The sequence below is a fragment of the Megalops cyprinoides genome, chromosome 19 (assembly GCF_013368585.1).
Source record: "Megalops cyprinoides isolate fMegCyp1 chromosome 19, fMegCyp1.pri, whole genome shotgun sequence".
In the NCBI taxonomy this organism is placed as follows: Eukaryota; Metazoa; Chordata; class Actinopteri; order Elopiformes; family Megalopidae; genus Megalops; species Megalops cyprinoides.
This window is the reverse complement of record NC_050601.1, coordinates 7,526,092-7,598,034: the sequence shown is the minus strand read 5'-3', so window position 1 is coordinate 7,598,034 and position 71,943 is coordinate 7,526,092. Positions and strand designations below refer to the sequence as shown.

At 42.6% G+C, this 71,943-nt stretch overlaps 4 protein-coding genes across 4 annotated transcripts in view; 3 read left to right on the top strand and 1 right to left on the bottom strand.

Moving 5' to 3' along the window:
* Nucleotides 1-14,280, top strand: part of LOC118794769 (glutamate receptor ionotropic, NMDA 2B-like) — a 59,416-nt gene extending 45,136 nt beyond the window's left edge. The window contains exons 11-15 of the mRNA XM_036553035.1: nt 1,163-1,392; nt 2,006-2,166; nt 4,070-4,257; nt 8,409-8,647; nt 10,908-14,280. Coding sequence (XP_036408928.1) covers nt 1,163-1,392; nt 2,006-2,166; nt 4,070-4,257; nt 8,409-8,647; nt 10,908-13,379 — 3,290 coding nt within the window. The 3' untranslated portion in view covers nt 13,380-14,280. The remainder of the gene's footprint in view (nt 1-1,162; nt 1,393-2,005; nt 2,167-4,069; nt 4,258-8,408; nt 8,648-10,907) is intronic.
* A 15,214-nt stretch (nt 14,281-29,494) lies between these two features.
* On the top strand, nt 29,495-47,866 carry tcf20 (transcription factor 20). Its single transcript, XM_036552286.1, has 6 exons — nt 29,495-30,061; nt 36,147-45,168; nt 46,036-46,129; nt 46,422-46,471; nt 47,222-47,319; nt 47,701-47,866. Exons 2-5 carry the CDS (start codon nt 37,474-37,476, stop codon nt 47,279-47,281), a joined length of 7,899 nt encoding a protein of 2,632 aa, XP_036408179.1. The 5' UTR covers nt 29,495-30,061; nt 36,147-37,473; the 3' UTR covers nt 47,282-47,319; nt 47,701-47,866.
* A 5,814-nt stretch (nt 47,867-53,680) lies between these two features.
* On the top strand, nt 53,681-57,334 carry LOC118794567 (germ cell-specific gene 1-like protein). The gene is made up of 5 exons (XM_036552826.1): nt 53,681-53,969; nt 55,285-55,332; nt 55,556-55,720; nt 56,107-56,218; nt 56,935-57,334. Exons 1-5 carry the CDS (start codon nt 53,681-53,683, stop codon nt 57,332-57,334), a joined length of 1,014 nt encoding a protein of 337 aa, XP_036408719.1.
* A 2,351-nt stretch (nt 57,335-59,685) lies between these two features.
* On the bottom strand, nt 59,686-65,679 carry LOC118795150 (epithelial membrane protein 2-like). The gene is made up of 5 exons (XM_036553528.1): nt 65,241-65,679; nt 62,425-62,507; nt 61,838-61,946; nt 61,031-61,171; nt 59,686-59,936 (listed from the first exon to the last, which is right to left on the bottom strand). The coding sequence occupies exons 2-5, from the start codon at nt 62,500-62,502 to the stop codon at nt 59,776-59,778; spliced, it is 489 nt and encodes a 162-aa protein (XP_036409421.1). The 5' UTR covers nt 62,503-62,507; nt 65,241-65,679; the 3' UTR covers nt 59,686-59,775.
* Between the last annotated feature and the right edge of the window lie 6,264 nt (nt 65,680-71,943).

The window sequence follows — 71,943 nt, the reverse complement described above, 5'->3', positions numbered from 1 at the left end:
CTATAATTACACGGGCCGCACAGCGTGAGGTTTTAAGTGTACGCGCAGCGCACAGAACCTTCATCTGCAGAACCACTACACAATCCTGAAAAAAAAGCACAGAGCATCACACCCTGCTACTCAACAATCAGAAAAAAATCACAATCTGTGAACACCATGCAGCACACACCACCAACCAAAGTGTTATAAAAACAGCATCACACACCACTACAAAAACATAGTACACAGTACACCACTACAAAAATACACTACATGGTACACCTCTAAAAAAACACACTACATGGCATGCCACTACAAAAACACACTACATGGCATGCCACTACAAAAACACACTACATGGCACACCACTACAAACGCATACTGCATGTGGCTACACAATGCTGTGTGACAACTCCTGTCTCACAAGGACAAACTGTGCAAACTCCTCAGACTGGGCTGTATAAGTCAACCATGACACTGCCATCCAAAGAGAGGCTCTCAGACAACCGTGATACTAACCTGTTAGGTTTCTCACTTTAAAATGTCTTCTTCCATCGATTTCAGCAGTGTCCTTCACACTCATGTATTTTTGATGCTCACGCCACATTTGCATATATTTCCATATTTCCTGGAATCACATGTCAGCTATGACAACATTTGGCGTTTTTATTAAGTGTCTGGCCTGGAAATCAATGTCTGCTGATCCTATTGATGTTGTACTATATATAGATACATTGAGTTTTTTTTGCCTTTGTTCTGCATCACGTTGTTCAGGAGGCGACGTCCTGCCGAAATAATGTCACAGCCAAATGTTAACATCTTTATTTGGAACTTGGGGCGCAGGTTTGGAGTGGTGGAAGGAAATGAAGGGGGATTTAAAGGGAGAGTTTTTAGCGTGCGCAGACTCCCTGCCATATGTGCTGCCTTTTGTGGCAGTCGGAGTTGTGGCTAGCGTGTTGCGTTGTTGTTAAAATTGGTACTCTGCTGCTGTAGCGTAATTAAAGCACATCACACAGCTCCAGCCCCCTCCTCTCTTTCCTGAGGGCATCACATGCGGCAGCTTCCAACCCCGCCTCTGGCTATGACACTAAAAAACCCATGTTGATTCAATCACAACAGGACCACTCAGTGTGACGACGTAGCCTTCACCCCTCCGCTCTCTCCCCCCCCCCCTTCCATTCAGAGCCCGGGGGCCCCTCTTTCACCATCGGCAAGGCCATCTGGCTGCTCTGGGGCCTGGTCTTCAACAACTCCGTCCCAGTGCAGAACCCCAAGGGCACCACCAGCAAGATCATGGTCTCCGTCTGGGCCTTCTTCGCTGTCATCTTCTTGGCCAGCTACACTGCCAACCTGGCGGCCTTCATGATCCAGGAGGAGTATGTGGACCAGGTGTCTGGGCTGAGTGACAAAAAGGTAGGCCTGGCTTCCCCCTCATCTCTTCTGTCCTGTCCTCTACAGGGCAGAATGACAACTGGTGTAAGCACAACCCTCCTTGGCTGTGTGTGGTCTAGAGGGACTCTGTAATACAGGTTGTCTGGATGAGTGTCAAAATGCGATGTAATCACCTGTCTGTGCTCCTGGTTTGATCTGTGTTTATGCGGGGGATTCCGGGTGTCTGCTTTGCCTTCAGGCCCCTTGTTGTCCATAAGCCTTTATCTAGACACAGCAACTGTGTATTTTCTTTCCCGTTGTTCATTAATTAATATATTTATTTGTTCATTCATTTTTATTGATTTAGTAGTGATGGTAAACTGACCTAAAATGCAAATGTGATAAGATGCATCAAGTTCATACCACAAGAACAAGTAACATATATTCTCTGAGGTGTTGTTGTTGGATCATATGGCCAAATATGGGTAAACAAATGTGATTATTTCAGCGAATTAGCTACTGCCTGTTACTGTGACATAATTTATTACATTATTTACAAATTTACCAAAGCTGTCCTATTGCCACTCCACCCTGCCCTGACCCTCTGTCTCCCTGCCTCTCCCTCACCCCTCTCTGTCTCTACAACACCCCACAGTTCCAGAGGCCCAACGACTTCTCTCCGCCGTTTCGGTTTGGGACGGTGCCCAACGGTAGCACGGAGAGGAACATCCGGAACAACTACAAGGAGATGCACACCTACATGGTGAAGTTCCACCAGAAGAACGTGGACGAGGCGCTGTACAGCCTCAAGACGGGGTGAGAGAGGAGGAAGGAGCGGGCAGCCCTCGGAGGGTGATTGCAAGAGGGAACATGCAACCTGCTGTCCCTCGATCCTTTTTGTGGGCGTCATCCCTTTGCAGACATATGGGGATGTCACAGTCTCCTGTGCCAGAGATCTGGGTCTTTTGGCACAGCAGGCTGAACGCTGTTAACTGGAGGCGTACGCCAAGTGGTGATGATGGTAGCACAATCACGGTGTTTTCCAGAGCGTATTATTATTTTTAGTATTTCTTTATTTGGCGGGCGTGCTTATCCAGTGAATTATGAGTAAAGCTGGGATAAGCCCTTTTGTGTTATTAATATATTATCCATACTTACTGATAAAAATATCAATATTTTTTAAAAATCAATGGCCAAGATCATTCTGGGGATTGTCGTGGGATGTTTCAGATTGCATTAAAAATATTCATTTTTCAGATATTCTTTATTAAATCAAGATTAACATCTAACCTTATGGTGACTTTTAGCTGGCACTGCTGTGTATTTAACTGTCAAGCTGTGTCCAGTAAACTTTGTGAAAGACACATTTTTTCTAAGGTCAAATAATTCTAACAGTAGGCTTATGCATTTTGATGTTTTGGAAAAAAAAGTCAAATGAAGTCAATTTTAAATTAAAGTCAAATATGAATGCACATCAATTGCAGGCCCTCATGTGGAAAGACAAGATGATAGTAAAAAAAATTAGTCACAAACAAGCAGAACTAGCAAACAATATCCAATGTTAACTTCAAAGGCAGGCTCCCACGTCCCTGTTTTATTCAGTAACAGAAGCACGTCCACGCTCTTTGGTTTTCGACAGGGACTCGGTTTGTTGACAAACAGCCCTGCCTTACCGAACACCCTTTTGCTCGGGACTGATGTTGCCGGAATTCTTAAAGCGTTTAAGCCGAGTGAGTGAGTGAGTCTCCGAGAATTCTCTCTGCCTCGCCTTTCAGCCGCATGAGCGGATCCCTCTTGCTCACTGAGAGGTATATCTGTTGAATAAGTGGCGATATCACTCCTAATGCCGTCAGCCTGACAGGTTTCTCCGGGGGCAGGAGTTCATTGACGACACAGTCGTTTCAGAGCCCCCTCTACTTTTGTGTTGTTTCAGGGGGACACATTCCTACATTCAGCATAAGCAGTTACTGCTACTTTTGCTGGATGCTTACATGCTCTCTTGAATACTGCCAAAGTGCCATGGCCTTATTTGTGTAAAAGGGAAGGTCATGGATCCATGGCCCAATGAAAGCTGCGGTTCAGCTGCATTCATTGTGATGAGAAAAGAGGAACACAAGCAGTTTGAAAGAGTTGACAATTTAAAACAGTTCACAGGATGGAAAATATCAATAGGCATCAAAGGGAAGGTTGTGGAGCTCATAGGCACATATTGTTACTGATCAAAAGTCATCATAAGTCAACCACCAATAATTTGGTTGGTTGTCCCAGTCCTACTTACAAGGCCGTTTTGGCAAGATGTTGTCAGTTCGATTCCCAGCTGGGGCACTGCTGCTGCCACCGTGGGCAAGGTACTTAACCCACAATTACCTCAGTAAATATCCAGCTGTATCAATGGATAACGTGAAAAATTGTAACATACGTAAGTCTCTTTGGTTAAGAGGGTCTGCTATATGGTAATAATGTAATGTAATGTAAGAATAAGGGAGTAGGTACAAAACAGCCAGAGACACACTGAGGATAAGACTATACAAAAATAGTAAAAGTATAGGGATATTGTTTGTTTCATTAAAAACAAAAAAAAGCATACTTACTTATGGGCCTCTTCTGAGAAACATAAGGCCAACCATAGGAGCTCTGTAACCTAGGATGCACACAGTGGCTAATACTGATACTTCTACAGTAAAAATGCATCCCGCTATTCCCCTCTTGTTGTTCTCAGTAAACTGGACGCCTTCATCTACGATGCGGCGGTGCTCAACTATATGGCTGGGAGAGACGAGGGCTGTAAGCTGGTGACCATCGGCAGCGGGAAGGTCTTCGCCTCCACTGGCTACGGGATTGCCATACAGAAGGACTCTGGCTGGAAGAGGCAGGTTGACCTGGCCATCCTTCAGCTCTTTGGAGACGGTAAGGTTCAGACTACTGGTACTTACCCATGGGTCTGTGCGGCATAGGCATGGGAATGTGAGTCTTCTTAATAGGTGGAGCTACCATTTAATCACTGCTGTCAATCACGTGTATGAGCCAATCACAAGAATTTGCTGTTCGTCCCAAAGTACTATCATTTGACCAGGTCACTTTCAAGTAGTGGCACCCAGTACAGTAGGTCCACTCATTTTTTGCCTCTCTCATCATTATTTTGGACTGTACCTCAGTTTCTATACAGCCTGTGCCCCTCTTCCAGTGACGTTAACCAAGTCACAACCTTGCAGTGCCCAGAATGCAACATGTGACATCACATGACTTTTAATAGAGAGAAAGACATACAGTGTATGCCGTCTTAGACACCTAAACAGAAGTAAAAATGTAACTTAGAATTCTCAGGCTCTCATTTGACAATTATGTGTTAGGTTGCTAAAATAAAACAAAGCTAGCACTTGCTGTACTTGGTGTTCATTTTTGTGGGAGTGGTGCAACGAAGAAGTATAACCAGTCCCTGCTTTTACAAAACAATGTGTTCCCGGGAACTTTTTTGTAAATTGAATCATTTGAAATTGAATCTTAGGTTCCCATAGACACAATTTTATGAGCAGGGATTACATTCCTGAGCACTGACTGGAAATAAATTTTTTTTCACAAAAAAGGGCTGATTATATGGGATTAAGTCAAATATTCCTACAATTTTAATACTGTACTCGTATTTGTGCATTTAAATATACTCATACATGAAGTACAGTAGAAATATTCAGAATTATGACATCCACTTTTTGATGTCTTAGGAATAATAGGATGCAGGGAACACCAAGATCTATACCGTCTTCCAGATGATTAGCTATGAGGCTAGCAAGACAACATACACACTCAACCAATAAAATAATAAAGTCTACCTCAGCTCCCCTGCAAAAGTTCACTGAATGAAAACAACAAACTGTAATAAGAAAGGTATCATAACAAACTCAAACAAAGACTTCTGATGGAAAAAAAATGTCTGTTGTCTATCCAGATCTCTTTTACTTCATTGCAGTTATTTTTCTTGCTCTCGTTCTCAATGCCCAGTCCCTCTGTGTTCATAAATCTGGATTTTGTGTCATAAAACAATTAATGGTGGCATTTTTATAAATGTCGAGCAGTAACTCTCTGTATACGGCTATCTGTGCTTTCGGTTGTAAAGATAAAGTTAGTGTCACTATCTCAAGGTCTCAATAGTGCAGTTTGTGGTATTATTTGCGTATATTGCTAGGGGACAAGAAAGAACCTTTCAACAGAGCAAGCAAATGTTACAGGGCAATTTTGATGTGCAGCCTTTTGATAGCTAGCAATGCCTTATGGCCAAAACCTCCCTTAACATTTCGCTTTTTCCCCAACAGCTTTGGTGCCGAATGGCGCAACATCATTGCTTAGTTTAATAACCCTGCCCCTGGCTTTTTTGTAACTTGGCCTGCAGCAGAGTGGTTATGGGGCCACGGTTTCATGGTTTGCTCGCATTTGGCTCAGTAACGCATTCGGTGGAAATGCTGGCAGGACTGAACCATGCCATACAACGCCGTCGCACCTTGGCCAGCGGGTCTGGCTTGGGCACAACAGTGGAAAAGTGCACTAGACTTTGATCAGTAGCACATCTGTGAGTAGAACTTTCTGTTTGCTTTGATGGAGGAAGCCAGATGTAGCACAAGTCTGTCATCAGCATCGGTGTAATAAATATGATGGAATTATGGAAACTGGCTAGTAAGCTGGCTAGTAAAGGAGATGGCTGCCTGATTCTGAAAAAAAACCTCGCTGGATTTGTAGATCCTTCGGGTTCCTTGCCAGCACTCCACTGTTTATGACGGGGGTGCGTGTAATGTTTTGCAATACATCATATGCGCCATTCCGAAAAAAACTTCGCTTCCTCTCTGAGTCATTGCAGGATGCTAAGGGCTGTGCAGATTTCTTCCTGTCAGGTTAGAGTTAATTGTGCACACTTGGTGAACTACACTCTCTAGTGAGGCATGCTGTATAATGAACACTGAGATGTTTTTTATTAAATATGTGCTGGGTATTGAGTTTTACTGCCACTTAAGAGCCAAACACTGCATACAATGACTAAGTGCTGGAGATGAGACTGTCTCTGACCTGCTGGTATTACTGCTAATGTAAGAACTAACACAACGAAAAACAAGAATTATGGTGATTGTTACAGAGAGCAACAGCAGTAAAAAATGAGAGGGGGGGCAGTTTGACCTTATAGTAATGAAATACATTTTATTGTGTTTTGGGGATGTTTACAAGTACTTATGAGTTTGATGGAATGAAATATGTTATTTAAGACTGTAGAATGTAATATTTGCTTATATTCATCACTCAAAGTTTCCACAGCTATTAGACGTCCTCCTTTGACTGTTGCTTGGTGAACCTGCTGCCTGTCTGAGTGTGGTTTACTTGGGTGTGTTCCACTATTTTAATCTATAACAAGAGCAGAGGATCCAGGTCCGAGCGCGTTCCAGGACCCAGTATACTGTGTCCTAATTAAATGCACAAGTGTGGCTGTTCTAGACTGTGTGTGTGTGTGTATGTGTGTGTGTGTATGTGTGTATATGTGAGAATATGGGTCAGTGCAGAGAAACTCTACAGACTCTGTGTGTGTGTGTGTCTGTCTGTCTGACTGTCTGACTGTCTGTGTACGTCTGCATGTGTACATCTGTGTGCGTGGAAATGTCTGCACATTTGTGTGTGTTTATGTACGTGAGTGTGTGTGTTTGTGTGTGTGTGTGTGTGTGTGTGTGTGTGTGCTTTTGCCTGTGCTTTTGCCTGTCTGTGTGTGCATGCATGTGTGTATGTATGTGTGTGTTTGTGTGTGTGTGTGTGTGTGTGTGTGTGTGTGTGTGTGTGTGTGTGTATGTGTGTGTGTATGTGTGTGTGATAGAGAGAGAGAGAAAGGGAAAGAGAATATGGGTCAGTACAGAGCGTCGGCCCAGTACAGCAAATGGACCTTGGTCCTCTCAGGGTTTTCAAAGTCATTTTGACACACTCTGATATACACATTCTCGGTGTGGCCTACTTACTGAAACTGATACGCACACGCTGAGAGACCAGGCGGGACGCTGGCGCACATGCACGCGCCGTTTGACGATGAGAGCCAGAGACAGGCACTTAGAGCGCAGGCAGAGTCACGGGCCCCGGAGAGCCCCCGCTCTGACAGCTGTCATTGGATAAACTCCCCACCTCCCAATCACCAGTTTACCAAGACCTTGGGGGGATGTTTTTTTTTTTTTTTTTTTTTTTATGAATTGAGCATGTGTTTCCATCATTTCTATATCCTAACTACTATCAATGCCCAGGGATCAGCGCACAACTCAAACGCTGAATGTGTAATTGATTAAACATTTTGTCCCAGTTTTGTCCATTGATGAATGGCTGATAGAACATGAAGTGACCTTTGAAACAGATTGTGTGCAGAGTCTCTGATACGAGGCTAGTGATCTCCTGACTTGGAGAGATGCTACAGCTGTATATTCAGACGCCACTCATGTTTTTTGTTGCCCTCATTGCTGAAGTTGAAATATATTCATGCATACACACACACACACACACACACACACACACACACACACACACACACACACACACACACACACATAGACACACACACAAAAGAAGATTTATGAAGCCATTGCTTAAAAAGAATCACTCACACTGATTCTGAAGTCTTTTTCCTGGCATACTGTAGGTACAGTATGAAAACTGTAAGACAGCTCATAGTTTTTTTTTTTACTTTTTTCATATTTTTCACCCTCATGCCCTCTCCTAAACTCTCCACTCCCACTTCTATCTTCTGTTCTCTCTATCTGTCTCTCTCCCCTCACCTGTACCCTACTCACTCCTTAAACATCACCAACTCTCACCTTCTAGCCCCAACCTTGTACCCACCACGCTTGTACCTTGTCTGGCCAACTATTGAAACTTGATCATGCAGCGCTTCTAATATTGTTGACTCTTTACGGTTTTTTTTGCTTGTGTTGTACTCCGCCTCGCTTGTAAGTCGCTTTGAATAAAAGCATCTGCAAAATGAATAAATGTAAATTTATCCACCACCACCACCACCCCCCCCCCACCCCCCACCCCCCTACCTCCCTACGCAGGTGAGATGGAGGAGCTGGAGGCGCTGTGGCTGACGGGAATCTGCCACCACGAGAAGAACGAGGTGATGAGCAGCCAGCTGGACGTGGACAACATGGCGGGGGTGTTCTACATGCTGGGCGCGGCCATGGCGCTCTCCCTCATCACCTTCATCTGCGAGCACCTCTTCTACTGGCAGCTGCGCTTCTGTTTCATGGGCGTGTGCTCCGGCAAGCCGGGCATGACCTACTCCATCAGCAGGGTGAGTGACAGTGGGGGGGTCGAGGGGGCGAGATGGGGGGGGCGGGGATCTGTTATCCTCCTCCTCAGCACTACCCTTGCGCCAATAATGTGATGTAATGCTCCAAAATTCAGGACCCTTCACTTGAGTGGCCCCTCAGGGGAACTTTGCCAAGCAGTCAGGTGTTGTTCACATTCAGTTCAGTATATGTTGCTGTTGGCCATTAAAGGCCTTTACCTGGATCTGTGCCTTTGCAGCCTAAATCAGAGAACAAACATGTCTGGCCTGGTTTGGATGAAATGTCTTTAAAAAGCATGAAAATGTCTCATTTTCATAGGAGGGGAAATGACCATAGAAACAGAGGGAGTAGATTTCCTGTGTCAACAGCATTGAATCGTGGTATTTGAATCACACTCTCATTGTTTTTGATGTCACTTCACCGTAATTGGCAGCACTTAGGGTGAAAAGTTTGAGGCCCATTCCTTGGCTAATTTACATATCACACACTGCCTTTGCTTTCATTAGTGCTAATGGGTGGAACGGGGCTTCAATGAAGAGAAAAACTGATATATGGAGACACCTTTTTCCTTTTAATTTCATTCGGCCTGACATAAATTATGTGTGTATAATTACACTTTTTAAGCGGACTTCAAACACACCAAGATTTGTTAACATGGACGAAATCAAAGGCCTGACTTACTATGGCCTTCAGATATAATGTGTAAGATCTGCACTTGGCTTTGTGTGCTTAACAAACTGCAGCTGGTCACAGTGCGAAACACAATTCCTTTTTTTATTTTTGTTCTCTGTGGTTTGTACTTGTCCACATGGTTTCAGTCTGGTCTCCATCATATCCATGGCAACACAGACAATGCAAGTGCCCACAAGAACAAACAAATATTTGAAACCACTCTAGCTGCCACAAGGTTATGCATTATATACCGCCAAGAAAAACAAAATGCTATTACAGAAGATGTGGAAAGGATATAAACTCAGACCAGCAAGAGCCAGCCCTGGAGTAGGGCCCCAAAATTTAGAAAGGAGTATCTTTACATATAAAGCTTTCAAGAAGGAAATCTTCAGCTTCTCATTTGGTATGGTATATTTAAATATGATTGAAAGATATCAATGCTGAAGTAATGTTAGTTTCTTTCTTCAGCTATTTCTTCAGGTTTCTTCAGCGTCTCAAATACTAATGTGGTCAAATAATAACGCTCAGACGATCTAAACAGCGTCTATCTACAAATGTTGAAACACAGCCTCCAGTCGATGACAAAAGGGAACAAACCATCGAAAGGTGAAAGAGGGAAATATGGGGGAAAGATATAGACCGAGAGATACAGGACCAAGGAAGAGAGACAGGCTAAAATGGTGAGGAGGACCCACAGTTCAAAGACAGACCAAAAACTAAAATATGCGGAGAGACAGGTGAAGCAACAGCCAAAAGGGGATCCGAGGTAAAAAAAAAAAAAAGAACCAAACACGGGAGCACAAAATTATACAGAAGAAGATAAGAAATTCACACAAGGACAGTCAGGCAGAAGGAGTGACTAAGAGAGGGACAGAAGACAAAATGCATCTGACAGACATGTCAAAATGTCTGTCTCATGTGACCCCTGGCGTGAGTGATGACCTCTGCAGCAGCCTGACAGGCCATTCACCTTTGACCTTTAATGTCTGTCAAGAGTCCCATTAACCCTGCAGTCATCTCCATAAAAAGCCGTGGGGCTGGATTCATTCCTTAATTCATCCATCCGTCGCACTTCATTGAGTCACTTCACAATTCTTTGTACGCCAATGTTCCTCGGTCAATGAATGGAAAATGCTAAAGTTTTCCATCATTTTTGTATTTTTCACTCTCATCTTCTCCGCACTTTTTAAAATTATATTCCAGTTAGTGTCTTGGTGTTGCCAATGTATACTCTGTATTGTTCCACTAAATTTAAAATCACGTCATTTTAAAAGACTTCAGTCAGAAGCAGTCAGAACCACAGCCTTACAGGATCTCTCTCATTATTAGTCACCCCACCCCCCCCCAAGTCTTAATCATTCTTCATGTATGCAGTTCCTCATTTTATATTAACCCATTGCATTACCCTATCTCTTCTGACAGAATCCTATTGAATCATAGTCCAGTCTGGTTGGTCTGTGTGTACACCTCATTGACCTCTATTACGTTACATTACATTAATTTAGCAGACACTTGTGCAATCTGACTCTTCTGCAATCTCTTTCTCATTTTCTCTACCCCCCCCCCCCCCCCCCCCCCTCTGGATTACAGGGCATCTACAGCTGCATCCACGGGGTCCAGATCGAGGAGACCAAGTCGGCTCTCAACTCCCCCTCCGCCACCATGAACAACACCCACTCCAACATCCTGCGGTTGCTCCGCACCGCCAAGAATATGGCCTCCCTTTCGGGGGTCAACGGCTCCCCGCACAGCGCCCTGGACTTCATCCGCCGCGAGTCGTCAGTCTACGATATCTCCGAGCACCGCCGCAGCCTGGCCGGCCACTCCGACTGCAAGCCGCCTTACCTGCCGGAGGACAACATGTTCAGCGACTATATCAGTGAGGTGGAGAGGACTTTCGGGAACTTGCACCTGAAGGATAGCAACCTGTACCAGGATCACTACCTGCACCACCACCCAGGGTCGGGGCCACTAGGTTTGGGCATGTCTGGTCCCCCACCCAACAGACCACATAGTCTGGGGAGTGCCAGCTCCCTGGAGGGAGGCATGTACGACTGTGACAGTTTAGGGGGTGGGGTGGCCCCGATTTTCACCACCCAGCCCCGGGCCTCTCTGACACACAGGAACAATAAATTTGACCTGATTGCCGGCCAGACTCAGTCCTCCGGTCCAGGGTTCAAGCAAGGTCTGGCCGATCTCTACGGGAAGTTCTCCTTCAAGGGCGGGGCGTCCAGTTCAGGGTTCATCGCGGGACATGACAGGTACTGCGGGGTAGGGGGCGGCGGGGATGACGGCAACATCCGCTCGGACGTGTCGGATATTTCCACGCACACCGTCACCTACGGCAACCTGGAAGGGAACGCCAAGAAGCGCAAGCAGTACAGGGACAGCCTGAAGAAGAGGCCCGCCTCGGCAAAGTCACGGCGTGAGCTGGACGAGATCGAGCTGGGGTACCGGAGGCGGCCCCACCACATCGGCCATCACCACTACCACGGCCACCAGGGACACCGCTCGGCCTCCCCACCCCTCCTGCCCTCGGAGCGGAAGAGCCAGAGAGGTGGCGCCGGGGGGAACTGCTCGTCGTATTTGTATCGCGACAAAGAAAGTTTGCGAGATTTCTACCTGGACCAGTTTCGCCCCAAGGAAGGGGTGCCGCAGTGGGAACATGTGGATTTGACTGACGGGCCCGGTGGGGGTGGAGGGGGCAGTAGTGGCGGGGGTAATTGCACAAGTTTGGTAACAGTGGAGGATTTCCTGAAAGGCAAAAGCAAGAAGACAGATTGTAAGAGCGGGGTGGTGGGAGGGGCAGGTTCCTCTGCCCCGGGGCAACAGACGCAAGGGTGCTGGGAGAAAAATGTGCCGGGCGTTAGCAGCACAGGTTTGACGGGGGGAGACTGGGAGTGTCGAAATTGCCGGGCGAGCGGCGGAGGAGGCAAACAGATGATGCATGGGGGCGGGGGTGGGGGGTACGGAGGAGGACAAGGAGGAGGTAGCTGCGGGACATCAGGGGGTGGTCTAGGGGGCGGAAACAGCCGTCCCAGCTCCGCCACCTGCATGCGGTGTGAGGCATGCAAGAAAACGGGCAACCTGTACGACATCAGTGAGGACAATAACCACCTTTTGGAACAGCTGGGAGGCAAATATGCCATGGAGGGCGGGAAAGGAGGGGTGATCGGGGGTGTGGGCGTCGTCGGCGGGGTGGGGGTGCAATCACAGACCCAGGCCCAACGTCGAAAAGGCAGTCTAGGCGGCAAGCCTTTGCGGAGGCAGCATTCGTATGACACGTTTGTGGATTTGCAAAAAGAGGAGGCAGGCGGGGTCGGGGGTGTCATGGGCGGTCTGGGAGGGGGCGGAGCTGGGGGCGTAGGAGGTGGAGGGGTGGCAGGGATGTTGCCAACACCCAGGAGTGTAAGTCTGAAAGACAAAGATCGCTTTATGGAGGGTGGCAGCCCCTATGCCCATATCTTTGAGAGACACGGAGGATCGGAGAGAGAGAGAGACCGAGACCGAGACCCGCTGTTTTTTGGTGGGGAGAAGGGCAAAGGGGGGTCACCCTTCGGGCTGTTCCGAGGAGGTGAGGGAGGGCTGCACCGTCGGTCAGTGGGAGAGAGAGATAGAGATAGAGGGATGATGGGAGGTGGAGGAGCAGGGATCGGGGCGTACTCCTTGTCCAAATCTCTCTATCCAGATAGGGTGAACCAGAACCCCTTCATCCCCACCTTTGGCGATGACCAGTGTCTTTTACACGGCGCCAAATCGTACTACGTCAAAAAGCAACAGCAGCAGCAGCAGCTCCCCAAAAACAGCCGGAGTGACTTCAGAGGCTCGATGGGCGTGACGTCCTTTTTGCCCGCCTCGGCCACTGCAGGGGTGTTGTCCAACGTCGCCCCCAGGTTCCCCAAGGAGCTGTGTCTGGGGGGGCCCCTGGGAAACCACCCCGGCGGCAACAAGCTGCTGTCAGCCAGGGACGGGCTAGGGGTGGGAGCAGCACAGAGGCCATTCAACGGCTCCAGCAATGGACACGTCTACGAGAAGCTGTCCAGTATAGAGTCTGATGTGTGAAGGCGGGAGAGCTGGAGGGGCAGGGGAAAGGGGAGAGGGACATTGAGATGAGAGGGGCGTGGTGATATGACGTCTGTACTGTGACTCGTCTGTAGTAGTGGTCGCAGAGAGAAGGGTAGAGTAGAGTGAAAATCCAGTACAGACAAAAGGACCAAGGTGGAAGAAAGAGGGAACCAAGAGAGAAGCAGATGAGTCTTGCTATGGTGAGAGAAACAGGGAAGGAAAGAGGGAAACTACTGTCTGCTCAGGACAAAGAGAGGGAGTTCATGGTTGAAATGGAAAGTAATACAACAGAAAGAAACTGTGGACCGATGCATAAGATAATCCAAGACATCCACAAGTTAGTTTGGCCTCAACTTTCAATGGCAAATTTAAGGCAGCCATACTTTTATAATAAATAATCGAGCATTTATTTCTTTTCATTTAAAATGAAATAAACACACACAATGTTTGTGCAGGGACTAAATATAGATTAGTAACATTTCCTCAAATTCAATATTGAAAGTTAGAGCCAAAACGCCGAAGCTTGATCGGATTCAATCACTCCCTCCGCTGTCGTCCCTCTTAAAACTGCAAAAACAAAGAAGAAAGAGGAAGAGGAGAAGGCCAAGGATGAAGAAAGAAAGCAGAGCTTTCCAAACAAAATGAAAGAGACTGCAAGAGGGTTGAAACCAGTTTACGGTGTACCTCCATTTTTATCTCGGTCATTCATTTCTTCGTTCCTACTCTCTTCTCTCTTCCTCTCCTCCTCTCTTCCACTGTTCCTGAATGCCAAGACAAGTGCTTCTCTGACTTGTTTGCTATGAAAATACAATCATGGATGAAAATAGAATTCTTACTGAAGTAACAGGGTAAAATAACAATAATAATATGACTAATATTGTGAGTAATGAAGATAATATTAGCACCAATTATAACAATGGTTATTATATTATAGTTTATTTTTGTTTTTTAATATTTTAAGGAGTTTAATATTTGTAGTTATTTCTTCGTTAGCCGGCTGTGAGAGGAAGCTTGTTATCTAATTAAACTAATGAGCTGGAAGGAAGAAAAAGTAATTTGGTTTCCCATTTTGTTTTTTGTTTTTTTTTATGATGCATTAACCATGCTCATTTATTTATTTGCTCTTCTGAAATGATGTGACAGGTGGTGAAAGACATGATTTGCACAGTAATGAACTGTACATAGAGATAACCGAGGAGGATTTGTCCCATGAGATTTTGACAGACATATCTCAAGGGGAGCTGTCGGAAGGTGTGTCTCGCGATATGACACTGGCTGAAGACATTGTATGTGGGATGTGCCTTACGAGGGTAGAGAGGATGTGGGTCACAGAGCTGAACAGGCCACATTGTAATGATAATGAAGATATGTCTATTACTACATGAAAAAGTTTGTCCTGGCCTATTGAGCTAAGTTTGTGATATTTTCTTAGGGTTTCGAGATATATCTTTTATTAGTGGGCTCTATTGAAAACATGGTATTTTTTTTATATTAGAGCCCAGTGGTTATTAAATGTTGTCCATGAATGAACTGGAAGAGAGATTAAGACTTTAAGTATTTTGCAAGTTGCAAAAGGTCTTTACCTTGTGAGGAAACAAGTGGTATTGGATATAGCTCCAATGTTGAGTGAAGAGGGTTTTAATAACATTTGAAGCTGAAGGCGTTATAGCAAAAATATCAACACACATTGTGTTTAAGGCAAGTCACAGGCTAGGATCACCATATAGTGACAGGAGTGCATGTTATAATTAATGGGTTTCAGAGTTCAAAGATATGCCTGAACATAATAAATCAATTGAAGGGCCACAAGTTATTGTACAGAATATATTGTAAGCCTACTGGTTATAAATGTGTCAATGAATTCTGCTTAAGACAGTATGTTTTGGAGACGTCTTAAGTTTAAGGGCTGATAGAAAATTGTTTAAATACTCAGCTGGTTGAAAAAAAAATGAAATTGAGTGTTGAAAGATACATTTTACTTTGTGATCAGGCAGATTATGAGTTGTCTTAAACACTGTCAAACACTTCTCATCAGTATTTTCTACACGTGTTTTTTAACACAAACTGGCCAACATGAATAAGGCAAAAGGTGGAACAGAGAAAGACAGGAAGAGGGAATGAAACACAGGAAGTCAATGTTAGCACCAGTCAGTATCAGCATCAGTCTGTTCACCTTTTCCCCTGTAAATACATTTATGAATCTCTTTGATTTGTACAGTAAGCAGACAGTCAGGATGTAACTTTCAATATGTTTTACACAGGTTTAAGAAATTAAATAAAATAAGCATAAAAATCCAAAAAATTGAAAAACATAAAAATATTATGCAAATATAATTAAGACAAGTATTACTAATTACAATAGTAAGTATTATTAATCATTTCATTTGGTTTAATATCATATGTATTACTTAATTATAATACTTCATTAATGAATATTATCATTCTTTTAAGAATATGCTTTTGCTTATTTTCCATTAAGGTATTGAGTCCTGGGGATAATAATAAATATAGAAATTTTGTGTGAAAGAAAAGTGTTTAGTTTAGGGAGTCTTTTCAAAATTCCCTTAAATTGTATTAAAGTAATTTTAAGAAACTTTTCATGCAATCACAGGATATACAGTATAGATATATCTATATGTGCATGTGATTCAGTATTACATGTATATGTAGATAGTATTGCATATAAATACAGCATTGTGATACTTCATTTGAAACAACACAGACTGATTCATTTAGTTTGATACATATTCTCATAAACTATACTAATTAGTGATAGCTGTTTACTGAACCCAGTTCAGATAGATTGCAGGTAACTATTCAGTTTAGCATCTTTGACTGCAATTCCACTGCTAACTACTGCTATCAGATCTATGTTCAACATGTGTTAAAAATATCCCTAGAAGTTGCCTAGAGTATAATGTTCATTGTAACTTCATCTGATGCTTTATTAATGGTTATTAAGAAATTTCTGAAAGTATGCCACCTCATATGTACAGAATGCCAAAATGGCTTGTAAATGTATACTGGGATTGTTATTTTATATCTTGATTAAAATGGATTTGAAGTAGAAATCCAGTTTTACAACCCTTAAGAAAAACTAAAATGTTTCTCACTATAAGTCATTTCTCATGCACACACAAACATGATGTCATTTTTCTAATTAATCACTTTTGAAATGTATAACTTTATCACCATTTTGGAACTTACATTTGAAGAAAAATCTTGGTCAAATTATTCATTTTGACTAAAAATATCTGTGTGTGAGCGGATGTATCAAGAGGGCATGCATGTATATGTATATTTGAGGGTGTCAACTGGTTTAAGAGTATCTTGTTTCATTGTTTGATCATAATTTTTTTTCTGTTACCTCTCTATTTGTATTAAATTACTGTCTCTTTTGAGGAAGGGGAAAAGATACAAACAGATTTTTGTTTCTAAGTAGTTTTTGCTTAAAATTTCGTCATTGGATATATTCATGTCTTGAGGGCTTTTTACTCATTCACCAAAACTGAAAATGTGTGTGTGTGTGTGTGTGTGTGTGTGTGTGTGTGTGTGCACGTGTGCGCGTGTGCGCGTGTGTGAGTTTGCATGGGTCTATGATTTTTTACATGACAAATCAATTTCCACCATCATAATTTCCCATCATAAACAGCCTGATCCCTGCAAGTTTTTCAGAAATGTGCATTAATTATTTTTAAATGAATTACATGTGTGTTGCATTCATAATATTATCAGTGTGATAATGATAGATAATGGTTCTCATATGAAATGCAGAAGGTGAATTTTGGGTATAATTTGACCATATTTTGAGCTGGGGAAGGAACTGAAGAGAGTGGTTGACCGCCTCTTTTGCCCTTTCCAAACCTTTATAATGGCTGTTTTAATAGTAAGGCAGTCTTTTCAACAAAACATTCCCCTCATTATTATAGATATACACAACTTGTTAATTTAGTATTACACTGCATTCAAGCATTTTCAGACTGCATCAGGAAAATAGTCTAGGTAATAGGTACAGCATTTTGCAGTCATTGGCAGTGAATGATACTTTACACAAATATGATGTATTTCAACATCATCGATAGTTTGGCATTAAATACATACACGTATCATATATGCATACATGCATATGTACGTATATACATAAGCACATGCACACATACATATATACATACATACATACATGCATACATGTACACATATATACAGGGCTACAATATAAATGTCTTTGGATGTAAATAGACAACAAAACTAAACTCGGTGCGGACTTTTCAAAGCCCCAAATGTTTTTGTTACCAATGTATATATAGTTATAACTAGAAACATAGTCAAAAACACATAGAACCACACGTTCCCTACACACTATATTTACAAATACATTTATTAACCTATTAATATTATTTATAAAACTATGCTATAGATTTAATGATTTTTTTTTCATAATAATGATACTACCAATAATCATAATAGCGATGCTTTGTTGTGCTTTGATTCAATAACATTTTATTTCTTTTGACTTTCATGTGTTACATGAATGAATAGGACATAGTAATGGGATAGCTGAGCAATCACAACAATAATGATAAAAACGACCACACTTGCAGCGGTAGTCACAAAACAGGAAAACAACTGTTAATTTTCCTCATCGTTTTTTTTTTTTTTTTACATTTTAAGGTATTTTTTGGTCGTTTTGAATATTTTTGAAGGATGCTGGATTAGGTATTTTGCCATTTTCAAATGTCAGTCTTTTCTTTTGTACAAACTGTGGTTGTTTTCTGTCACCCTCTCATTATTTAGTGAATACAATCTGTGTAGTATGCACAAGCTGGTGTATGTCAGACTGTGTGTGGGAGTGTGTGTGTGTGTGTGTGTCCGTGCGAGCGTGCGTGTGTGTATAAAGATGTTTTCTGAAGTCTTCTGTAAATAATAATTTACACTTCCTTTAATGTCCTTGCGTAATAAAAAATAATTTAAAAATAATAAAAAAAAAAACTTTCATTGAAATTTGGGTAACATTTTAGGGTTAAGGGTTGTTACAAAGAATGAGTCTTAGAGTGAGATATGAATATGGCAAGATATGAATACTCTCACAGTGCATTTACAAATGATCAACATACCACAGTATGTGAACACACAATACACTCCCAATTAATATGTTCAATTAACTGTAAGTTTAAGTTCGTTTTTAAAATATACAACGTCTAGATTAAATGTCTCATCAGTTGATATGTATGTAACTTAATTGCTCTCAACTATTTGCATTTTATTCCTGGCTTTTTTTTCTCACCCTTCCTGTAAAATGTTACCAAAATTTTTACATCACATAAAAAATAAATAACTGTACAGATTGTGTAAATATGATAATGGAAAAATGATTACACTTATTCCTTTGTTTTTTGTATGGAAATAATTAAATAAACCACAATAATAAATTAACAAATTCATTACAAAAGAAAAATACAAAAATTATTCATAAAGGTACTTATAATATATACTGATATGTACGATGATAAGTGCTGAAAACATGATTCTTCTGTCTCTTTGTACAAAATGAACAAACTAAAAAGTGTTGAGTATTAATAAAAAAAGATAAGCCTCACAAACCCGTGACTGGGTCTTATTTTTATCTCTGCCCTTGTATTTGCCACAGTTTTATTATCTACTCCCACTACCTCCCTCTCTCACAGAACATCTTCCATCATTCTTTTGGTTCATGTTTTTCGCATTTTCTCTCTCTCTCTCTCTCTCTCTCTCTCTCCTTCTCTTTCCCTCCCTCCCTCTCTGCTTGATATTGATCAGATCTTGATCAGATTCAGCTCTCCGTTCTGTAGTGCCCAAACGATCTCCCAAAGGAACGCCCCGCGCAGCAGATTATGGGATTGTGGGCCGACAGTAAGGCGGTATTTCCCGTACGCCGTTAGACCGTCTCTCACTGCACCCTCGTTGAGAGGTTCCCGGGGCTGCGCCGGGGCTCTGTTGTTCCTGTATCCGCCGTTTGCATCTCGCTGCGGGGGTGGGGGGCGGGGGGGGCGGGGGCGGCAGAGGGGGTCGCTAGGGGAGACGGCCGCCCAGGAAACAGGTCCATATGGAGCGGTCTGCGACTGCCTTCCTCCGTCAGCACGGTAGTCGGCCCGGCCCACGCATCCCCGTGCGCCTGCCAGCAATCCCTCCGCCGCTCCTCGCAGATGCCGTGCCCCCTCTGATCGAGTGCCAGACTGTCTGTCGTGGCACGGCCCGGTGCGGCGCACGGCGACTCGCTCCAAGCCAGGAACAAACCGGCGAAACGCCGCATCTGAGCCTCACCGCCACATGGCACCAAACCTTCCAACAAGAGGCGTTTAGCGCACACCCCCCCCCCCAACCCCCACCCTATGGGGGGCTAATCAGGGTGTTGTCACTGATTCCGGGGTGGTGGGGGGGTTAGGGGGGATGGTGGGGTGATGTCACCTCCTGTAACAGTCTCACAACCCACAGCGAGCCCCTATTATAAGCCCCTACAATTACAAGCACAGCAGAACTCAGACTGCCTGAGTGCGGACAGTCGCAGAGTCGGAGACATGTTTTGCTTGATTAGCTCCCCTGTGAGAGAGAGAGAGAGAGAGAGAGCCGGGTCGGCCTTTTTGCGTTGTGATCTTAACTCTTGTCGGAAAGTTGAGGCTTGATCCCAGCATAGACCTCTGGCTGTTTCACAAAAAGAGGCCTGATCAGCTGAATCAAAAATTCCATTCAGAGCGAGCATTCTGGAGTGTCCATCAAGAGCATTTTAGATCCTGAAAATAGTAGCAAATGGGATACCATTACATTTAGTGGATGCTCTTATCCAGAGGGATAGCTTTTAAATGTTATCCATTTATACAGATGGATGGCAGTGCCCCAGTGGGGATTCAAACTGGCAACCTTTCAGTTATAAGCCCCGTTCCTTAGCCCTACGCTACACTGCCACCTACAGTGTGTTTCTATCTTCCTCCCCATGCCAAGTCTCCAGTCTCTGTGCTGAACTGTGTCTGTCTCTGTGTTAATATCTCTGTCTCTGTAGTCCCTCTATTAATCTCTGTCCGTCTTTTTAGTCTGAATGCTAATATGTGTCTGTCCCTATAGTCTCTGTGCTGATCTGTGTCTGTCAATCCAAACATAGATCAGCACAGAGCTAACAGTGCTAGTATGCGTCTGTCCCTATGGTCTGTCCCTATAGTCTCTGTGCTAATCTGGGTCTGTCTCTTTAGTCTTTGTGCTAATCTGGGTCTGTCCCTGTAGTCTCTGTGCTAATCTGTGCTGATCTGTGTACAGGCCCTTGTCCTTGCAACCCTGCTCTCTATCTGTCATTTTCCTCATACATGTCTCTCCCACTCGCAGCTATTAATTTTTCAGTCACGTTGGAGAGCAAGACATATTAAATATTGATAGAGCGATACGGCGGGGAAAGGTGCGAGGAAAACAGAAAGGCAAATCCAGATTTTCCGACACAGGGATCCCGGGAAGGGAGGGCGGGTCTGATCGGAGGGAGGGAAGAAAGTGGAGAGGGGAAAGGGGAGAGGAAGCAAGCGCGGGGTTAATGCGGAGAAAACGGGAGGACAGCGAACAGAGGCCTACCACAGATCCCGAGTGAGTGACACCCCATCAGGAGCCGCAGGAGGTCAGGCTGGCAGCAGCCCTAATTTAACCCCCCGTCCACCTGGGAGCCTGCAGCCCCCATCCACCCCCCCCTTCCCAAGGCCCGTCTGTATTGTGTGTCATTGTGAGTTATTGAGGTGGGGGGAGAGGGGGCGGCAGGTAGGTAATAACAGAGGGAGAGAGCAGTGAGTTATGGATGCAGGAGTGCGGGAGAAATAGAACGAGAGGCAAAAAGGGAAGCACAGATAATGGTGGTAGTTGCAGCATCTATCAGTTTTATAACCACAACCCCAACTCTCCTGCTCATTCTTTTTCTCCCTCCCTCTCCAAACCCCTTCTTCTGCCCCCCCGCCTCTATCTTTCTCCCCCTCTCTTTCTCTCTCACACTCAATCCCAGAATCCATTGCGACACATGTACCTACTTTTTGACAATTAACTGTTACCTAGCAACAGGATCATTTGAGACAGAAAGAGAGAGAGAGGTTAGTACAGTGTATACCAAATGCTTAACTGCACTGGAGTGAACCCGCAGTAAATAAACACACACACACACACACACACAGATAGACACAAACAAAGAGAAATACATAACCCTTATATCGACAGAAAAGGAGACACAAGTCTACAGATACACACTCTTAAACAAATACACAAATATATGAACACATGAACCCATTCATGATCAATACACACACACAGTCATAATGCTCACGTTTGCAATTTTCTATGCATGCAGTAACATAATGTTCCCAAAACAATTTTGATGAAGAAACCAATGTTTGCTAGTACAGAAAGAGGAGGGAGAGAGAAATACAGACATTAAAAGGAGGATAGATGAGGCTTGGAAGAAATAATGGGAAGGAGGGGGTCGAAGAAGAGAATATAATGAAAAGGGTGCGGGGTTAATTGGCACCAAATGGGTTAACAGGGTCAGTAAATTAATTGAGTACAAACAGGGATTGAAAGAAGAGACAGATGGAGAGGAAGGAGAGGAATGAGCGAGAGAACATTTACAGGAAGGGTGAAAGACAGAAGGTGAAAGGAAGAGATGTAGAGAAAAGGGAGAAGAGAGGACGGAAACGGTTGCCGTAGCAACAAGGCCTAGCATTTCCGTTATCGTTGCTTTAAGTTAAGAGGTGGGCAATTTTTTGACGACAGTTTAAGTAGTGTATTCCTAGCACAGGCACGCAAAACACACACGGCACAGTTACAGGTTCATGTCTGTTTCGTCTCTGATTTTGCTGTGACTTCTAATACCTTGATGGCGTATGGTGAGTTTTAAATTTTTGGGTTGCAGGTTGGGTAACAGTGGGGGAAAAGATTTAAATGCAGAGATCAAAGATGATTTGATCAGCAGTGTTGATTTGGGGTGGCAGTGTAGCACGGTGGGAAAGAGCAGCGCTCATAGCCAAAAGGTTGCTGGTTCAAGTCCCTGCTGGGGCACTGCTACTATACCCTTGGGCGAGGTACTTAACCCTGAATTGCCTCAGCAAATATTCAGCTGCATAAATGGATAGTATGTAAAAATTGTAACCTATGTAAGTCACTCTGGATAAGAGCATCTGCTTAATTACAGTAGTGTAGTGTAATGATTGACATGATACTTCTCATTTCTGACACCCTTTCCCCCGTGCCTGCAATAAAACCTGTATAATGTTCATCGCAAAATGTTAGATTCTCAGAGTTAAATATCTATACACAGAGAAATCAGCAGATCTCCCCAGCATGCCCAAGTGTTGACCAGACTGACAGTTCTGTTGCAGTGTCATAATACTTGTGAAAGAACATGCCCACATGTACAACACTCTTGCTGATAAACAGTTCTGTAGTTTATGTGCAATATAATGCCATGTCTGTGCAGGGAACACACACACACACACACACACAGACAAACTTACTAGAGAACAGATTTTAAATGATTAGGCAAAACAAATGGAGTGTTTAGATAATACATTACTAGGACTTTCACACCTAATATTAAAACCCTCAAACATGATATGCCTTCCACTGCAGTTTCTGATGAAGGAAGCTCTCTGCTCTTTCCTGTCCAAGAGGTGAAAATCTCACCAATGAAACACAATGTAGGAATCCAAATGAAATTCATTGAAAAGGTGAAATGTGAATGGCAGGATCTTGTTGTTGTTGTTGTTGTTGTGTGTGTGTGTGTGTGTGTGTGTGTGTGTGTGTGTGTGTGTGTGTGTGTGTGTGTGTGTGTGTGTGTGTGTGTGTGTGTGTGTGTGTGTGTGTGTGTGTCACTGCAGTCGGCATGGCCCTGAATAGGACGCTTTCCAAGCAACATGTAGAAAAAAGGGGGAAATACTGACACCATGTGGTCAGTATTATTCACAACAATTACAGCACATCTGTCACTGATTGACACACAAACAAAAATTATGTTTTTATTATTAACCTATCATGATGAACCATCCCACCAATAACAGATGTTTCAGGTTTGCCCTCATGAATACTGAAGCAGTAACAGAGCACTGATTGTAATTAACAGTCTTGGGTTCAAATAACAGTCTTGACCAGTTACAGCATCTTTGGCAATGGTCAGATTCTTTGATGTCGTGAAAATGGGACTCTTGTAGAGTCTCAGTTTATTGGTCTGCTGTGTCTATTTTAGTCCCTTTCTCATTAATCTCTGCACCTCTTTAATCCCCCTCTTTTCTCTCTGTCTCTTTCTGTCATTCAGTGTAACTGTCCTCTCATACAGGATCCCCCTCCCCAGCCCTGTCCTCTGCAGTACAGAGTTCACTGAATCGACTGCTCTAACTCTGTGGTGCCTTGGGAGGATTTTAGGTAAGGCACTTCAAGCTGATAGTGTCTTTATATCCCCTCCTTCCTTCTCTCTCCCTTCTCTCTCCCGGTATCCGTAGTGAAGGAGGCGGGGTCCGAGGTTGCTAGGAGACGAAGAGGCGAGTTTGGTGATGCACCGCTTGAGGAGAGGCACTTCCTTGAAAAGGTTGCTGAGAAACTCTGAGAGAGGGCGCACCCTGCAGGACAGCAAGAGTAGTGCGGCCACATTTTACAGCAGATGGTTATTTATTGCACTGCACTGTACTTTGCACACACTCTGTATGCAGCTGTACCCTTTGTACACTGCCTAGATGTGACTGAAGAACATACTGTGGTGTGTGATGGCGCATTTTTCATGAGCAACACTGAAGTCTGCGCAATGTGCCACAGCGCATGGAGCCATCACATTTAGTGCATCGTATACACTATGTACTGGATGGCGGGGTGGTGTTCAACGGACAATAAAATGAGGTCCAGATGGTGAGAGCGAATGATGCTGATGTACACGGCATGTTCAGAGTTCTGTGGGATGCACTGCAGAAGCATATTTTAAATGCTGAGCATGACGCATCGGTGTAACATCATCTCAAGAGCTAAGCAGGACCTGGTGGTTTTGTTCCAGGGACTGTCGAGGGGGCTTGTAAATGCACACTTGTTAAAGTGTCTGACATAGTTGCACAGTAAGGCCTCGGTACAGTACATTACAGTAATGGAGCAATATGAATGAGTCAGTGCAGCATATTGACGTTTTATATGTTTTTGTTGCCCAGCAAAGTTATCACTTATTTGTACACTCTGCAGAGTGGTTCTTAATTATTTATTTACAATGTATGGAATCGGTGTGCATAGTCTCTTGACATTTATTTTATGTTCCCCTGTTTTGCTTAGTGATACATTTTAAATATAGATTGTTGAAGAGATTTCACTGTCTTCAACACTTATTTTTACAATTCCGTTGCTTTCTCTTGCCTCCTCTGTAGGTCGCATATCCATAGTTCAGTTTGTCATCCTCCTCAGCCAATGGTTTCGTGAGCACCATCGCAACCACCATCGCGTCTACAAAGGGTAGAGCCATGCTGAAGACACACCCACACTTAAAAAGATGCATAAAAACGTCAGTCATCACTCAAAGGATATAGATTAATTCCATTTTATGATTTATCATTTCCATATCCTCGCTTATCCATTCAGATGAGTCCCTACAGGCTAAAGCTTGGTTAGTGTTATTTTCACATATTGATCACCCATTGATCTAGCTCCCCTGTGGCAGAATGAACTATCCTGTGCTGCCCTTTATTATCTCTTTAAGCAATACCACCTGTATTATATCATAGTACAAACATAAAGTACATGGTCATTCAGTTTACATTGTGCGTGTGTGAGGGAATGGATATCCTTCCTTGTTAGCTTGTGCAGGAGAGGTATAAATGACAACAAGAGAGAAAGATGGGGTGAGGAGGGCAATCTCATGATCTGACTGACTCGGTGCAAATTTCATTAGCTCTAAAGAAAGCAGCATTTGTGTGAGAACTGTTATGAACGGTTGTGTTTACGTCTGTGGGACTGAGCAGCACTGTCATAGAAATGTCTGAGTCCACCACACAACGCAGAGAGAGTGGTAAATAGCATGTAGACCAAGGGAAGGAAGGCATACAGTTGTAAATTAAGGCAAATATATAGATTAACTATATATATATAAATATATATTAACTAGAGAGAATAAAAGACCAAGAGAGACAATGAGCATAAAAAACAACAGACATTGACACACAAAATCAGACATGGAAAGGATCAAATGAAACTGACATCTCATGATCTCCCTCACATTATTAAGGTTAAAGACAAACAGATCTCTAAAACCTTCTGGAGGGTGGATCTCCAGAACTAGGACTGGATATCTCTGATACAGCTGATTCAGCAGGCCACAGTGCTACAAGACTAATTAGGCAAGAAAAGTGAATAAACGTGATGCATGCAATAGCATATGGTGCGGGGCGGTAATCTCAGGCCTTTAGGGTTCACATCCAAGGTGGAACACAGATGCTGCACCTGGATAAAACCATATGCTTAGGAAATGATACACATTAAATTAAAAAAAAAAATCACACAGAAGAAAATGTGAAGAAATGTGTGTATTTGTTATTATTTTGTTCATGATCATCCTGATACTTTTCAGTATTTTTTATTATTATTTTAGTATTTTGATATTTTATTTTGTTATTTGTATTGTTCTTGTGAATTGCTTATAGTACATCATGCTTTTTATCTTTTGTATCTTGTATGTTTGTTAAGCACTTCTGACTACAAAGAGTTGCATGAAAAGTGCTGTTGTTGATGATGACGATGATGATGTTAAATCATTAATTAAAATGAATCAAACAACACAGCTGTGCACATAATACCTAACTATATCGTCCAGTTTTACATCATAATTTGAATGATAACGGGGAGGTGGTATTTAAAACAGATGACAACACAGCAACACGGTAAAATTGGCTCACACCAGCCTGAATGTTAGGTCAGCCTCCCTTGGAGCCTTGCGGTCACTTTGTTTTCTGGGTTTAGCCTGCTACCGTGTGGTCGCAACTGGAAGTGCAGCCTTTTCACGCATGGCTGTCCGGTCTGCAGCGCATCTAGTCAGGTAGCGAGCCAGATTATGATGAATGAAAATGAGCTGCGCCAAGAAACAGTGCGGATGACTGACATACTGTCAGCAACAAGGCAACAACCATCTAGATTATCAACGTTACCAGTTAACTGGTGGAGAGCTAATCGGATATTGTTTCGCAAGATTGCTAGCTAGCGAACCTGAGTAGCTTCCTGTGCTAACATTATACGACACCAGAAATCTGATCCAAGAGTTAGCTAGCTAGCGTTAGCTACGTAACTATCAAGGTAACTCGCTTATCCAGGTATTTAACTGGTTGTATGGTTAATTTACTCGTGTAGCCTTTAAACAAGTTACCCAGACTAGGTAACTAGATATAGCTATACAGCTCGCTACCTGTGTAGCTGTAGCTAGCGGCTGGCGGGCAAACTCCATAAGAATTTATCGAGTGGGGTGGAAACAGACGCAGTGACATCAAAACTAATGGCAGTGGTTACCAATATTGATATTTTAATAACAGAAACATAATGGGAAAAATCTCGCTGGGTAACTCGCTAGCTTTTTTAATATTCTGGGAAAAGGAGGGCGTACGTAACTGAATTAGACAAAATGAATCGATCGGCGAGTTACTGGTGCAGACGCTATTCTACAGGTAGTTCACAGGCTAGCAACCAGCACCTCTTCATTGATTTGGCGTGCCGACAAGCAGACAACCCGTTTTTGGTGGTGCGTGTCATTTCCTCTGGCGCTTTTTTCATTTGGAAAGCAGGTACTACTTGAGAGGAAACACACGCCATCTGGAATGAAAAGAAAAAATGTATAAAACATATCTCAGCATTTACAGTGAATATGTTCTGTAATATGCTAAGTTGGATGCAGGCTATAGTGACCACAGTCATCTGACTGAGATTTGTCAGTTCTGTGTGTGGTATAGATACATAAGATACAATGAACCCATTTCTTCTCTTGAGGGACAGCCCATTACAAAGACAAATTACGGTAGTATGGCCCTGTGAACGAAGGTAATCCTGTTCAGAAGCCATGGCCATACAACTACCTGCTTCATTCCAGAGAAATCAAAAGCTTTAACCCTGCTAGCTTCAAGGTTTCTGACACAGCTGCCACATTGCTCAAGAACAAGCACAGAGACCCATGCTATTGTGCAGAGCTAAAGTTTTAAACATGTTCAACATTTTATGTGTGTAAAGTAGGACTACTGGAATCATATACTTGCATATACATATACCTGCTCACAAGCTTGTCATTGAAATGATCAGCTTCCTGTTAATGAATTCTGAATTTTGAATTGTGCTACCACAGAGGTAGCATTTCACCTTATTCTTTTTTATCCCCCTAGATTGTATTAATTTGTTTAACTTTCTCATCTATCCATCTCTCTTCCTGTATGTTCTTCCAAAGTTGTCTATATCCTTTCAAATTTTAGCTCTGTAAGCCTTCATTTTCATTAAAATTCACTTATTCCCCACATGCAAAAATACAGAAGACACCAAATCAGACTTGGAAAGGGATAAAATCAGTTCAGCAGATTTCACAATGATCATCAGTATAAATCACAGGGGACAATGTCCAAAGGTAATGAAGTACATAGAACTGAGACCACTTCCATTTTTTCCCCCTTCATTCCTTTTCTTTCCCTGTCTTCCCACACACCCATCTCTGCCTCTGTGCCTCTGTTCTCCCCTTATCCTTCCTTTCTGTGTTGCTGTTTCTGGTGTGTGTGTGTGTGTGTGTGTATGCAAAGTGTATATATCTAAATTACCTATGTCTATAGCAAAGCAATGGTGGTTTGGTTGCCATAGCAACCGTGATGAAAATAGACACGCTTCTGTACAGGAATGACAGAATGCCGCTGTTTAAAAAGAAAGACACTGAAAAGGGGTCAGACTGTGATAGACCAGTTGACCAAGATGACATTAAAGTGATAGAAATGTCCACAATGACTGATTAAGCAAGACAGTGTACAGTTCATTCATTGCCTAAGTCTCAGAGAGTGAGTGGGCTCTCCGAGGTAACATAGGAAGCATCGAATAGGGAGGCAGATTTGCTTAAGGTGGATTTGTTCTGATTTTGTCATGTCTGTGCAAATTTGTTTGCTGAACCTTAATGATAGATTCCATGTCAATTCTCTTTTGTTACAGCATTTGTCTCACTACTGGAACTGCTGGAAGCTGGTTTGAGAGAGAGGGCAGGGCTCAGCATCTTATGTATCATAACATTTGTCAATGTGTCTCATCTGGTTGATCCGGTTTTATGCAAAGCTGCTTGGGGCCACTGTAGATTCAAGGAGGGTTTGAATAGCAATATAGTCTGCTTATGGTGAAAGAGTGTATAATTTTGTAATGCTTACACCCATGAAAAACACCAAAAAGTCACCAAAATGTGGCTACCCTCGCACCAGCTACTTTAAGACAACCGTATGTTTTGTGGTATAATGCATATTGTGGGAGGGAGGCCCGCATTCATGCCTGAATGTATTTACCAATGGGGCTGTGATTTCTGGATAAGACAATGGGATGGTCCAGTCATGATTCCAGAGCTTTTAAGCTGTCTCTCTGCTAAAACAACAGGAATGCAGGTATGTAACGTATGGCTCACATCCAGGAGCAAGTGCTATAACACTGTATTTGAGCTGCAGACTGCTTACTTGTCAAGAGGTCTGGACTTTTTAGCTATGTGAGACCAAGACACCTCGTGGCACAGGTGACTTAAGGTCATGTCTGTGTGCAGTAGCCCTATCAGCCTCTATGTCTTTTCTGCACCTTTTAATAGTGTCCATCCTTACAGTTTTTATATGTATCGACTGTATTTTGGTTTCATTTGTGTCTGTGTGTGTGCAAGTGCTTTTGCCATATTTGTTGATGACACGGAGATGAAATATGGTCAGACAGACAAAAAAAAGACTTGAGACAGAAGAGTATGCACAGAATATTCTTAAATACTAATTTTAGAGTGGTCTTTTCATTTGTTTCTTAATGTTTTTTTGTGTTTCTGATAAAAAAAAATAGAAAACAAATTAATTGAAAAAGGACTGATGGGGAAAGGGAGGGGAGATGGAGAGAGGGATGTGATGGGGAGATGTGGGAGGGGGTGTGTGAATATGTGTGTATGCAATTTATAGGCGGTCTTTCACTTAAAATTTCAGTTAAAGGAGAATGTGTGTATAGGTAAATATACATGTAGCTACCTATGTGCATTTGGAAATTAGATATCTGAGAAACGAATATAGCAGAACGAGGTATCAGTTGATGATGGTATCGATGCGTTTAGTTTTAGCTTCCTGGCTAGGTGGATTTACCTAAGAAACGGTGGAGGAGAGAGAGAAAGAGGAGAGGCGAAGGGGGGAGGCGGGGGTGTATGGACCTCACTGGTTACGGGACCTTCAGGAACCCCCGTTTGTGCTCCTATCATTTTTGAGGTGAGGACAAAAGAAAAGAAAAAAAAATTGGAGGAAAAGGCCCACGAACTGTGTGGATGCGACGGGCCCCCGACTCCGCCGCTGCTGGCCGGGGTTGTCAAGACGAGAGAGGGAGAGGGAAAAGCGGCGGAGCATTCCACTCAAGACCGGGGTTTCCGGCGACGACAGAGAGAATAACACAAAACACCCTTTTATGCTTCATCGGGCCTTCGTTTGCGTTGAAATAAGGTATTTCATCTCTTTTTGCGTGTCTTCAGAAAAAACCTTTCAGTACGAAGGCAGCATTAGCTACAGCTGTTTAGCTAGCTAGCTGTTTAGCTAGCTTGCAACCCAGCGCCTTATAGCTTGTATTTTGGAGAAGAATCATCTGCAGTTTATCACCTTACATGATAAGCGTTATTTGTACTCCATGATTGATATTTCGTGTTAATCTATGAATGTCCAATTTTGATTGTTGTAATATTTTTTCGAAGTACAGTAGAATACAGCTAGCTTGGTCGTTAGCTAGCTAGGTATTGATAAAATCATCCACAGCACGATTAGCGGGAGAGCAATTAGCTAGCTAGCGCTGGGTAAATCTGAATGGAAGTTAGCTACAGTACACGTAGTCTGAATTTGGTAGCTAGCTAGCAACAACATGCCATTACTCTTCAGAAGTTGCTAGCTAGCTCGTTATTTTACCACGCATCTATTTTAATATATAAACTACGATATATGGCTAACGTTAGTTAAATATAGAACGCCACAACATGCAACCTACTGAATAACATAGCTAACGTTTAACCAGCTAGCCTAATTATTGATGATGGCAGCATAGCCATGTTCTGTATCATTAACTGGTTAGCTTGCTACATAGCTAATACCTAATTCCTCGTTTGTGCATGTTAATTAGCTACGTAGTCTCAGATCTAGACTTTGTTTATGACAGAACACCTGTATAACTACTGTATGTTTTAGGATGACACTCCCATTATTGACTAAAGCATATGCTTAGCTACAGAATAAGCAATTCACAGACCTATGCCGACCTGCTGTTTGCAATACTAGAAGACCCGAACCCAGAGTACCGTGACAACTGAGTGTGTACTGTTCTGTACTTATGCAACTTTTGAATGTCCATCTCTGACCTCTGATTGTTTAGCGATAGCGTGCTCCACTTTAGCTACGGTGCATATATCGATGAAGCCATTTGTACAACACCATTTTGGCATACTGCACACTCTGATTACCCCTCTCGGGCAGCACGCAACATTAGAAGACAGGTCGTTATGTTACAGAAACTTGGAGCATTGCGTAAACTTAACTTCTGGTTGTTGTTGTTGTTTTTTTAGAAACGAAACAGCACTGAGAAAAGTTATGTAAACAGAGTTATGCCGGTCTCAGAGATGTACTTTTAGTGAAAATATGGAGAAACTTTGTGCAATATTTCTCTCTTTTGTAGTTTTCAGTGCAAGTATGTACTTCACACTGTTACTGCCCAAATATTTCATTTGCATGCTTTGGGAAAGGTGAATTCACGTGTTCAGGTAAAGTGTAACCAATTGCAAACGCTGGAAAAGACTAGATTTTCTGTTTACATCCAATGGTGCCATGGAATATTAAAGCAGAATTGCTTCTGAGAACCACCTATAACTGCAGCTGGTTCCCCAGAGGGTCCCTTTGGGTATTCGCTGTAAAATGCAGGAGGAAAAAATAATGTAACACAGTATGCAGTTGCTGGGCTTATACAGTGCTGCAATGGTCCAATGGTCTATTCCAAGATAATTTCAGAACAATGAGGTAAGAGTGGTTAAGGAGCTGGACTTGCAACCTCAGGGTTGTGGGTTTGAATCCAGGGAGGGACAGTGCTGGATTACCCATGAGAAAGACACTTAACATAAATTGCATCCATAAAAATACTGAGGTGTGAAAGTGGATTATATGTATGCAAAAATGTGAGAGATGTTCGTCTCCCTGGATAAGGGTGTTTACTAAGCAAATAAATAATATATAGTTATGCAATCCCAACCCCCCTTTACATAACATTAGGGGAACAAATATTTCCCATATCCCTTAGTTTTCCTTTTTATATTAACTTTTTTTAATATTCTCAGAGTGCTGCTCATTAGCCTTTATGCTGCATGACAGATTTGTGCAACCTGCAATGTTTAACCAACAATGAAACTTTTCAAAATGATATTATTTTAAGCATTTAGGGTGGTTCAGTGAGGAAATGTAATCAAGCAAAAACACTTTATGGATCTACCGATCATTTATAATCAGCTTAAATGCAGACTGTGCAGCGATTTGTGCTTATTGTGATTTTGTCTCAGATTTGATGAAGTATGTGTTTATTTATTTTAAAGGTGTTCAGCTTGATTAGCTAGAAAGCTAGGAAGCATCATTGACACATGAATTACTGTTGCTGACATTACCCAGTTTTCTCCATCTTTAAGAGCTAACATGCAAACTTGCTAGATACCACAGACATCAGCTTTCATGAAGTAGCTTCTTAGATGGCTGCCTTCAGTTCCAGTCACCACTTCAGAAATGGTCAATCATTCATCAGTTTGGTGACTCAGGGTTTCTCTTTGATCTTCTCTGCCTGGAAGTAATACGAGTAATACATATATCAATCCCCAGTAATTCTTACAGTTCTTTTTTTTTTTTTACCTCTTTTGCCCCTTTATGCAACTGTGTTTTTTATTTATTTAATGTTGAAATTGATGATTGTACAGTAAGCTCGTCTCACTGTGACAGCCTCTGCACTTGTGCAGGAATGCTGAGGTGAGACAAATGTCTCTGATGCAGTTGCAGTAGCCAGTGGCTACTTTTCGCGCTACAAGCGACAGCTTGTACCACAGTTATGTCCTCTGAGCAACTCGTAGGCACCTGACAAATCATAGAGCGGAAAAACGTGGAAATGCTGGCTGACCTACCCAGCTTTATCTCTGGCAGGACAAAGCCAGTTTGTTCCGCTGTTGTGGGCTTCCAGTCATCATCAACAGATGATGCAGCTGGTTTTGAACCCAGGCTATAAGGCTGTTTTTGCACTCAGGACAGGCCTTTTGCCAGCTGAGCCACTTGAAAGTCCCTGTGCCCTCTTATTTTAATCTTTGCAAAGGGCATGTGTGTCTTCCACACAATGGCTACCCACCACATCTAATATGTGTTGACTGCAAGAGGACACCTCTTCATATGATAAGACACACAAAAATGAAGCAAACACATTTTCTGGCATAATGTTCTTGTTTTGTTTTTCTTGAAAACCTGTATTGTCATATTTTTAAAGTGTTTTAAGACCCCTTATCTACCTACATACCGTTTTTACCTTACCAAGTAAGGCAAAATACCTGAGGCTGTGTTATGTGAAAGAGTGTGACCTATATTAATGGTTGTATCTTTAGAGCAGACCACCAGTGCAAATGTTTTTAGGCACTCGTCTACTTAAAACATACAGTCAGATTGTCAAGGAAATATATTGTATGTGAATGTGTTTTGAAGTACATCTTGTTTATATTTTTCCTGGATGCAATATCCTGCAGAAAAATGTGTCAGCTAGATAGCACTGCAAGCACTCCAAGGCTATTTTCACACTTTCAGGTCAGATAGGATACTAAGTAGCCGTATTGAAGCATAACAAGTATTGAACTTGCTGTCCTTCTTACATAATCCCATATTCACCCACAGTAAACTGTCATGGATTATATACAAGACTCAGAATATCACCGCAGATTCAGAATTTTTTTTATTACAAGCTGCTGTGTTCATCCCAGAAGAGAGTCATCATGTGAAACACTTAAAATACTTTTGCCTTTACACACATTATTACACTTGAAATGCTGAAAAAAATACATGTGATAAATGTATGTTGCTAATGTACGTAATTATTACATGTTTCTCACCACAAAGCACTCAGGTGGTTACTCAAGCTGTACTTAATCGACATAGCAGTGTGCATTTCCTGTTACATCCTTGCCTTGCGCTGTTCATCCATGCGTATCTGCGGCCATATCAGCGACCAGTATATCTGTACGCACTCACAGCTAAGGCAGGGAAAGACCATATTAACAGCTGTATTACATACAAGCAGGAGTAAACTGAGGTGACTCAGGCATCGCAGTGAATGTGTGCAACAGAGTACTAAGGAGCAAAGAGCCATTTTAAGCCATATTAAATCCAATAAAAATGCAAGATTTTGCAAGGCCTAAGTCAACTGCTGCCTTAATGTAGTGCGTAATTTTTGAGCTGTGGATAGTATTCAGATAGTCCATTCAAACTCACACCTGAACTTGGACTGGCAATTCAATATCTTGGTAAATTCAATTGCAGCTTTATTTTATATTAAAAATTATACGGCTTAAATACTATATTCAGTGGATTTAAGCCATTCTGAGAAATAGCCAACATGTTATGTTGTGGTCTGATAAGCCAGTCACAATAAAAATTGCCTCTGCCAGGGCCTGATACAAAAATGGCAATAATATTCATGGAACAGTTTTCACGTTGATCCTAAATTCACACCGATGCTCTTTACAACAGTCTCAAAACTAACGTGAGCATTGCATGTGTATAGACGCTACTGTTGCAGTATGGATACAATCTGGAAGAATGAGAGGCATATGAAACAGACTAAGTGTGAGAATATTTGGCAATTTGGATAGCAGTATTAGATTAGTAATTATGGCAAATGCTTTCTGAGGCTGAATGAGTCGATGTTGTTGTTACAGTTTCGTGGAGATTTGAAGAGATTGAAAAAGCCGTTAATTGCAAACAAAATGTATAATGATGATGTCAGTATTGTCATATATTCATCCAGGCTCTGCAAGATTTTCAATGCAGTGATGGCAAGGCATGGGCTGTCCCTGCCTCACCATGCAGGTTTTACAGGGTTTCCAGGCATCGGTTCTTTATGACTGTGTGGCGGTACTACGTGTTCACCCGGCTTGGTTTGATTTCTCTCGCATTGTTTGGTCGTTCTGACCATACTCACATCTTTTACTTTTTTTACCAGTGTTCTTATTACATTGACATATGATGTTGTCTAACACAACTATGGCATATGATCACTAAATGCATTCTTACAAACACAAAAAATAATTAACATTCTGTTTTGAACCTAACCACAGATGTCACAACTTCTCTTCTTACAAATAGTAGACAGCAGGCCTGTGGCACAAAGTCACATTCTATTACGATTCAAATTGTTTCATTTATGCTATAAACCTCAAGCTGTACAAACACTCATTTTTTTGTGTGACTGCTTACAAAACATACGCACAAGCTCATGTTCTTACAGACACATTCCTGAATTATAATAGGTCCAGCAAAAGTATTTTGAGAGTATATTCTCTTTGACAAGACAGACACCTGTTGGCTGATGACCAGTAATACTCCTTATCATGCTACCAATCTGAAAATAACAGGAGAGATTATTCATGCTTTTCTGATGTTGAAATGGTACAGTATGTAGCAGCACTTTGAAGTTTGTCAACTGTACTTAATTTTTTTGCGATTTGTGAGATTGTACCACTTCACAAGCTGGGCCTGTTCAGCATGGCTGTATTTTTTATTTCATTTTCTTGATGAGTAAAGGTTTGTAGCTGAGTAGCATGCAGTTTTCTTTCAGCTGAAATTCACAGAATGTAGACCAGGGTCAAGAACAGTGGGTCCCAAACTATGTTTCATAATGGAGGTTGAGGTATAAGCCATAAGATTGTAAGATGACAGAAAACAACACATTTGATGTTTAATTTATTTACTTTATAAACTGGATGTTTTGGTAAATTAATTTGGTGATATTTTCCCCTGTGATTTTTTTTCCCAGAAGGACTTAAAGGAATTAAATTAAAATCACCACCATGTCTTATCTTATGCTTGGTATGTGGTTATGTCAGGGTTCTAATGGAAGCTGCATCAAAGTCCGACACTCAGATTTAGTGGCATACAATAAAAAAAATGCAAAAACAATTATGAATTAGGAAACTTACATATCCAAAACTCTTACTTAAACAGGTAAAACCGTGGTCAGATCACTGTCATGTTTTAGTGTATTTTGCTTCTCAAGCTTTGTGTGTGTGCCTTGCATGGAATTATTATATTTCTTTGTGTGTGTGTGTGTGTGTGTTTGTGTGTGTTTGTCAAAATCAAATGTGGCATAGCTGTCCTACATCCAGGGTTTAAGTGTTAATGTTTAAATTAAGAGAGCATATAGGCGTGTAAGTGGATCTCAGGAGGGCACTTGAGTACTGCGATATATAATATATATGATATGTGAAGTGATTTTGGTATCAAATGGACAGTTATTTATACATTTCCTTTTCTGTATTTCCAGATTTTGACAGCCCTCTCTTAACGGATGAAAAGGAAGATTGAATGAAACAATATAGAGAAAGGGGAGACAAGTGAAAAGGAACCTAGATTGAAAGTGATTGTTGGACACTACAATGGAATCTAAGGAAAAGAGATGGAAGAACAAGCAAAGGAAGATGGATGAGAAGAAACAATATGGATTGCAGGAATTAAGAGAACATATGGATAAAAAGTAAATATACATGCAACAGAAAAAAGACAAAAAGAAGAATTTAAAAAAAATGAAAAAAATGAACAAATAAAGACCAAAGCCTTTTAACAATAGAACACAGAAGTAAAATGAATTAAGTTAACGGGAAAAAGACAATGGATGAACGTTTAAAAACAACTAAATTTGGCACAAGGGTGAACAAGAATGTAAACAATTGTGTTCAGTATGTTTACTGCTAGATCAAAACACAGCTATTGTTTTGGTCTGAAGTATTGACTGTACTGGGCTAAATATTGTACAGTACTGCTGCTAAACATACGCACACAAAACTGCCAGAGGAAGGATTCCTTTCATGCGCTTTTGCCAGAACTGAAAAATTTCCCTGACAGAATTTCAGGGGTGCAGTTGCTCTGACTTTTAACTTGCTTCTGATATTGGAATCACGTGGAGTTCTGCTACAGTTCATCTGAATTCTGTATTTCCATCCAATGTTAAAAACTGTTGGGCCTGTTTTACTCCGATGACTTCAAGTGCTCTGCCTTCTGCTGTAATTGTGATTCAACCATCCCAACTTCTAGTGCCAAACTGCTACAGTTGCACTGTGGTAATCTTTATCAATCTACGATTGTAATTGCTGCTACAACTGGAAACTTCATATTCTTTTGCTGTAATTTGCAACTTCAAGTCATCGCATCAATATCTTTGGCCGTTTTTCTTTAGTTGAACAAATGCTAATAGAAAAGATTTTTGCAACTGTGGTAATTGCAGCTTTTAATGCTATGATCCAAATCACTAGATATGACTGAAGTTTCAGCCTTGACCTCTTGATCTTCTTTTGCCAGCTTGTACTTCTACACCTGTAATAATTGCAACTGTTGCTGCTACAGCTGCGTAAATTGCACCTGCTTCACCTGCTCCTGTCACGGTGTTGACATTCTTCTTGTGACTGCCTCTCATGGCTATTACTTCATACAGCATTGGCCACTATCGCAAGCTTCTGTAACAGCTCCAGAAACAGTGTTTCCACTTTCAGTTCAAAGGTGGATGTTTTTTTCTTTAAATGGTGTTCTTTGATCACAAGTAGAAAGAGGAGCATTGTTATACAAACTGTTTATCAGGAACCCAGCAACCTCAAAAAATGCAGAATTTTCGGAACAGCTCGGCTCCCCCTACTCTTCCTCCAGGCTTTTCTGGTGGGAGTGGTGTAGCTGGGGGGAGCTCTCCTTACTTGCCCCAGTCGTCTGGACCTCAGTGCTCCCCAAGGATGACAGAAGAATATGCAGGGGTCCAACCACAACAAAATCCTCAGACACAAAACCAGCACCTACACCACTTGGTGCCCCACCACCATACCCAGGCATCCCTCATGCTCAGCTATGGAGCTAGAAACAGAGGAGGTGCAAGTGGAGAAGCACTACATGGTAGTACTCATAGTGGCAGTAGTAATATCAGTAACAACCCTTACCGAAAAGACATGATGGATCATTATTTTTCAATGAGTGGAAAAGAAAGACACAGGAGAGGAGGCCAAGGATTGGGGTATGGGACAGGTTTTGGATATCCAAATATGGATGGACACTTGCCTCACCAGTACCGACATGCTGCAGCTGGATCAGGATCTTCTGGGATGCTGGCTCACTATCAGTTGGACTACAGTGTTCCAGCTGGTTCTGGTGGCAGTAGCAGTAGCAGCAGTAGTAGCAGTGGCACTGGAGCTTTTTCTCCTTCAAACCAGTACAGCATGACACAGAACCCCTCAATCCAAACTCCAACAGGACCTCCAATACACTCACGTCAGCAAGCCCAGAATTACCCTTCCCAACAAGCACTGCACCAAGGACAACAGCACAGGGGTTATCCTGGCTCTGGACATAGGATGCCACCTCAGTTCTCCCACTATTCTTCTTCAAGTGCATCTACCGGGTCACAAGGGATGTATAATTCCCCCCCATTGAGATACCATGGAGGAAGCAATAGTGGGAGCTTTGAGTGTAAAGTCAGTTCATCTACTGCTAACTCAAATCCTAGCTCCAGCATAACATCAACTAATTCAAACACAGGATCATTAGACACTGCGGGGCAAAATTATACCTCTTCTGGTTACCCTCCTTATCATTCCCAGCCTGCTCATTCCCATCACAAACAGCCCACCCACACACATCGTGGGTCCCAGCTTAATTTGGGACCAAGCTATGACGGCTCTCACAAAATTCACGCCTCTGGTTTACTACACCAACCTCCTCCAGGTCTGCCTTACCCTGAACATCCTCCAGTTTCCAATTCATCCACCAGCTCCTCTACTAACCCCTCTGTGTCTCACTTCTCTTCCCAAGAAAAGTCTAAGTCTCCTATGCACACTCAGCCCCAGCAGTCCCAACTCCATCAAAACTTCAGCCCAATATCAAATCCATCTCCAGTGGCCTCCACAGTCCAGTCACCCAGCTGTAGCTCATCTCCATCTCCACTGATGGGTATGTCAGAATCAGGAAACTCAACAGTGCCCCCCACACACCCGTCTCTTCAAAAAGCACGGAACAGCCATAGCCACAGTAGGCTGTTGCAGACTGTGACTCAGCTGAGCCCCACACCCAACTCCAACAGTAGCATCAGTAGTTGTGGTAGCAGCAGTGGTAATGTGAACACTGCTGTTCTCAATTCAAGTCCAGGAAGTAGTCATCCTGTCTCTGTTAGGTCCCGAATGGGAATGGGAATTGTGGGAGAGAATTCATCCTCTTCCCTCTACCCATCTTCCCCTCTTGACAAATTAATGGCAGACTCTGGGATCAACAGTTTAAATGCTTTGACTTCACAAGTGGCTAATTTACCCAATACTGTGCAACACATGTTGCTGTCTGACACCCTGCTCTCACACAGGGCAGCAAAAGATGCTGGATACCAGGGTCACTTGCGGGAAAATCAAATGCAGCAGTCATCACATGCCATGCATAATAGTCAGCAGAAGAGTAGAGGTATTAGTACTCCCTTTAGTGGTAGGGCAGGAAGGGAGGGAATTGGAACAGTGAGTTGTGGAATTTCTAACTCTGAGGTTGGGGCAGGTGAGGAAGCTGCTCAAGTGCCCGAAAGCCCCATAGGGGGAAAATTGGAAGGGGAAGAGCAGTTTTCTGGGGGGGAAGGTGGGAGAGTTAGGCAGATGAGTGGTGCTAGCAGCGGCTCTGAACCAAGTGGCTATTACTCTGTTTCTCATAAGCAAAGGACCCATGCCCAGTCCATAACTGAACAGGGTAGTCACAGTTTACCATTGCAAATAGAAATGGGAGTATCCACACAGAAGGGTCAAACTCTGACATCACCAAGTGGTCCTCATTTAAGAACGACTGAACATGACACTCACAGTAGTTTTCCTAAATCCCCTTCATCATCTTCTCCATCGTCCCATCCTCCCTCTGCATTGCCCAGCCCAAATCTACCCCCTTCTTGCCCACCTGCATCTTCAGTTCTCACTCCCTCGACTCCCTCTCCATCCCTCATCTCCTCTTTCCACTCCAATATTGTTGTAGAGCCTATTGTCAGTAAGCAGGAAAAAGAAGAAAGGGGAGATAGAAGTGAGAAGGATGACGAAAATGAAGACTCAAAGGAAGAATGGAGGAGTAGCACAGCTCAGAAAGATGAGGCAGAGGTGGACTATGAGGGAGACAGACAGAGGGAGAAAGGGAGAGAAACAGAGATACATTTACACCCTTCCAAGGGAAAGGAAAATGAAGAGGAAAAACAAGATAGGACAGATTCTGAAGACATCACCAAACATGCAGGGGGAGTAGGAGTGATTGTTTCTACACGTTCTGAAATGGCTCAGCCTGGAAGTGTAGCTGAACAACCACAGACTGCCCCCTCTGCACCCCCATGTAGTCTTCATCAGCCCCACAATACTGTAAATTATGCAGAAGAGACACATTCTCACAGTTCCTTTGGAGAGTCCAGTAGTCTCAATGGGGAAGACAGTGATAGTATGTGTACTTACCCTTCAAATTATGGGACTAAAGCTTCCCATAAATCAAGTAGTGAGCAGTCACCTCATACCCCCAGTACTGACCAGCAGAAATTCCCATATGGAACCTCTGAGTTGCACCACAGTAGTGGAATGGATTTAAAAAATAGAGGAAGAGGAGGAATGGAAACAAATGTGAAATACCAAGGTTATCATCAACCACAACCTAATTACAATTCTGGACCAAGGAAAAGTGTAGGTCTAACAGGAATTGAGGAAACAGGAAAGAGAGGGAATGGATTAGGTATAAGTAGGGGGCAGGAAAATAATTCTCAACCACAACAGTTTCCAAGTCTTTTGCAAGAAGTCCTGCAAGGTTACCACTTGGATAGACGCTATGGCCGTATGGAACACTTGGCACAAAAGATCCCCAGTTCCAGTTCCCAGCCTCAAAGCATAAATCTTCAGTCCCATTCTAGACATCCTTATGAAATGACTGGAAATACACGACCACAGGTCACTCAGACTGGGCTTGGGATAGACCATCAAAATCTTACCCAAATGGCAGCCTCTGGAAAGCTTCAAAATCAGAGTCAGCTGAGTGGGCTTGTTGAGGGACAAGATTCCTCTCTTCATTCCTGGGGTTCTATGGCAGCGGGAGCAAAAGGAGAGCATTGCAGCTCTTCAGACAAACTCAAGATAGGGGCAACTCAAAGGTCCACTCCCAGCATGCCTAAGCCAACAGAATCTTCTACACGGGCCCCTCCGAAACAAATTAACTTAGCTGACTACTCCCTTCCTCATAGGAAGCCATCATCAAATCTATCAGCCCACCACTCTGCTGTGCAGCAAATACTACTGCAAGAAACTGAGCCAATGGCTGGAAATGGAATACCCAAAAGTCAGCCTCAGCCTAATGCTTCATCATCATCCTTGCTGTCTTCAATTGCATCCTCAGAACGGCGTTCTGTCATCTGTGATGTCTCTCCATCTCGCAGGACTACACCAGAAAGGGAGAGGGATGGAGACAGAGAAAGTGACCATGTGAGAGGCCGTCAGCAGACAGGGTCTTCTGTAGCTTCTGTTATTCAGCAGTCACACCCTACTTCTGAATCGGAGAGCATTAAGTTAGAAGAGAGAGAGAAACGAGAGGTGGAGATGGAGATGGCATCCCAGACTGCAAAGGATACACCAAATCTAAATGTCAACCCCGCCTCCCACTCTGGTACTTTTGCAGTTAAGGAAGCATTTAGTGAGCACCAGAATAAATCTCCACATCCCTCTATGGACTCAAACTCTGACCTTCACAGGTCCTCCAGTGGAAAGAAGGGGGATAGTAATTCAACCAGCAATACTGTTTGCCATCCCCAACAAGCTATCCAGCACCCCTCAGTGAACCCTAGTCCAGTGTCTTCACCATCTTCAAGGTGTCAGTCCTACTTTCAAGGCTTAGATGGATCTAGTAGTCGTTCTCCTGGGTTGGCTAGGTATGGGTTTCCAGATACAGGTGTAGGGACCTCAAAGGCAATTTCTTATCACCCACATTACCCTACCCATCCTCATCACTATATTCCCTCTCAGTCTCAACTAGAAAACCCCAAAGCCACTAGCAAATTGCAAATGTACCCCCACTCCCATTCACTACAGCTCTCGCATGGACTAGGCGATAGAGGTGAATGGACAGCTTCAAACAGTAACAGACCTGAAAATATCATGCAGTCCCCCAGTACTAGTTCAAGTAGACACCAACACCAAAGCCCAGCAAGACCACGATCTCATACCAGTGTACTTGCCACCCAACAACCACAGCATCATCAGGGGAGTTATTATGACACTCCTAAAATGTGGGGTATGTCTGAAAGAGAAGATGGAGGAACATTAGAGGCTGCTGGTAATTGTATAAGAACACAACTATCATCTACTGTTTCTCCTGCAGTGGCGACTCTACCAGCAGCCCAAACATCTGACTCAAAGTGTCTTCAATCAAATGCTCCCAGGGGAGTAAGGGAAGAGATGGTCAAACCATTCCATCCAATGTCCGCTCCCAGTCCCCACAATAAATCTAGTAGTAGCAGCAGCAATGTTGGAGGTCAACAGTGTCATGGACCAATCAAAACAGGAGGGTCTGGGGACACTAACCCGTTAATGATGAGGAGGAGGGTTCGTTCATTCATCTCCCCGATTCCTGCAAAGAGACAGCACCAGGATTTATCCCAACAGCATCAACAGAGAGCTGCATCTAATCAGTATTCTTCTTCTTTACCCACCTCTGAATCAAAGCACCAAAATGATGCTGACTCATCCAATCCAAACCTATCCCATACCAAACTGACAACGCCAAATGCTATTTTTTCAATATCTCCACCCACTCATGGTAAAACTAAAATTTTACCACCGAGAAAAGGTCGGGGCCTGAAACTAGAAGCGATAGTACAAAAGATTACACCCAATGTTAAAAAAGCTTCCAATAACAATAGCAGCCACACAGATTCAGCATCAAATCATCATTCTGGAGTATCTCATGCAGAAATAACTGATTGCCACCCTGAGACTCGGGACCAAGACACTTGTGGTGATGGAAATTTCCCTAGAATTGGAACTGGGAGTGGGAGTTGCCTACCTTACATGGGTGAAGGTCTCTCCATGGATGAAATTATGTACTACAGGGGAGTGGAGGAAACTGGTCCTGTTCCTCCAACTGCCTATCCATGTGACCCCCACCAAGAACAACAGATCCTCAAACATGACATCACAGGGAACATTACTAGGAGTGCTGCTGGAGATATTGAACCAGACTTTGGGATGGGGACTTCGGTATCTCCAATGACTGAAAGAGAAGGTGTGGGAGAGAGAGGGAAAGATGAACTACGTATACCCTCTGATTTCACCCTTTTAGGACCCTTACCCCCTCCCCCACCATTACCCCGCCCTGTGCAGCCCTCCTCTCCTCCATCATCGTCTGCTTTGTCAGATATTCAACATTTCACTAATACATACCAACAACTGGAGACCAGGAGAGGAGAACACTCTGCAGCTAACCTGCTGAGGCAAAAACTGCAAGAAAGTGGCATGGGCTTGGGTATGGATGACTACCCAGGGACTGACTACTTTGGGACCCAGCCACCCCACCATAACCAGAATGCAGGCCCCTGTCTGATACCCAGAGCCCCACACGCCCATCAGTCGTATCAGCAACATCTAGTTCCATCTGCCAGGGCCGCATCTTCAATGACAGGCTTGCCACAATTGACAGAGCACAAGCCCCCAGAAAATATTGTGCCTAAAGGATATTTTCCATCAGGGAAGAAAAAGGGACGGCCTGTAGGTAGTGTGAATAAGCAAAAGCGTGCCCAGGTTCAAACCCAGCCTGTGTCTCTGAATACCCCCTCCATCACCCATGCAGCTGCTCCTACACCAACACATACGCCTGCCCATATTGCTACCCCTCCGACTGTTCCTACCACTAATGCCACAACTGAAACTCAAACCTCTCCACCAGCTGACATCAAAATGTCCTCTACTTGTGTTACTCCTGCTGTGTCTCAGACTGTGAAAGCAGATGTAGAAGATAACGATGTGCAACCGGTGACAGAAGTGAAATCGCGTCGACACCGCCAAAGGAAAGCGGAAGATGGGAGTGATGGAGTTTGGGGAGGTGGCAGGCGAAGGAGAAGGAGAGGAGTAGTACGACAAGTTGGTAAAGAGGAGCTGCAACCTGGAACAGGAATGGGAGGAAACTTTAGTGTGAGTGGACATTTCCCTGATTACAGAAAATCTGCCTTTGTCCCTTATATTCATGTGGAGAGAAAGGAAGAGGAGATAGGGGCTGTGTGCACAATTGTGAATGCTGAAGAGGAAAGAATGAAGGGAGAAAGTGGAGGAGAAGGAGGGACTGATAAAATTTTGAACTCCACTTTTTCTTCTCAAGGAACCAAGGGAGACAGAGAAATGGAGAAGGTGAAGGAAAAGAAAGAAGCAGAACAGGTAGATTCTGAACTTCTCCAGTCGTGCACAACAGGAAAGGCACTACCCTCATCTGGATATGTTCTCTTAGGAGCAGTGATGACAGAGTCAGACAATTTTGGCCCGCTTCTCTGCTGTCTATGCAAAAAGTGGGCTAACTACAAAAATCTTGGAGACCTCTATGGACCTTACTATCCTCCTGAATACACTACCAGGCTTGCAAAGAATCACACCCAGATTCGGCAGAGCCTGCTGACCAGAGTAGGTAATACAGCAGTTAATTTAGGAGCAGTGGCTACAGAATCTACCCAACAGGACATTCAACCGATCGAAACCCCAACTGACAAGTCTGTGACAGAAACTGATTCCCTCGGAAATCAGACTTCAGAGTTAGCATCTAATATTGCAAAAAATACAGAATGCTTAGAGAGCAGGGGAGAGATGCACAGTTTCTCTGACCACATTGGCCATGTCAGTGCTGAGATGGTACAAACCTGGGACGTGAAGCAAGAGCATACAATCGAAAGTGAGGTTTTGAAACAATGTAGACAACAGAACGACCTCGACGAAAAACAGGAACAACCACAGAACCAGCAGTGGCCGACGGAAGACGTACAGCAAAGGCCACAGCACAGAAAACTGACCTCTCACCCGCGATTCAAAAGGCGACACAAATCCAGCGACGATTTGCCCAAGAGTACATCCACAAACAGTAAAGCCTTACTGCCATTCCAGCCCCCTCCACAGCTACTTAACCAGGACACCTCTGATCCTTTGGCACAGCTGGCACAGCTTCCTCAGATGCCCTTGGACCCAGAGGAATTGTGGGTGCACGAGGGATGTATAGTGTGGGCCAGCGGGGTTTACCTGGTCAACGGACGGCTGTATGGCCTAAAGGAGGCACTGGATGGTGCCAGAGACACAGTGAGTTTGTTTTCCATTCAAGTATCTGAACGTATTGTTGTGGGTTATTTGCAGATATATTTTTACAGTTTCTCAGTTATGTGTCTTGCATCCAGGGTGTTTAAGTTGGGGTTTTTATTACAGATTTTTCAGGTTTTATTCTTGACTCTTATTAGGGGTTCATTGGTTATTAATAATTACTAAATTTGGTTAACATTTCTATAAAATACATTGCAAGTACATACATAGGTAATATTTTTGGAGGCAGGGGCATAGATGTTCATATTCCAGGCGAACTATTCATAAAGGTGCACAATTAGCAATTTATTTCTTTATTAGCGGTTGACCTCTGCCAGCTTCACCCATGGTCTCAGTCCCAGTGAAATTAAACCAAATAAGTTAGAGGCCAGAAATTTCACTGCTTATTCCTACTCGACAGGGGCCACCCAAAAACAGGGACACATGTGAACTGAGTGATAAATTTCATGGCACAGTCACTTGTGGAAAAGGTTTATTGCACTCTTTGTTGGCTACATTGATTCTGTAGTATGTGTGTTTACCTTGCACATACAAAGTAAACCAGAAGCTTCCCTAATGATTAAAAAAACTTTGCATTTCGGATTCGAATTTCATACTGCACGAAACGTTTCACCACTTCCTGCTCTAATCTGGTGGGATTTTTTTTTCCCCCTGGTGTAAATTAAAAAGGACTTAAAGCAGTTATGGATTTGGGTTTTCTTCTGCTTACCAGTTAAGAAGGAAAATTTGCAAGCCCTAACTATTGACAATTGAGTGTTTTTGCAGTTACAGTGTAGTCTTTCTCTTGTCGTATGTTTTTATATTTAGTGAGTGCGTGCTCTGCAGTATTCCTCTCTGTGTCTCTGACAGTGCTGCTCACACTGTGATGTGGTTGGTTCCACCCTGGGCTGCTACAGTAAGGGCTGCACACTGAGATATCACTATCTGTGTGCCCTGGAGGCAGGTGAGAGTGCATAATAGGGCATTTTCCTAATGCTGATGGTGTAATTAGCCAGCTGCTTAGTTTTTTTTTTTCCATAATATCAGCAAATGTGTGCCTTTCTTGTAACAGCACGTAAGTACATGTATACCTTAGATGAGACACTGCACCTGTACCCTTGAAAAGGGCACTTAAATTTCAGTTGATGCAATAAAAAAATACATCTGTGTAGTTTCCTGTGCATAAAATGTAAAATCGCAAGCCTCTCGTAAAGAAATACATAAAAACATTTAGTTTTTTATGCTTCCCTTTCCAGACTGCTCTCTGAACGAAGAAAACTTTTCACTGCGATGTCCGAAGCACAAGGTAAGAATAGCTGCTCATCGTTTTGGGTGTGCTGGAAAGGTAACCAATGAAATGTTGCTCTTTAGTTACTGTAACACATTATGGCACCTTGTTCTCCATAATATCATCCTTTCTCTGTCCCAATGATCAATCAATAAAAATGTGGTGCGGCACATTTGAATTGTCACAACGCATTGGAGAGAGTGTTTTCCAGAGAGAACCAAAAAAAAACTAGAAAACGCTCCCAGTGATTCCTCCATACAGATTGATCAGAAAATAATAACAATCATTATACCTTTGATTTGGACATCAAATAAAATGATTTTGTCACATTTAATTTAAACAATTAGTTTAAATATTACGTCCTAATGGGTGTTTCCGTACATTACATTTCAGCATTCATCTTTGTGGTCTTATCTGTACACTCAGTTTTTTTTTTTATTTCTTTTTTAAGAGAGTCTAGTAAAGCTGTCTGCTGAAGCTTATTGAGATGAGTCCAGTCAGTAGGATAAGAAACATAGGTTGCTATTACTTAAAGTTGACATTTACACTAAACATGTTTTTTCCACTCAGGGAGCTTTTATTGCAATGAACAGTTTGCCACTATTGTAAGTGGGAGGAGAAAAGGCCTATTCTTGTCACCGAGCTCTTTATTTTGTTGTGTTTTTACATGCTTGTATAGGACTTGATTAAGGAGTGATAACCTACTGTCTCTCTGTCTTCCATATGCTCATTTTCTTGCTCTCTCCCACTCTCCCTCTAATTCTGCAGTTCCCTCAGAACAGTGGACCAGTGAAGTCCGTGTACCCCGAGCAGTCAGAGAGAGGCTGAGAGACCCACAGAGGGAGGGAATTTGACGACTGGGACAGGTGCGAGGAAAAGGAGGAGAGAGAACATAGATAATCAATACGTGACAGATTGTGATACTAGAGAGGTTATGCACCTGCCTTTTATTTCTATACTACTGCATTAGACATTAATTATTGTTGAGGCGTACAAATGCTGTGCGCGTGCATGTGCGTGTGGTGTATGTGTGTGTGTGTGTGTGTGTGTGAGAGAGAGAAAGAGAGAGAGAGAGGAAGAAGTCTTAAGGTGAAAGCTATAATTAGAGGCCCAGACTTTCGATTTGTGTGTACATGTGTAGCACAACGTGTGCTTCTTGGAATTTACAGTTGTGTACTACAGCCGCCAGTTTGAATTTGACGGGGTTGTATTTTTTTGTTTTTTTTTTGGTCTGTTTGCTTGCATAGGTGCACGGGAACAATACAGGAGGGAGGACTAAGAAGCTGCCGAGGATTCCTTTTGTGAAACGACAAAGAAGGGAGCAGATCACAGAGACAGATGAACAAAATGAGGAATAAATAACACTTTTCAAAAAAAAAAAAAAAAAACAGGAAAAAAATATTTTTTTTAGTAAAGTAAAAAAAAAAAAAAAGATCATTTTGGGGGGGCTTAATTTTCTGACCTCACTTTAAAAAAATAAATAAAAAAGAAATAACGAGCAAAGGAACACATAGGAAGGAGTGGGGGGGGGGGGGGCGCATATGAGATGAGAAGGATAGAAACAGAGAGAAATGGATGGAAAGAATAAACCAGAATAAGAGAGGAAGGATGAAGAAGTGCAAAAGAAAGACTTGTGATTCCTCTCAAACAAACTTTGAATGTGTGAACATATTTTGAACTGTTTCACTTTTCTCACGTCATTGCTATTGCTTTATTTTTTTAAACTTCAAAAACTTTAAAAGAGGGAATTGGGAGCGAGTGCGTGGGAGGACAGCAAGAGAATGTTGGAGTGAAAAGGTTGCAGCAGAGGAAGGGAAAGAGAGGCAATGTATTAACATCTATTATCAGTAGTATTAGTAGTAGTAGTAGCGTCATCATTATCTTTATTATTATTTTTATTATTCTATTCATTTTTATCAGCATCAGTATTTTCTACTCAAATCTGAATGGAAGCATCGGAGTTTAAATTTCAATATCAAATAATGAAAGAGAGGACTTTAAAATACAAAAGTAAATGTCTGTTAAAAGATTCCATTTTGTCACCACATTATGCCTGAGCCGTGAAGAAGTAGGATGACATCATTTTGGAATGTCAGGGTTGAGCTGCCGCGGAGACATTATTGCCTTGGAGAATGGACGATTGTAGCCTTTGTGTGTGCGTGTATGTGTGGATGAGTGTGTGCATGTGTGTGTGTGCATTATCAGTCCTTGGTAAAGTGTTCTTATTTTTCCATCTTTGGGTTTCTACAAAGCAGATGGTATACATAAGAATTAAATGGACATAGTCTTATTTTTGAGACAAGGAAAAGATACCAGTTGATAGGAAGCTTGGACCCACAAGAGGGAGAGATGAGGTTGTTGTCCTAAAAGTTGCATCTTTCACAACAGTGAACTGACGCTCTAATAAAAAAAACAACAAGTGAGAGTGGGGTTCAAATAGAATGAAGTGTCAGTATTTTTAGTGCTTTGAATGGGTTCAGTGGTTAAGGAGACAGGGATGTGGATGGACAGAAACATTTATTCATCCAAAAGAAGCATCACTAATATCCATGGAGAAGTAAACTTATCTGTATTACTGTCTTTATTATTTCTATCATTTTTTATTCTGGTAAAAAAAAAATCAAACAAAAATGACAATGTTGAAAACATGTTGTATTACGTATCAATATGAATATGAATTATACATATAATTACAAAAAAATGAAAAAAGCACATAATGAATTTTGTCTTTTCTTTAAACTTTTCTGTCTAGTTGTCTTTATTCATTTACAATGTGTGTCGTACCTTATTTGTGAATCTTAAATATTCTTGTATCCTGATATGCATCTATGAATTATTTTTTGTCTATCCAATGTTTCTATTTAACTTGTCTTGTAGTTTTTTTTTTACTCACTCAGTAAGGGTGTTGTCTTTTTCCATAATACCTATGACCAGGAAGTTAAAAAGTATCATCCTAAGAGACAAAATGCTCTTTTCATAAAGTTTGGGCTGGCACTTTCACAGTCACAGGATAAAGACAAGTACTGCTCAGCTGAAGGGACATAGCAGTGGTATGGCGTAATATCAAAAGGGTCACCCCTATGGCTGTGTCAAAATGATCATTCCTCTATTCTGGAAGTCAGTGTTAATATATGCTGTAGATAAATGGACAGCTGAAGGTGTTATGATTAGCACTGGTTGTTATCCCTGGTGTTTCCCATGTTTGTGATGAGCGAGTTTCATATTCACTGATGTGTAAAGCATTGGTCATATTATCCTCAGTAATTGCCATTTTATCACTCTTTATCGATTGCACCACTCTGAGCATCAGTGCAGCCTTGAAGATCTGAGGAGTATATCAGATACAGACTATAGTGATCCCTTCCATTCTGGCTCAATTCATAGTGTCATATTGCTCTCATAACCTCACAGCCAGTTTGTATTCACTCTATCAATCATGCTACTGTCCAGCCCAATATGTCAATGTGTATATTTAATAACCCTCTCCCCCCTTCCTTACCCCTCAGCCAAACCCATAATACTTTCACTCCCTCAGTAACTAGCATAGTCTTACCGAAAGAACCATTGTAAGCTTTCAGTTTCTGTTCCTGGGCACCAAAGCTCCAAATGCGTTTGCTGCTGTTGAACTCGAAGTGACGCTGAGATACACCGTATTGCAAGACCGCAGAAACCAAAGGCATTGCTCATGGCTGAGTGAATTCCAAGTGCCATTTATAAAGACCAGAACCATGAGCACATGCAGGCGAGTACTGGGAAAGGTTATTTGACAGGGTGCAGTCAGAATGATAATATGCCACCAAGTTATGCACCCCCTCACTTCACTTACTTCTGCACTAAACTTCAGCTTTTGGCTTTGCCAGTTAACCCCCACCCCACCCCCAACTCCGAAAACAAGTTAATAAGTATCTCATAAACTGTTGTAATTTCAGGAACTGACGCCTTTTGTCTCCTGCTTTCTGCAGCGCCAGCCACATATTCACTGTTCTGACCACACGGCTTTAGTAGAGGCCTACTCTAATTTCTCCAGTCAGAAAAAAATGGTCTACTCTAAAGTAGTCCAACAGTCTACATTATGCACAAAGAGCAATTGATTTGATTAGCATGTACATAATTTAGTTTCACTAAACTAAAATGCCTCTGTAAATACAGAGCTTAATAATTAGCCATTACATTTACATTTGGTAGTTGGGAGTGTGAGGATGAGGTTGTTTTTAAGCATTGGAATCGTTGAGTGATTGTAGGGAGCAATGCAAAAGTTGGATTGGACACTGGATTTGTTTACACAGTAAGCCTGCTTCATGTTCACGTGGCTGTTTTGGTTTTTATCGGTTTCTATTATGAATGTACCCAGCTACTTTAGGTTGTTTGTTGGTGATTGTATTTGCAACTTAATTCATCCTGGTTATTTTACACCAGACCGGGTCAGCAGAGAGCATTGAAACATTTTCATAAAGCATTTTTTTTCTGGGGTTTTAGTCTCTTGATTTTGTTGGATCTGCATGGGTAGTTTTCTCATGACTCCACACTCTTCCCGCCACTGAGTGTCAGAGCGCCAACGAGGGAAAGGAAGGGTTGACAAGCCAGGTGCACACATTGATGAACAGAGTAATGAGGTCTTTATTCTGAGAGGGAGCTTAGCTGGGCATAAGCCGGTCCAAATCCAGCCAAGCTGCCCCCCCTCAGGTTTTCTTTTTCTTTTTTTGTGATTCTGTGTTGCCTGCGTGTTGGTTTTCCTTCCCTCATTCGACCGAAGGCAGCACCCATATAGCAAGAGGTGGGGCAGGAGTATTAAAGAGACAATGAGATCATTTGGCGGTAGAGACACCAGTGATTTATATGCTTATTCTCTGACTGTTGAGTTGGGTGCAGAGTGCTTTAAAAAAGTGAGCACTTGCATAAAACATCAATGATTTGCAAATGATAGGAGCGATGATTACTCCCCCATACTACTGTGTGCTTACTTGCGAATGTGACGTGGGCTGAGAGGGTGGCTGTAGAGGCGGCGGACGAGCATTTACAGTGAGGAGTTAAGTTCCTGGGATATGTGATCACCCAAGAGGCAACCAAGTGGCAACCAATCCTGAGAAGAGGGCAGAGGTTCAGGATTGGCCAGTGCCTACCACCATCAAGCAGGTGCGTGCATTCCTGAGGTTTGTAGGGTGGTACTGAAATTTTTATCCTGTCCTTCTCTACGATCACAGCTCCCCTTCATGGCCTGTTCACCAGAACTGCCAAAAATATAATAGGAAAAGGAAATATACAGTAACTGACCTGTGAATTGTTCCCCAGAATGTCAGAAGACATTTGTGATGTTCATACCCAAGTGTGCAACTAGCATGTTAACTAGAGTGCTAACCCCATGAATACTTCTTGTTCTTCTTCTTTCTTTGGTAATGGTCTTAAAGAAAAATATTAATTTTCCGCTCTCTGCCTTTTGGACATTTGTTCATAAAGTCTCGTTATTTTTTATTTTATTTTGTTGCCTCTTATTTTTTTTTAATTTTCTCTTTGTTAGAAAGCACACTGACAGAACTGTACGAAAAGTGCTGCATAAATCTAATGATTATAATTTTCGAAGTCACAGAATGTACAACACAGAGGTGAAGAAATAGCAGAATTGAACTCACTCTTACATTCATTGTCTCAGTCTTTTCATACCTCCTTATCTCCAGAATGTTACTCAGTCATCAGTTACTCAGGCATCAACTTCACTGTTTATGTTTGTCTAACAAACAAATTTCAAGAATTTAAGCATATGCCTTTAGGTCAAAATGTCTTTGAATGCGTGTTTCCCATTATCTTAAATCAGGTGTGTCCAGACTTTCGACCAGAACTGTATGTACCATGTAACTAAGATCGTGTAATGGCGAACGTCAAGGGAGAGGTGAAACAGACCGGGATTGGTTTGCAAGACAGACAAAAGTAGGGGATGAGCACGGAAAGAGAGACTGATGTGTAAATATAGACAGAAAATGAAAACAGATTGAACCTGGCTGTCCTCTGTGGATTAAGTGTTGTATCAATGGATTAAAAAGAGTGGATGATGTGGAGGAGGAGTTAATAAAATCACACACACTGACTTACTGACTGGGGGCAGGAGGGTACAGTACAGTAGATATACCCCCTCCCTGGAGCAAGGTTAAAACAGGGTTGAATAACACTGTGCTGACACAGAGAAAGGGATGGAGAGAAGAGGGAGGGAGGGGAGAGAGAGAGATTACTTAAACACATTTCAGTCTTTCATTCAATTCTAATGGGAACAGAGGAGAGAGAGAGGGAGACAAATAGCATCAGACAACAGGTAAGTCATATTTCGAATAATCACCTTGGCACTTGTTACCATTTCTCTTACAATGTCTGCTTCCAATTCAGTTTATTCTGCCAAAGCAAATCATTTCGGTCATACTCAATTATCTGTCTAATGTTGTTAGAGTATGATCACTACTAATTTATTTGAGCAGTGAATGTATTGATTGACTGTACGTTGCTTGCCTTTGCATTCTGAACCGCTGCCACAGACAATCTCCTCATGTTGAATTCCTTCAGTTGAATTCCACCCGCTGTTTTCGCTCACTCGCTCGCTGGGTTCCTTCCTTTTTCCCTCTCTCCCTTCTGCTGACAGTCGTTTTCTTTCGCCCTGTCACCCACTTACTGCTATCACTGACCCCACCCTATCTGTGTGTCTACACGTACCCCCACCCAAATATCAGTTCCAGTGGGTTAGGTGTTGCTGTTACATCTTCTGAAATGATTGCCGCCAGTTGTCAGAGGGTTTTTGTCGTGATACCATTAGCCCCCACTCTGTTGCGAAAAGCCAGTGTCTGCTCCCTCTGCCTCCCTTGTATTTGTGCCCTGATTTGAGAGTTGACTGATTCTTGCTTAAATACAGCAGCGGGGGTTACCTACTTTCTTTTACAAGGTCAGCGATGGCAAGGGGGACACACCTGAAACCAGCACACGTTTTGCTTGAAGTTTTATTCAGCACTTCACAAAGTACCTTAACAATTCAGCGGTGACTGAATCCTTAATGTGCATATTTACCTAAACTAAGCATGCAGAGACATACAGTACTTATCATGTACAGCATAGCAGGGGGAAAAAAAGTAGGAACCTGGCACTGATTCCAGAATGATTTGATGTGCAGCGTGTTACCAGTAGGAATTACACGCTCTCTTTCCATCTCTCTCTCTCTCTCTCTGCCTCCACCTCTCTCTCTTCACCGCAGGTATGGCTCTGCTGGCGGTGGTGCGCTCCCCGTCTCTCACTTTCCTCCAGACGGTAGTGTCCCTCCTGCTGTCGGCGGTGGCGCTCCTGTCATCCTACTGGTGCGAGGGCAGGCAGAAGGTGCCCAAGCCGCTGTGCTCCCCGACCAAGCGCACCAACTGCATCCCCATGCCGGGGCACGAGGGCGACGTGCAGTTCTCCTGGGAGACGGGCGACGACCGCTTCATCTTCCCCAGCTTCCACTCGGGCCTGTGGATCAGCTGCGAGGAGAACATCTACACCGACGAGTGGGGTGAGTGGGGGGACGTGGGACAAGTGGGGCGGTTGGTGGGGTGCCACGGGCGGGTGGGGAGAGTGGGGGTCCGTGGTTTGCGCGGGGGACGTGGGGTTGTTGGGGGTGCGTCAGTGTGGGCGAGTACCAGCTGGGGTGGATCTGCAGGCACTAGCATAGCCACCTACTCACGAAAGCTTTATGAAACAGTGTCATGTGTATGTGTATCCACAAGGAAGCGCAGGGAAAAAAATACCATTAATTAAATCATCATAAATAGAATGAGCGTAGGCCGAAAAACATATGGAGCGTATTTCAAAATGTACCAGAGCTGTGGTCGTGCAGTACGGCCCAAACTCTCGCTAAAGAGGATTACCCTGCGTCTGCTCAGGGAGATTTCAACTGCAACAGGCATGATTGAATTAAAGATTAGAATAGAAAATGGAGAAAAAGTCGACATAACACTGACACACCGACTTACCGGACTGAACTCACCATAGCATATGCATGTTAAATCTGCTCTGAGGGTTGAGAAGAATTGGGAATACTGCCTTTTTTACAGAGAAAGGGGATTTGTGGGCATTTTGTAGGAAAATGAAAATTCTCCGAAATAGTTATTCAAAACACATTGCTATGACTTAACTTATATGTTTGACCCTGGGGAAAATAATTCTTGAGGCACAGGTCAAAGAAATTTCCCCTCTGTCAAACCCAATTTCAGAGAAGACCCCTCAAATCCTGTCATTTTCAATCTTATGACAAATGCTACATATTTATGATACATGCATTGCACAGAATTGATTTGGATTGTATATGTGCGTATGGATATGAATACAACCATTAGAGGTTAGAGCCGGCATGAATGGGCAGTGATCTTATACTGGAATGTGATATAGTGCTTTTATGGAATTGAAGGCTGGGTGGCTGTAACCGACCTATGGAGGGTTTGGGGTTTTATTTAATCCCATCCATAGGATTGCGTCCAACTGTCACGTAGAGCCTATGATGACAAGTAGTGTGACTGTGATTGTGATGTATGGCAGTGTGTGTACTTGACTTCCCTTAGTTTCTAGGCTGCCTAATCAAGTTGCACAAGTTAACTTGTGGTAGGGCTTGAATAGTGTTGCATAGTGTTGCATGGCGTTGGATAGTAATACTCACACTCACTGGTAGTGTTGTTAGCCTGGTCTGACACTGTTGCTCATTCAGCTTGAATGGAGACACTTTTGTTCTTTTGTGTTGGAAGTCGCTCTGGAAAAGAGCATCTGCTGAATGAATGTAATGTTATGTAATGCAATTGCTCCGGACTCAGCTCCTCTCTCCTTCTGTCTTTCAGAGGAGAAGTGCCGCAGCTTCATGGCCCTCACTCCCCCGTCTGAGAAAGGTAATTTCCGTCTCTGCGTGCAGCGGAGGCACCTCGCCGTGCCGTTTGTTCCTCTGTCCGCACTGCTCCTGGAGAGCCGCTGTCTAGCAGGTTTTTCCAGTCCTGCTCAAACCACAAAGGTTTCTCAGAGACGAGAGGGGCCGAGCAGCGGCGGCGGCGGTGGCAGCGGCCAGCGGGCGTGTGCAGCGTGCCCGCACCGATCCTCCGCTCTCTGTCTCCGCAGGGATCCTGTGGCTGTGCGTCACCATGGAGCTGATGTACATCGGCCTGCTGAGCACCAGCTGCGTGCTGCTGCTGGTGCAGCTGTGTATGCGCACCTGGCTGCCCGACGCTCAGCGCTGGGGGCTGCTGCTCAACGCCTTCTCCGCCGTCTTCACCGTGTTAGCAGGCACGTACAGGCCCCCTGTCTGTAGCTGTGTTTGATATTAATACCGCTGCCTTGCTCTTTAGTATCGCCTTTCACCCTATCCTGCAGCTCGCGCCGTTTGTGTGTGCGAGTGCGTGTGCATGCATGCACAAGGTATGTGCCTGTCAGTGTGCTCTTTGTGTGTGTGCACATTTAAGTTAAAATTACCTTTAGTGTTATTACAGGCATTTAATAATAATTTCCAATAGTATTAATGAAGAATCATATTCATAAATAATGAATGATTTATACATATGCATGCATATATGTATATATTGTTTCTTTCTCCCTCTCTCACCACCCAAATTCTCATTCGGACACTCTCTTTCCTCCTTTACCCCCCCCCCCCCCCCCTCCCTCTCTCTCAGGGCTCTTGGGTATGGTGGCTCATATGATGTTCATGCAGGTGTTCCAGGTGACTGCCTCTATGGGGCCAGAGGACTTTAAACCACACAGCTACGGCTATTCCTGGGCGTACTAGTGAGTAACTGTCCTTATATGTCACCGTGGTGTCACTGGCATTGTCTCCTGTTCTGATTTGTGCACGAGGCTCACAAATTTTTTTGTGAGGCTGCACCTTCACATGGGAAATCAGTCAGAGCTTGGATTCCTACGAGGCAAAACATTCAGTCAGTGCACTGAATAATAACCATGCTAATAAGCATGCTACAGTATACAGTTTGCAATAGTGCTGTGATAGACTTAACAATCTTAGTTTTACACTGCATTTTAAATTCTTCTGAGGTCTCTGATCATCAATCTTTGGTTGAAGAGTTTGCTCACCTATACTTTTTTTTGTATCCATTCATTTTCACTTATTAAGTATTTTGATTATTGAATAGTGATATGTACAACTGACAGCAGTGTAGCACAGTGGTAAGGCGCACGGCTCAGAACCAAAAGGTTGCAGGTTCAGTGCCCTGTTGTGGCACTGCAGCTGTACCCCTCGGCAGAGTAATTAACCCAGAACTGCCTCTGTAAATATCCAGCAGTACAAATGGACGTGTAAAAGTTATCCATTTGTACTTAGGACATTACTTATATAACATGCTCTGCATAAGAGTGTCTGCTAAATGATAATTATGCAAAACAATGTAATATTACCATTTTACCTTTTCTCCTTTCTTTGTATTTTACTTTCCCCCTCTCTCTTCCACTTTTTTTGTCTCTCCACATCCATACGTCCGTCTTCTCAGTGTGGCTTGGGCTGCCTTCTCCCTTTGCATGTCGTCAGGCGTCTCCACACTTAACAACTACACCAAAACCGTCCTGCTAGGAAAATTCAAACACAAAGCATGGACATATCCTTGTAAAATCTCAGAAATACCTCCCCAGCCACCTCCGGCCCCCTTCTACTGCCCTCCCCCTCCACCTATACCTCCCCCATCTCCACCTCCTCCACCTCTCTCCCCTTTATCTCCTTATTACAGTCCTCCAACTCCCCAACTCCCTGCTCAAACACCCCCTTCTCCTCCACCTCTCCCTCCTTCTATGTCTCCCTATTACTCCCCCTCAGTGTCCTCCTCACCTCCCTTTCTGCCTCGACCCAGTTATATACCACATTACTCGGAAGAGGATTCTAGTGGCCCACTCTGATGATGTCACCTGAAATAAACATAGCTTTCCACCTCAAAATATTCTGTGCATTTGGTCTTGTGTTAGATTGATTTTTCCTCAGACCAGTGATGTTGCTAAACTGATTTGAACACTTCATATTTAACCCCAAACTGAAAAGTGGGATCATGGGATCTTCTTCATGTAACTAGTGCTGTGGCCCATTTATTTGCAGTGGATGCTGTTGTACGTATGCCATGAGGTTTACCCAGGAAGACCAAGGACTAACAAATCTTACATACAAATTATGATATGCATAGAATCAAATGTTGTGATGTAGACAACTTGAAAACCACTGCTCTATCCCACAAATTTTCATGTACTGTGCTACTAGTACGAAAACTCCATGTAGGATACAAGTCACCAATCTAATAACTATTGTATATGTGAATAATAAAGAGAAAATAACTTTATAATATAATGACGTTGTTTCATTTATCTATCACCTGAGGCAAATGTCAAACCAGTGAGCCTTAAGAGCGTTACTTTTTTAATGTAAAAAAAGGAATTTTATTTCAGTTTCTGTCTTTACAATGCAATTTCAAAGGACACTTTTTTTTCCCCCAAGGAATCACAGCTCTGCCACACTCAATAAATTACAAACCCAGTCAATTAAGGCTGAGTCCACTTCAGGCGGGAACTCGGGTCTGGTGTCGTACATGTGCGACTCTACAGAAGCAGTCAAGCATGATCCAACATCATCCACCAGGGATCGGTATGGCACAGCACCATGCTTCTACGGTGAGGTCAAGGAGGACATACTGATCTCACATGAGCAGATGGGGAGAAGTATGTAAAGCACCAACTCTGCCACAGTGAGGATAATTAGCGTGGAATTCACATGGGACAACAGGCGAGTCATCCAAGAGAGTATGGATGAAATTCAGATGGGGTCATACAAAGCAGTACGCGCTGTCTGCATATTCCAACAACTACTCTTATTGCACACTGAAACATACTTTTTCCAGTAAAAAATATAAATCCCTCAAAGAGTGGAAAGTAAATGTCGAAATAAGGCTTAGGAGTCATGTGCAAGAAGGATACTGATCTCAAAATGAGATGCACTTATGGAATAAACATATTTGAATATTTAAAGCTGATCTTTTCTTATTTTAAAATAATCTGATGAGACCATAGGATAATCTGGTTTTACATAAGACCAGGGTATTTTTATTACTTTTTTTTCCACAGTGCGGTGCAGGAGGATCAGTTCAGTATATTACACTACTCTCCACTGGTAATATTCATGACTTTGAGTCAAGAATGATATGGGCCAAATGTCTGACTGTTTGTGTAACCTTCATTTCATAACTATAATTTCAATGAACAAAATTAAGAGCAACCCAAGTACCACAAAATAATACAACTGTGATAATAACCATAATTAATAATGAACAAATGAATTTTAATTAAAAAATCATCAATACAATTGTATTAGACACAAGAAGCTTACTTGAAAAACAATTCTTTATTTTTACACATATCACAATGTGCTTATAAAGTCAACAAATATGTCCTATCCAGGCTCAAGGCACTGTCTTTGTACTTTCTATAAACATGCCTGAGAGATGTTTCAGTCTAGATGTAAATGTTGTTTCTGTTACTGCCTTTCTAGCGGCAGAGAATAAAAAAAACACAATAAATTGGTAAACGGATCATGGTGTTACTGCCTCAATGGTGAAAATTATTAGATTAGAACATCTAGGAATTACCTCTTGAAAGAGCTGAAAACCTTCTGCTGAATTTGTATGAAATGGAATAAGATGCCTTGCAGTGGAATAGATGAAAGCACTGTCTATGTACAACCACACAGAACAATAACATGTAACATAATAATTTGCATAGTCAAAAGTATTTAAAAATATATGAAGCTGCCCAGTTAGAAATTTGGTTAGTATTACTTTTTTAATTCCAGTACTGAGATATAGTGTATGGAGTTTAATCTGTATTTTATAATGGAGAAATATTTGGTCCTTTTAATCCTAATATGGTTTTTGTTAGTGCCACCACTGTTTTCTTGTCTGTTATTTCCTCTCTACTCTCCTCTCTCCTTTATATAGGATTTACAGAAATTGAGAAATAAATATGTCAAGCCTAATACAAAAACTGTTAGTTAAAGAGTTACTCCATGTGTTTCTCACCCTTCATCCCCCCTCTCTTCCATCCCATTCCATCCTCTTATATTCTTCTTTCCTCTTTAACTATTTCTACAAATAAAGTTGTTTTTATAGGATTCTGCAACTATTTAAAACATTACGTGACTCAGAATGTAAAGAAGAATAGAAAAGTAAGGATATCCCACCCCCCCCCCCCTCCTCCTCCTCCTCCCCCCACCCCCATATCTCCATTTCTACATATTGGGTTTTTCTTTCATTGCTTTTTGTCCTCTAATGATGATGTGCCTCGTTCTTCCGTCCCAGGCCTTACGCTGTCTTCTTGCGTAGAACGAAGTAGATGATGCTGGAGATGAAGGTGAGGACGAAGGAGATCCACGCTAGGATGAAGGAGTGTCCGTACCAGCCATTCTTCTCGTCCTTGTGGAAGATGTCGGTGTAGATGGAGGCAGCGATCATGATACACAGGCCTGAGAGAGTGAAGGGGGTGGGGGGGTGGGGGGGAGGAGTGGAGGGGAGGAGAGAGAAGAGAGAGGAAAGGACGAGAAGAAGAGGTTAGTAAGTGACAAATAAAAAACATGCTTCTAGAAAGCTAAAAGGCCACCGTTGACCTGTGGGATCTGTTCCAAGATCCAGTGCCACTCCTACTGTGCATTCCTGGCCATGAATTAAGGCCTCACAGCCCGGAATAATTACAAACACATCGTGGCTGTTGTCTGATTAAGATCTGATGATCCGGACAGAGGATTTCAGTCATGCCACTGACTGACAGCTTCTATGCAAAAAAAAAAAAAAATCCTAAACGAACCAGCATTCAGTTATGTGTGATTTTTCAAAATATGTTTCCTTCTCTTCATCAGTGAGAAAGGCAGAAGATCCCACACATTTTGTACTAGTCTACTGATCTCAAGTACTGCACAGACTACAAGCACAAGCTTGCATATATAAAAGCCCTATAAATACACATATAGACCCTAACACCAGTTATAGGTCCAGTCAAAAATACTTTATCAATGGAAATAAATATGTCAGATTCCACCCTTTAACATGAAAATTCTGTCCATGCCTTGTTAAACTGATAGTTAATAAACAAAAGAGGTACACTCACATCTAAGGAATTTTTTAAGTTCTGGGTGTGGTGTGGCCAAATTACTTTAAGCCATACATCGTGTGTGTACTACAATTGCTAAGATCTGCCTGTAAATAGTCTGGTCTCCATATATGTTTTTTTATATGCTCTTTTCATATAGTAATGTGACATCACACACTTGACAAGCATTTAACTGCAGACACACCCTGGCTTGAATAATTGTTGGGATGAGGTCACCACCACTGACGTGGTCTCTATATATACCTCAACCTTTTGTGTGCCTTTGAGGCTTGATGAAGACCTGTCTGGTCAAAAAATCGCCTAGTAAACACTTCCTCAGGAGCAACACAACAGCAAGCTGAAAATTATCAGAACTATTTAAATTAGAGGCTGGAACCATTTGGCTGCACACATAAGAAACATTGCCTGTGCAGTTTCCCTTGTGATTAACAACGTCTTGACTCTAGGACTTACAGGCAATGAGCTGGAAGATTCCGGAGAAGGTGAATCTCTGTCCCTTGGCCAGGGTGAAGAGCTGACCCACAAACACAAACAGCCCCAAGATGGCGAATATGCAGGCCAGCACCGTGGTGGCCTGCACTGCCTGGAGATACTCTGTAGGGGGAGACAGAGAGGTGGTTTATGCAATGCAGACAAACAGCAGACACAACTATATATTAGCTTCCCAGTATCAGACAGTTATCCAAAGTCCACAGAGCAGTATTGCCAAAGTAAGGAAGCAAATAAATAAGAATAAAAAGTTGTCTTTAAAGGAACAATTAACAGGACCATACTAATAGAAAACAAATATTCTCCCAATGTACTACACAATCATTTTTACTATAGTCCAGAACACCACCTTCCCTTTCTAGAACTCTTTGAAAAACTAACTTACACTGATAAGAACAGAAATAATAATAAATATGTTTTGTTGTTATGCAATGACTATCCTTTGTTCAAGCTATGGCAATGACACTCTTTGGCTGTGAGATAAATATTTCTTCCTCGCTCTGAACAAGTAACACATTTTTCTCCATGGGATACATATTTGATATTAATTATTATACATGTATATATATACAAACCATGTACATTTGTGCAGTGTACTTACACTGCCTTCTCTGATTGTATTATGATTAACTGTGTGTGCCAATAATTAACTGTACATCATTTCACAGCACTGACAGTGGCACAGGGACTGAGTGATTTCTATACAGTTTACAGAAGGCAGATCTTTGCCCATCCCGACTGCACTGACAAATAACATGTTTGCGGGTTTACCGTGGTGCTGTTGGTAGTACTCTGGCAGTTCAGTGTAGTTCCACACTCCATTCATCTTCACCCATCTCGCCCATATGTCTGTGGAAATTGTGTCTGTGAACCACCAGGCCTGAGAAAAACAGGATTTAATACAATAACAGAAGGACAAGCACAGCCATCCGTTTTTCACAAGTTTGGGGTTATAAAGATCAAAAGAATGCACAACCTGTAATGCTATAATGGCTCTCAGGTTTAGTTACGACAGTCCCAAAAAACAACTTTTCAACCTGTCAGGTTTTCTTAGACAAGCGGTTAAACAAAAAAAAAAAATGGCATTCACACAGTGACAGTGGCACGATGACGCAACGTGGGCTAACCTGTCTCCCTCATGTCAGGCATGTCAGTCAGCTCAGTTATGTGCTTCAGCAAACAAACCACAAATATCTGTGCCAGCCCAAAACCAACAAGGCACAGCAGTGCAAGCACTGGTTTGGTCAAAAAACTTTTCTCTGCATTTTATCAGTTCTGGCAATGTGTGTATTCTGCTAATGTCTGGATTTATCTGCTAAGGTGCTGAGAAAGAGAGAGAGAGGGAAGGGCGCACTTACATTGTCAATTGTCGCAACGAGGAGGAGGATGATGGTGGTGATGTGAAGGAGGAAGATTCCGCCCAGGAGAACCAGCATGGTGACTGAGAGGGAGAGGGAGAGAGAGACACAAGAGAAGCTTGAGAGGAACGCTACGGTAATTATGATGGCTGACTGTGCTGCACATTGGCTTTGGCCTTCAGTGTAACTTGGTGAAATAAAGGCGAGGGACAGGACTGGCGGGGGGGAGAGCACAGCGTAGCTACAGCACTGGAGATCAGCCGAAGTGCAGTGGAGTGCGGCGGTTAGCACCCCTGCTAGTCATGGAAACAGCCCTCAAGTTTTATCCCCTCAGGGCAAGACATGCACAAATTCTATTGGGTACAAAATGCACACTGGCACAGCACTTCAGGACTCCAGACACAGAGAGGTTGCTCCAAGAAAGAGACAGAGAGAGACCGGTAAATTGGTCTGAATGCAAACACAGATAAATTGACTGGACACCACCACCTTGTGCTATAGGAAAAAGAGAGGGAGACAGGGAGTGCTAAAAAGAGAGGTATTGGTGGGGCGATGCGTTGCAACTTGTTCCCTGACGTTTCACAAAAACACCACTCCTTAAAATAACAGCACCGAATACCTGACTACCTGTCAGCCCCACACCCCAGCGCCGCCTGTACACATACCTTAACATGCACACAAATCCACCGCAATCGAGAAACCGCTGCACTCAACACTAACCAACACTTATTACTGGTGTATTTAAGTTCATTGTTTTACTCCAGTGTGTATGTATTATCGTATTATTGCAGCGTGTCAGAATATCAAACCGAACAGTTAGTCCTGTTCATCCATCCATTCATTCATTTATTCTATTCATACAATTATTCATTCATTTAGCAGATGTCTTCATCCCAGGCAATCCTTACTGTTTATGTACTTCTACACCAATTTCATTTCAGAACAAATTATTAAGTACATAATGGAATTATTAAACGTATAACAGAAATTAATGTTTTAGGTTTGGTAGGCAATTTGTGCGCAAGGAACAAAGTAATGTGACAAGGTAGCAGTAGCAATCGCAGTGTGGAATAGCTTTTTAGAGACTGAAATCTAATCTGGACAGTGGCTGGTTTGAATCCCAGGCTGTATTATATCATTGAGCAATCAGAATTGCTTCATTACATTATTACATTATGTTTCTGAGCAGACATTCTTATCCAGAGTGACTTGTATAGCAAGCTTACAACTTTTCATAGCATAGCTTAACAACATATTTTTACACATTACCCATTCACACAGTTTCATATGTACTGAGGTTAATTCAGGTTAGGTGTCTTGCCCAAGGGTACAATAGCAGTGACCTGCCTGGGAATCAAACTAGCAACCTTCTGGTTTACAAGTCCTGTTCCTTACCACTACACTGATCTGTCCTACACTGCTTCAGAGTTATGTAACACGTGTTTAATAAAATTACATTTATGAACATGTATATAATAAAAATACTGAAAAGCACCCTGTGCAATACATGTACATAAGGTCATACCGAGCATTAACCTGGGGTGTACAACAAAAAACAATGCAGGATACTCTTGGTCAATATATTCATTTTATGTATTTCGTGTGTCATTGGTGAGAGGCATTTGAACTAGTTAGATACAGAATATACGGACACAAATCATAATGTTTAATTACACTAGGTACTTGAAAATACGAACGATATGGGGCTCACCCTGTACAACATGTGCACCCTGTCCAGTCCATGTAGGACTGACAGGAAGAGGTTTAATTTGACTGAAGACATATTTAAATCCTAATGATGGCGTAAAGAGACAGACTAGAACCCAGATTCCAAGCAATGATTGATTCACAAGTTACACCTAGAGGCTGTGGAAAAAAATAACGCCGCAATGAGGCCCTGCACGCTAGCTTCTTTGAGTTCAAAACACAGGTGTCTCAAGCATTACATTCCAAACCGCTCCCTCCTCCCTTCAGCAATTCCGATCTGAGATCAGCACTTCGCGCCGTTCGCCGAAATCTTTGCGGACTCCTTTCTACTCAGTCACGACAGAGGGGGAGGGTTAACTCTAACGATCATCAATATGAAAATTATTTCATACACTGCAGGGAATTTCCGCCCTGTTATTTTCACTAATTACCACAACTCGGATCGTGTGATCCAATTTTAAACATCTGATTCGTCCATGTGAAAGTTTTTTTTTAGTGGTGAAAGTATTTGCACTCTGGGAAGTGGATTACGCAAAATATTATCTGAAAAGTAACTACTCGCTTAAAAAACAAACGTGAAGCAGGCACAACCTGCTCTCTACTCAATCACAGAAAAACCTTACTGCCAAACGAGTAAATTTTATACCAGACAGAATACGACATAATACAACAAAATAACAATAAAGACATATTACAATCTTAATCGTTAACAATGTAAACCTACAATATAATCTTTGCTGTCATATCTGAACATGGAGTATAGCGTGGTAGCTAAAAGTAACTGGCTACGCCCCTCCTGCGTTTCCAACAATCAAGTATTATAAATTGGCAAATTTGTAAACTTTTTGAGAAGTTGCATGTGCACACACAGGGAAGGTTACAACTGAATATACAGTTCATCCTTTAAAACTGGTGTAGTGTGTCTATGGCAGGATGTGTTATGCATATAATCTTTGTAATCGTACCTAGTTAATTGTATGCCAGAAAGTTTACGAAACCAAACACACGACATAAGTATACAGATTTACAATAGCACCTCTGAAACTCATAATGGAGTTTATTCCATTCAGTCTAATTAGTTCTAGGCAGCAGTACTCGCGAGCACTTACCTGTTAAGTAATGGAAAATGGACCAGTCGTACCCTTTCAAATGTTGCTGAAGTTATGAATGGTGGTAAAAAAAAACTTCTCTCTTTTAACGTTCAGGCCTAAGACGCTTATATGTTTGTGTTTTCCCCTTACCGTACGCTATTCATCTGTTTTTTAAAAAGTTTGGTTCCGGTCCAAATATGATGCACCGCCCAACCAACTATATTACAGCATTAAAGATGGAAAATGCCTGCTAGAACTTGTGTAAAACAAATTCAGATTAACTAACAGATATCTATAGTAGCCTACAGATAAATCGTTACACGTTAAGGGGTGTTTGCTAGCTGTAAGAAGCGAAGTTCTTGTGCCGCCGGAGAGATGTGGGGAGTTTTCTGTTTATCTTTCTCGAAGACAGCTTCTTTCTTGACGCCCCTTTTCTTGGGCTTACCCGTTCCAAATTTTGGAAACTCATACGAGAGCTGGACCCGCCCAGCCAAGGGAGTCGGCACAGACACACATCTGCACCTCCTCCCCTCAATCTCAGAATCTCCTCCCTCTCCTCCCCACCCAAGTACACCCACACGTCCCTGTGTCTCATTCCTAGACTGTCATTCATAGTTAAATGTATGCGCATTTCCCATCAGTGTAGTACAGTCTTTCCCATTGACTCCAGATTCCATTAGTGATGTGAGGGGGCTGTTAATGTAATTATGCGATTAAAACGTATGATTTGAAAAAAAAAAATAAATAAAAATGTAAAGCTTATGATTTGCAAAGCATTAATAAATTAACGGTGTCCAAAACTATGTTTGCCCATACACTCTGTTTCCAAGGTTACTGTTTGTTTCCTTTCATATCTACATCTACCATGCCTCATCCTCCACAAACACCCCCCCCCCCCCCCCCCCCCCCCCCCCCCGAAACACACTCTCTCTCTCTCTCTCTCTCTCTTTCTCTCTCCTCTCTGTGTATTTTATGTGTATTTTTTTTTCTTTGCATTTTACAGGGTCTGTGGTTACACATTTGTTTTCATTGGAGGTCTTGTCTTTGTAATTCTATTCTCTTCAATTTACAATGTGTGTGCATGGGTGAAATGAGTCATTCATGTTTGAGGAACTACCAAAATATTGTCATCGATTCAGCATGCGCTGCCATGGCGATCAGCCAGTGTCGTCCCCTCTCTCCCTCTCCCTTGACTCACTTACATGGTCGCTGTAGTATTAGTCTACAAAACAGGGCTGCGATATTTAGACTGCCCCCCCCCCCTTTCTTTCTCTCTCTCTCTCTCTCTCTCTCTCTCTCTCTCTCTCTCTCTCTCTCTCTCTCTCTCTCTCTCTCTCTCTCCCCCTCTCTCTCTCTTCCTATCCCTCTCTCTCTCTGCTAGGGGAGTCAGGGTGATGGAATGTAGTCGGTTGGGAAGCAGGGGAGAGAAAACCAGGGCATGTCATAGCCTGCAAAAGAGAGAGAGAGAGAGACAGCATGTAAGAAAAGAAGAGCAAGAGAGAGGGATAGAGAAAGAGAAAAACAGAGAGAGGTTAAAATCTGTAAAAACACATAACGATTCATCCTTAGCAAGCAGTTATACACCTAATTTCGCCTGGAGATATGGATGCTACATGTCAGAGGAAGCACAGCGTCCATCTCCCCACCATAAAAACACACATTTTTGGTGTGGCTGTTTAGGGTGGGGCAATAATCAAAACACTGAGACCATCATTTTTGCAACAATGATGTTATTACATTATTCACTTCCTGTAACTACTTTCCTTATAATCAAATAACTATGTCTTGTGATGAACAATGATATACAATTCAAAGTTTTCTTGACTCATTCTGCCCCCAAAAGTGCTCTTGTCAACAAATAAAGCGTCTCTAAATAATCTATTTTTTTCTGACAAATCCTTTCCAAAAGTAGTGATTGCACCACACACACCCCACCCTGCAGCTGCCGGCCAGCCTCGCCCTGCTTCACAGCCAGGATCATATCAACGGCCCTCCGGCAGTCTTTGGCCTGGGGGTGTATGGTTGCACAGGACCCTTCGCTTGGCCACCAGACAGACTCCTGACACCAAGCCGAGTTCCACCAGCTGCCTGACGCGCCCCTGTATTCAACGTCTTTTGCTTTGAGTGGGAAGAGAGAGCAAGAGAGAAATAGAAGAACAGAGGGATATAATGTTAAAACCCCATTCAGGCGGGGAACGTCTCATACAGGACACCGCCCAAAAGGTAAATTCACAGAAAGCAGCAGAACGGGGTGGTGTGGCACCTGTCAGAAGTTGCCAGGAGGCTGAAGGCAGAATGTAGGAAAATGTAGCAAATCACGTTCAGGTGTTCTTTTCTGTGATGACAGTTAAAAAGCCAGCAGACCTGCCACCTCGTAAGTGAGGCTTGTACAACAAGGCGTAACTTCTGTAAAGAAAATCAGATAGTCCAGAGCCAGTGATCCCCCCCCCCACCCCCAGTTTATTCCACATAAACAGAAGTCAATTCAGACAAATTGAAATGGCAGACTTTTCACCCCAATTTCCAAATGCTGTGTTGTGGGGCTCTGTAATCACGCCTTTTTGGTGAAAGAGATCTTGGTGAATGAGGGTTAATTTTGAGGCATGAACATTGAGAAAGATCACTCTAATTCCCCCCGTGACTCAACACAGAGTTCACCATAGTCTGTGACAGGGAGTTTCCACATGTGTCTGTGACACAACGCCGGTGCCCACATACCAAGCATGGGCCTGACGATAACCACTGTATGCTTCACAACGGCAAAAAATAATCTGCTTGTGGCTTCTCAGCTCCTTCATCGCCGTGGTTTATCTCTGTCTAACGCGTCAAAAATTCGCATTACAAACATTTCTCAGCCTTTTCCTGGCACACACGGGTGGGATAAAAATTGCAAAAGGTGAACCTGTTCTGATGCAAGCCATGCGAAGCCAGGCAAATAACAACACACACACTTCAACCTGTGCGTGTTGAAACCCTCGTCTGGCCACCGCGTTCTCACACTGGGACGTGCAGCCCTCCTCCCTCCGCCACTCCCAGCTCGGCAGTCACACGGCTTCTCACCACTGTCCCTATGGGCGTGGCAAGCAGACACATGGCAGGCAGGGCTGACAGCATAGCGGCTTAAACCGCCTCTCCTGTCCTGAGGGGAACACTTTGTTTCTCGGGTGTCTAGAAGGGAAAGGCAAACCAGCTAAAAGATTCAGTGAACCGCAGAGGATACCTCTCGTTTACCACGTTAATCAGAATCAGCAAATCCCTGCTATGCTCATGGCGGTAGAGCCCAGTTGATGAGTGACGACCAACGGTTGTAAAATCTTCTCTCGCCTCACGCGAGCGTTCCCACGTTCAAGGTTTGCGAAACTGGAGTCTAGTTCTCACTGGGTGGGATACTGGATTTGGCAAACACAGTGAAATTACCTGCCCAAGGGCAAAGGAGGTCAGGAGGGTGTCAGTTATAGTTTGAGGAAATTAGTTCTACGTTCAAAATTCACTTACATGATGTATGTTATGTAAATCACATTAAATGTCAAATGCACCAGATTTATGACATTTTTTAAAACATTTTTTAATGAGGGATACAACTTGCTGGCTATTTGAAAACTGTCCAAGCACACTGTTTCTAAAATAAACTGTTTAAAACAATCAGATCATACGTCAACAACATCAAACCTTTTTGTCATTAGTGGGGAAATAACCACAGACAGTTTAGTGTAATTAATTGTTAGGGCTGTTTTAGGAGTAACTGGCTATTTATTTTCAGTAATAATTCTAAATGCAATCAGAAATAGCTGGTTTCCGTGGTGATAAAATGTTGTATATCTTTATCTCATCTTCACTGTCACTTCTCATTTCTGTTTTTTTTTTCCCTAAAATATTTACATATATTATCAAATGTTTTATCCTTTACATTATCTCATCTTCTCTAAAAGTACTCTGCTGCTCCCTCCCCCCTAGCCTCTCTTGCTTTCTCTCAATCTCTCAATGAAATCCAGACACATACTTCGCTTTGAAACATTTGAAAAGAAAACAACTTCCCTCTGTAACTAGGCAACCCAAAAATATGAGTCATCACTCAACCGCACCCATCAACAACCCATCCCCTTCACGTCTGCCTCGAGTCTTTTCATACATTGCTCGTATTGTAGTTGCGGTTCAGCCAGTCAGTGTACATACTGTTCTGTTTAGCATAAATTCTGTTTAGCCACATGCCCCCAGACCCCTGCTCGCCCCCCCCACCCCCCCCTCGTTCTCCTTTTCTCTCTCCGTCTGAAAGTGGCTCTGGCTCAAGAGGAGAAAGGCGTGAGCAGTATTATGTCATTTATTACATTTATTGTATTTCACTGACAATTGTTTTCTCAGTTTATGTCAATGGATCATATCCAAGTCACCTGTAATTATTTCTGAAATATGTTATTACTCTGCAAGTTGTTAAAGAAGGCTAATAATAATACATTTATTATTATTGTTATTTTTATTGTTACCAAAAACATGAACCCCTATTGGAAAAGATATTGGATCTAGTCATGATCAAAATTTTAGTTAAATATTTTGTGTACGTTATTGAATTTTTTTCTGTTAAATCCCATTAAACCCTATTGGACATTTTAAGAGTTTTATATTGTACAAATTCATAAATTAAGCTATGAGGTGAGAGGTACCATTTAAGATATGCACATAGTGTAACATAACAGAAATATAAATCAAAAATAAAATTTTGTGTTACAGCACGTTTTTATGATGGAAATTGTTACCAAGCACTGAACACGCTGTGTTCTCCAGAGGGAATCGAAAAACCAGGAAATGCAGAGCCAGTTAGGGGTAAACTGGAAAATTATTCCGTGACCGAGGGTTTGCTGCATTTGTTAGACTCTACTTGCACTCTGGTGGCAGAGACCTGGTTTGGTGGGCTCAGTCAGGCTACAAGGGGGACTTTCCATCTGACAGTGGCCAGAACAGGAACGTTGTGAGCTTTAGTTTTCAGTGATTGTCAGGGCATCTTGTCTGTTAAAGAGATGCAAATGCTGATCAGCAGAGGGCAGGCTGCAGAACTTGTTGCTCAGATGGCATGAGAGACAGAGAGAGGGTAGTGGTTAGAAAAGGCTTACCAGGCAATTTCATTACAGTGTGCAATGGGGAAGTGCAACACTCTGCAGCCTCAGCAAAGATAAACTATAGCAACACAGAAAATTAGGTTGAGCAGTAAGGTTAGGACACATGGCCATGAAAGCTATCCAAAACTATCCCGTCCCATTCAGAGCAGGAGTCTGCTATGCACACAGGACAGCCACATTAGAAATGAGGCAATAACATGGATCGCTTTTAGCACTAGAAATATGCTATTACCAACAGCCACTGTCCTCCTCAGCACCAAGTCTGACTATACGACCTATTATTCCTTTCCCTTTTTATGCAGGCCTGGAGCCTGATGAATTGCAGGGTACCTAAGAATGGTGTAACTCGGACACCCTGGCTGACCTATCCACTCCTGCCCCTGGCAGAGCAGGGCTAATTTGTCCTGCTGTTGTGGCTCTCCCAATCATTGGCAGATGACACAGTTTTGAGCCCAGGCTGCAGGGCCAGTGTAGCCAGCCTTCAAGAGAAAACCTTGTCAACTGTACCATTCCCAGCTACGATGATCAGGAGCACACATCAGTGGAACAGATTGGCACCTAGTTATTTAGATGCCAGGAGGATGTGTCTGTTCTACAATGGCATTTGCCTCCTGGTGCATTTAATTTGCATTGTGAAAAACAGTTGTGGAAGGTATGCATGTGTATTAGAGGATTACATGTGCCTTGCCCCACCCTGGGTTTATGGTTTCAGAGGTTGCCGCTCGGATTGTGATGAGTTTAACATGTATTTGGCAATTATTAAAAGGGGGAAATACAAAAAAAAATTGATTCCTTGATCTATTGGTTTAAAGGCAGGGGTCAGGTCAAGATGCACAAGTATAGAGAGACAATTGCAGTCAGGAGGGAGGTGTGTATCATTGACAACCTTGGGACAGCTGCCTGAGTTCAATGACCAGATCTAAAACTTGACTGTTGAAACATGATTGCTGTTGTTAGAGTTTAGGAAAGCCACACACTGTTTATCTATGGCTTCCTCCAGGAGATTTCTCAAGAAAGGGAGACTGACTCACCTGTAGTTCTTCAGAACTACACAGTACTGTCCCATGAGTAAGGAAGGATCATCCATTCATAAAAACATATCTTTTGAAAAGATAAGAAGGTTTTGAAGACAGATTCAAAATGAAGTCAGCTGGTCTATGAATGGAATTCTATGAATGGAATTCCACAGGCCTAGGGGCTACTAAGGAAAAGGCCCTATCACCCATGGGGTACAGAGTGGCTTTAGGGACAGCAAGTTTCCTTGAGTCAGAGGACAAAAGAGTCAGACTAGGGTATAGTAATGAAGGAGTTGTCTGGGGCAAAACTATGGAGAGCTGTGCATAGGAGAAGGAGAACCTTAAAATCAGTTCTGGTCATTATGGAGAGCAAGTGGAGGTTAAATGTGCTGATGTAATTTGATCCTTGTTACACCAGTAGTAGTATTCTTAATTACCTGTAGCTGTGAGGAGAAACCAGTAAGGATGGTCAACATCTGAAATGCTGGATGCAATAGGAAGAAAAATGACACTTTCTTGACATTTTTGAAGTGTGCCTGAAATATGAGGTTCGAGTAAAAAAAAAAAAAAACCGAGATTTCAAAGAGCACGGTA

Coding starts and splice junctions, on each gene's coding strand:
- tcf20 (XM_036552286.1), top strand. CDS start 37,474: ATGCAGAATTTTCGGAACAGCTCGGCTCCCCCTACTCTTCCTCCAGGC. Junction 45,169..46,035: donor TGGATGGTGCCAGAGACACA/GTGAGTTTGTTT, acceptor TGTCTCTGACAG/TGCTGCTCACACTGTGATGT. Junction 46,130..46,421: donor TCTGTGTGCCCTGGAGGCAG/GTGAGAGTGCAT, acceptor TTCCCTTTCCAG/ACTGCTCTCTGAACGAAGAA.
- LOC118795150 (XM_036553528.1), bottom strand. CDS start 62,502: ATGCTGGTTCTCCTGGGCGGAATCTTCCTCCTTCACATCACCACCATC. Junction 61,172..61,837: donor GTACTACCAACAGCACCACG/GTAAACCCGCAA, acceptor CTCCCCCTACAG/AGTATCTCCAGGCAGTGCAG. Junction 59,937..61,030: donor AATCTTCCAGCTCATTGCCT/GTAAGTCCTAGA, acceptor TCACTCTCTCAG/GCCTGTGTATCATGATCGCT.
- LOC118794567 (XM_036552826.1), top strand. CDS start 53,681: ATGGCTCTGCTGGCGGTGGTGCGCTCCCCGTCTCTCACTTTCCTCCAG. Junction 53,970..55,284: donor CATCTACACCGACGAGTGGG/GTGAGTGGGGGG, acceptor TCTGTCTTTCAG/AGGAGAAGTGCCGCAGCTTC. Junction 56,219..56,934: donor GGCTATTCCTGGGCGTACTA/GTGAGTAACTGT, acceptor CCGTCTTCTCAG/TGTGGCTTGGGCTGCCTTCT.